The sequence below is a fragment of the Aedes aegypti genome, chromosome 3 (genome assembly GCF_002204515.2).
Source record: "Aedes aegypti strain LVP_AGWG chromosome 3, AaegL5.0 Primary Assembly, whole genome shotgun sequence".
NCBI lineage: Eukaryota > Metazoa > Arthropoda > Insecta > Diptera > Culicidae > Aedes > Aedes aegypti.
Genome location: NC_035109.1, coordinates 379,502,901 through 379,574,989, shown reverse-complemented (window position 1 = coordinate 379,574,989; position 72,089 = coordinate 379,502,901). Strand labels below are relative to the sequence as shown.

Sequence of the window (72,089 nt, the reverse complement as noted above, 5' to 3'; positions counted from 1 at the left end):
TGGTTCTGATCATGTCCGAATACGCTGCTATTAGCAGGTCGTGATACCATAGTAATACTGTAGTATACTTATTCTGCACTGAACGCCTGCAACCTTTGCAATCTGCGCTGATGACGAAGGATGTCAGACATTTTTTTTTTCTACAATGCTCACTGCGATAACTCATAAACTCACGCCACTACCCCGAATGCCACTACCCCGAATGGGTCACTAAACCGAAAGCCATTACCCCGAATGGGTCATTACCCCGAACGCCACTACCCTGAATGAGCCATTACCCCGAATAGTATGAGATACAGCGAAATATATTATTTTGCGGGCAAAAATGCGTCTCTAATGAAAACTGGTAATTAATGGCGCGTAAAATTCGTCGGTAAAATGTTCATCATATATTTTCCCTTCTTTTTTATGTCAGCTCTTCTTTCGAAATATATTGTTGGCAACTCTTCTCATTCTTTCGGAGACGGTACCTTTTTATCAGCCCAGTGGGCATTTTCGCAGTTCAAGGGTTCATTTGCAAATTTCATAACGCCAAAAATTTCTATTTTTGACACCTGCTCACCCGTTCATACCACTTTTTGTATGGACAACATTTTTTGTCCCCTTCAGCGTTACGAAATTTGTGAATGGGCTTTTGATAAAATAAGCCGTTTATTGACTGAGAGCTCTCCTTGTCAACTTACCATTATTGTACATGTCCTATTGTCCCTGGGCATAGAACGTCAAGGAAATGCTCAAAGCATAAGATCCACCACCGGAGGAATTTGAACCCATAACCCTTAATATGGTCTTGCTGAACAGCTATGTGAACACAGATATTTGAACTTCTTGGTGGTGTCCATGTTTCAATTTTGTTTTAAAGCAAATATTTTCCTTTCTTGTGTATATATGTTGTGTCATAGCATGATATGACATATCATATTGTTACATATCACAGTGATCATTCACGTCATAGCTGCAAACATTTCACCAGAAATTTCCCCTTCTTTCTTAAATAGGATGTTCTTTCAAGTTTTTGTTGGACAAGCTAGTCATTAATATTTCCATATAGAACAGCTTTTTTTGAAGGAATATATCCTGAAGGCATTCACTCAAGTGAATCCTCCTATAATTCCAATCAGTAATTTTCCCTTTCTTTCATCTTCTTGTATTGAAACAGACAGCTCTCTTATGAATTTGCTCACCGCTTTGCTATCATCATCATTTCTTCATTGTGATGAATCGGAAAAAAGTTGTGATTATCTCATCGAAATTCAAATTAATGATCCCACAAACCAACGAAAGTTTTTACTGAAGCGGCTCAAAGGCCTCCGTTTTTCTAACATGTACAAGTGTATTAACGTTTCCTTGATTTAGTGGAACGGTTGTCTATCAGGTTGGTTTTTGAGCGGGTTCCATAGACGAACACTTGCAGCGATTATCTCAGGGTGATCTTCCATTACCACCGTTTACGAAACAAAATCTTTAAGGAGATCTTAATGCTAGTAGCCCGACATCTAAATTAGTAAAGGAAGTGGGTTCCGACGTCCAATAAGAAACTTTACTACATCCTAATTTTGTGCATATTATATAGCTATCTTCTTCTTCTTCTTTTCTGGCATTACGTCCCCACTGGGACATAGCCTGCTTCTCAGCTTCCACGGTTATTAACTGAGAGCTTACTATGCCAATGACCATTTTTTTGCATGCGTATATCGTGAGGCAGGTACGAAGATACTCTATGCCCTGGGAAGTCGAGAAAATTTCCTACCCGAAAAGATCCTCGACCGGTGGGATTCGAACCCACGACCCTCAGTCTTGGTCTTGTTGAATAGCTGCGCGTTTACCTCTACGGCTATTTGGGCCCCATTATATAGCTATCCTTTGCATAATAAATTCACCCTTCTTTTCGAAATAGGCTGTTCTTCAGAGCATTGCAATGTGGCTGTGTGAATCTCACGAAAATTAGAGGACAAATCGAAATAAAACTTAGTATTCAAAAATTATTAGCTAAAAAACTAGCTGCTTTTATATCTTCTAATGTTTGAAATATAAATTCTTGAGCCAAACTCGTTAAATACTCATAAGGAATCGTACAATTATCTCCCCACTCTTTCATTAGAATAAGTTCCAAATTTTATGCATTCGGGGTAATGGCGTTCGGGGTAGTGACCCATTTGGGGTAATGACCCATTCGGGGTAATGGCTTTCGGGGTGATGGCGTTCGGGGTAGTGGCATTCGGGGTAGTGACGTTCGGGGTAGTGTCATAGAATCATTTCAATGACAGCCTACTTCGCCTTACACGCAGAGGGCTTCAAGTTGCATTTTGGCCTGCTTTGAGTTAAGTACTCTGATAATCCTACTGTTTTCAACCTTTGCAACGGTACTGATTTTTACATTATAGGGAAAGTGGTGGTAAAATGAACAATGGTGATAAAGTGAACACTGTGTCTTTTACTGAGAAAAAACAAATTTCAATGAATTTTTATCGCGCACGGACGATTTAGAGCATAAATCGGAGTGTTCGGGTCAATACGGAGGTCAATTAGAATGAAAATATCAAACGAACCTAGATTTTAGAAGACCTCGTTTGAAAATTAGAACTGACGTAACATATGGCTCGGAGGTCTTGAGGTTTTTCAGTGAGGTGAGTATAGTTATGATATGATGTCATATATGATACCTTTAGATTTTTTTTTTGAATGATTGTAACATTAATGTATGTTTTTTCGAAAATGCAATGGAAATTTTCAAAAATATTTGTATGGCCCACGTTATTTGCATGATGTTCATTTTACCACCAACAGCCGTTCATTTTAACCAAAAAGTGCAGGTAAAATGAACATTTGCATTGTTTTTTACTAGCGACAAAAGAATGTGAAAATTTGGCTACCGTTTTGACTCATATTCCGAACACTTAAGGCCAACAGTGACTTCAAATGCATCTGATTGGCATAAATTGACTGATATTTGTGTAAATTTTAATTTCTCCGCAAAGTCTAACTGTTAGCTGTTGGGTGTATCGATAATAATGTTGATTTAGTTAGTCTTAGTATTGTTTTTACGTAAAAGTATGGAACAACATTTTGATTCAAATGCCGAACACTGTGTTCATTCTGTCTCATATTCCGAACACCTTGATTCAAATTTCGAACAGCACGAATAAATCGTATTCAAATGAATAATTTCGCAAATAAATTTATCTGAGCTTGTTCTACTTGTCTCAAACTAGAGGATCATCACTACTCTCGCAGAATAAATTATATTTGAGACGTTAAAACTGAATTGCAATGTCGCTGCTATAGATAACATCCCTATTTTGGATGATGTGCAATAGAACTTTAGAAATCACTCGCATTTCTATCAAAAATAAGATAATATCCTTAAGGTGTTCATTTTACCATCCCTTCCTTTACAAAAAAAAATAAATAAATCGTTGAAGATTAGCATGGCTTTTTGACTCCCATACCGTATTAAAAATATTTTTTTGCAATTCCGTTGCAAATCAATCAACTTTTCATTGAGAAGTTGATCAACATAACGGCCTACTTTGCCTACTGAAAAAAAAAACTTTTCATTGAGAAGTTGAAAAGGTGCTGAAAAGTAGCACTTTTCAGTACTGTTTTGGTAGGCATCAACCGAACAACCCAATCTCTTCATGCCATTTGTGCTTATTTGCGCGGCGTGTGGGTCGAGACGAGTCGTTCTCAACTCGGGTGATGTGAGGCGACTAATGTTAATCCAAAGGGAACGAGTCGACAATTGTCCCTCATTCGACTCGTCTCGCCTCACATGCCGTGCAGAATAAGCATAATTGCATCTGATTCTAGATCAGATTTTTGGGATTCCAGGCCACCCCCCTCCCCCCTCGTGGTCATTTGTCCATACACAAATTTATAAAATTCGTATGGATCGTGATCATTGGCCAAACCCTCCCTCTCCCCATGAATGACCATGTGATTTATGGACGACCCCACACAGGCTGGCGATTCCGATTTGGAATCGAATAGTCCAACATTTGTGCTGTGCTGTCTTACCTGATATCGATGAGAGCGTGAAAACTTGTGACATTCATGGGTAGTGTACTGTATCACAGCCTACGTGATTGAAAAATACTGTAGTGATACAACGCATGGATGTGTGCCCATGTGGGTTTTCTTGAAATGTTTGCTTGTGCTTTCAGAGTTCATCCAGCTAAAATAGCATTTTTCGAAATAGCAAAAAATATTGTAGGCAACTCGTTACAAAACTCGATTTTATCAGCACTCGTGGTATCTATCCAACTCGGCGAGCCTCGTTGGATAAATGTACAACTCGTGCTGAAAAAATCATCATTTTGCAACTTGTTGCCTAAATAACTATTTTGTCACTTACAACCCTTCACTCATTTTTTTCCCTCTTCCAAAATTTTTGTTAAAATAAATAAATAAATAAATAACCCTTCACTCATAACTAACTCAGCTATTGCTTTTTAAACGGGATGTCTTTTGTAGGGGAAGACGGGGTAAGAGCGCCCGCCGGGGTAAGACGGACCACTTTCAGTTTGGCATGAAAATGGCAATTTTCTTAAAAGTTCATGAAGCACTTTCCATGAACACGAGATTTTTGACATTCCGTAGTATTTAGTGTGATATTTAAATCAAATTTTTCATAACAAATGTCAAAAACAAAGTTTCTGCTCGTCGATATTGAATTTGATCTAAATTTAACAGAAGCTTACTTTAGGATTTCAGAAGGGATTTTTTTGGAAAACATAACAAATTACCCGTCCATGCTTTAACAGAAATGTGAAATATACTTCGGTGAAGTGAAATATGAATTGCAAATATTAGGCTTTGAAAAAAGGCCATAGATGTGAAAATTCCGCAAGCGGGGTAAAACCGACCAAATAACTGTGTAAACCATTTTCAAAGTTTCAACTACGTTGTACATTACTGTTCAAGTGAAATGAAATCAATTTTGTAAAAAATACAAGCCAAACCCGCATAGTTTTTCCAAAATATGGGTGTTTTAAGGTAATAATAAGTATACATTTAAGTATTTTGAATTAATTAACCATAAAAATAATTCGATATTCACGTTAATCAATGTAGAATTCATAAAACATTATACTTTTATGAATCACAGGGAACTGATATATTTTTTCGCAAATTTGTGTACGAAAATCGTGGTGGTCGCTCTTACCCCGTGGGTGGGCGGTTTTACCCCGTCGCTTTTAAAAGCTTCAAGAAATAAATATTTTTTTAGAAATACAACACCTGTGATATTTTTTGATCATGCCTAAGGCTTCAAAAAACGACATGCTGCGTCGAAGAGGATTTTTTGATTCTTGATTTTGACATATGAATTAAATTGCTTAGGCGGGCGGTCTTACCCCGTCTTCCCCTACAGGTACTTATGGGAACCTTCCATATTAAAAACATTCAAAACTATAAATAAGGTACGTCCTCTGTATTGGACATCTTTATTTCGACCCAAACTCATAATAAACAAAACTAACTCCATTTCGAATTTATCCGAATCCCATCCACCCGAACTGAACTATTGCCTCAATTTCCAACCAATTAAACCATTTGGCAAAGTTTAGATTACTACTTTCTCTCGCTGTGAGCGGAATATCCGGCCAACGCACACCATCGGGACGCCACTTCTTCACGCTACAGTTGGTTCCCACAATCTGCTATCGAAATTCCCAAAACTCATAACTCACCAACCGACCAGCCAAGTTACACATTCTCGTGCAATATCTCCTGTGGGAATGAACCTTCACCATCGTCACCAGTTGCTGTCGCCATCGAGCAGTGCAAATTAATTCGTTTCTGTCGGACACAGCTCCAACTAACTAGTGGAACCCCTTTGCTGTTCCAGGACCACGTTCCCCGTTTCCTAATAAGCGTCCGAAAGTTTTGCATCAAGAAAGGATTACATGCTAAACAATAAATTGCATGATTTACCACCGGTCATGCTTGTGGACCGTTTCTCCGGTTGAGTTTTCCGGTTCGGTGCCAGAGTGAGATAGAGGGAGTGTGGGCAAATATTGAATGGAAAATGTATATCTCCTTGTCAGGTTGGGTGCCTCCGAAGCGATGAAATGAGGCGTGAAAGAGGAAGTGGTGAATGGGTTAATGTAAGTTTGTAGCTGCCTGTACCTTCAATTTCAGGCAGGATTTAACACCTAAGCGGAACAATATGTGTCTAGAAGATGGGAAAGTGGGGTTGGACGGTCAAAGCAAGTAAAGTGTAGTAATCTAAAAGATAACCATTTCAGTACAGTGTGCATCGTACCCTAGCGATGGTAATCCTATTTGGACACCGTCTTGGAAAAAAAAAACTCTTAGAAGGTCACGTCATCAAAACGAGGCACTCTGCACTCTCCGCACCGCTTGTCTCAAAGCCAGGAGGTGATATCAGAGAGCGAGACACGAGGAAGTCCGAGAAGCGCGGAGAATTGTGTTCCAGCAAGCCAGAGCGGCTTTCAAACGTGAGATTAAGCTGAGCAAGTCTAACTGCTCCAAAGAGCTGTGCCCAGCAGCTGATGCTAATCCTTGGGGAATGCCTACCAAGCCATACTGGCGAAAACCATGGGCCTGCCGGTCATCGTCGAGGGTCTCTTCCTAAAGCATGACCCTACAATGTGGCCGGCCACAACTTATGGTAATGAAGAGGTAGGAAACGCCGAAGCTCGTCAGATGTCCAACGAGGAGCTTATAGAAGCTGTGAAAGCGCTGAAGCTGAACAAGGCCCCGGGTCCGGACGGAATCCCCAACGTGGCACTTAAAGCAGCGGTCCTTGCGTATCCAGATATGGTAAGGAAGGTTATTCAGAAATGCCTGGATGAAGGTCAATTCCCAGAAATATGGAAAATTCAGAAGCTGGGACTGTTGCCAAAACTTATATGTTTACTGGATTCACTCGGTAAACTCTTGGAACGGGTTATCCTCAATAGGGTGATGAAATGCACAGAGAGCGAGAACGGGTTATCAGAATGGCAGTTGGGAAGGCCGAGAAAGCATTAAGACAAAAGCGTAGAGGGGATCTTTACTGTGCCGTGGTCACGATTGATGTGAAGAACGCGTTCAACAGCGCCAGCTGGGAGGCCATGCGGGTTCCCGTTTATTTGTGCCAGATTTTGAAGAGCTACCTCCGTACTGAGGTATGAAACTGATATTGGCTCGAAGGAGTTCAGAATAAAGGCTGGAGTCCCACAAGGTTCCATAATGGGTCCAACGCTGTGGAATGCGATGTACGATGGGGTCTTATCGCTGGAGCTACCCAAGGGGGTCGAGATCGTTGGCTTCGCGGATGACGGTGTCCTAACGGTAATATCTGTGACGCAGGAGGAAGTAGAAATGCTGGCAACGGTTGCAATTGGTCTGATCAAAGATTGGATGGAGAAAGTCAAGCTGAAGATAGCCCACCACAGAACGGAGGTGCTATTAGTTAGCAACTGCATAGCAGTTACGCACGGTGAGGTCACTGCCATAGCATTACAGCGAAAGCTGAAACACCTGGGCGTAATGGTAAACGATCGGCTGAACTTCCACAGTCACGTCGATTATGCATGTGAGAAGACGGCGAAGGCGAGCAATGCGCTCACAAGAATTATGCCCAACATAAGTGGTCCTGGAAGCAGTAAAAAGCGTCTTCTGACTGGCGTATCGACATCGCTACTAAGATACGACCTGGGGCGCGGCGCTACAGAACAAGCGGAGTCGGGATAAGTTTAACAGCACATTCCGACTCATCACCATGCGAGTGGTGAGCCCGTACAGGACTATATCGTCGGAGGCGGTATGCGTAATCGCTGGGATGATCCCGATCTGCATCATCTTGTCCGAAGACATCGACTGCTATCAGCGAAGTGAAACCAGGGAGGCGAGGAAGTTGGCAAGAATTCGTCGAGTCTAGTACACGACACTGAAGACGACCTTACAGGATTTTTCATCTACTTAAGAATTTGTTCGCTGGCTAAGTGGCAGCAAGAATGGAATGCTTCAGAGAAAGGAAGGTGGACCCACAGACTCATTTTGAATCTATCGGGCTGGGTGAACAGGGAGCAGGGAGAAGTGAACTTCTACCTGACACAGTTCTTGTCAGGTTACGGCTGCTTCAAGCAGTACCATTCTGTCCTGAGTGTATCGAGATTGGCGAAACGTTGTTGTCTTCGAATGCTCGAGGTTCAACATAGTATGAAACACGGTGGCGGATGCTTTTGGTGAATGCTTCAGCGTAGAAGGTGTGGTACACGGAATGATAAGCGATTCCGATCTTTGGAATATGATGACCAACATGGTGGTGCAAATAACGTTTGGCTTACAACGCAACGGGCGAGCAGAGCAGCGAAACGAGACGCAGAGCGCTTGACGTCGGCTCATCGGGGCGCTGATGAACCGGAAGCCAACCTCCCACCGGAATTGTCGGACCGACTTCGGTACTCTAAAATTCAGTCTGTTGATGAGAGGAGACCATCGGGCGCAATCAGAGTAGGCTAGATCCTCCGTCGGGGACTAGCTGAGTAGATTGCGAAACAGCACCGGCCAATGGTCTTCGTGGCGCCAGTAAACCTGAAGTTTTCCTCCACCACATTCGCAGGACCGACCTCTGTCCGTATAGCATCGGTTCGGAAGATCTTCCGCCGCCGGGGGAATCTTCGTCGGAGTAGGATAAATCCACCGTCGAGCGTATTACCGGCTTGAGTCGTCGGAGCGCCAGTGAACCGGAAACCATCCTCCAACCGGAATTGCTGGGCCGACTTCGGCACTCTATCGGCCAACAAGGAAGTATGAACAACGTGTAACCACGGTATACACAACAAGGTAGGCTATTCCCACGTGTAAAGGCCGGTTTGCTACTGACAAGAAAAGGAATCGCCTATCTCGATGCGTGGAAAATTTCTCCCAAGAAATGGTCAAGAAAATCACTTTTTTCTGATCGCAGTACGCAGTTGAGAAGAAATGTCACTTCAAAGGGGGTTCTCTGTAGGAAATTTCTTGACCCTTTCAGTCAAGGAATTTCTTTACTTTTCTTGAGCGAAACAGCATACTTCCCGCATAGAAAAATACAGTTTGTCTTTCATTCCAAACAGTATGTTTCTTTTAACTGTAAATGTTAATGTATCACAAGCAGTTGCTCTTATGTTGAACAATATAGAACCAAAAGCTTTTGACTGTATAAAATGATTTTTATAACGTATTCCAAACAGTAATCCTTTGTTGCAATGTCCACTTATTGTTGGATAATATGGAGCTTAACATTCGCGAAGTATAGTTGAAATGTAAGATCACAGTTTGTCTAACGGTTTGGGCTTGATTTTTCGTCACATACTAATTCAGGGACACTTAACTATATATTACTTTTTTGCAACAGTTTGGCAAACTGTTACATACATTATTGCGTTCAATGTAACGCTTAAAAATTTTCACCAACAAATTATCATTATTATTACGGCTATGACATGCATATTGGCTGTGTAAATTTCAGAACAATAAAAAAACATTTGCTTTAATTAATAATATGCGTTGTTCTTCTTTCTTTAAAAAATCGTTCTATGCAATAAAAATTTCATGCATTTAATGAATATGAAACTGTGTTAATTGTTTTGCGGGTGTATGTTTTCGACAGCCTGTAAAAAAAACAAAACATCAACCGCTTGAACGTTTTTGCGGTCGATTTTACAAATCCTAGTAGAATTATGGAATAAATAAGTTTAAAGTTATCTGAATACATCCTTGTGGACGATTACGTGACAAACAGTATTTTGCTGAATTCCTCATCTTAAATGCAACGCAGGTACCACCGTTGGAAGCAAACAAATTGCTGCAAAACCAGCCTGCAAAATGACTTGTGTTGTCGTCTGCATGAGCTCTGTCAGCAACAAAATCGATCGTTGATAGGAAAAATGGAATTGGACCAACTAAAACCAGTGGCAGGTAATCACTTTGGTAACTTAGATTTTTGTAACAACTGACCATCTGTCAAATCCGCAGGACTGGTCCAGCTGGAAACCTTTTTGTGATGTATTCTGCCGGATGTCGTTCAAAGCTCATCTCGCTACACGGCTCAGCTGGAAGTTTTATGCGCGCATCGACCTGAGAGCCCGGCCCGGTGGAAGGTTTTCTCTCGAACGAAGAGCTACAGTGATGGTGCATCTGGTGCATGATAAATTTAGGATCATGTGATGAATAATAGTGTTTATGATGTTTTTATCACTATAGAGTGGTGAAAATAGTGTAATATAAATTAAAATAGTGACAGTGTCGGTCAGTTAATTACTGCTACTTCTATATATTGCTACGTTCGGAACGTGTGACAGAACCTAATAAAATGCAGTTATATACTTAATATGATCGGATAATTAAATTGTGATAGATATTTTTTCGACCTATATGTATGTTTTATTGATTTAGTTCGAAATATTCGCGTAGGAAAATGGATTAATCAAAGTGTGAAAATTTATGTTTGATTGATTTTTTTAATGTTTGCAATAGTACTGTAAAAAGCGCTGCAATGTGGCAAAGTAGTTAAAAATTGACTTTCTGCACTTTGATTTATCCATTTTTTTATGCGAATCTGTATCCACCATTTATTTTCATATGATATAACCACAACAGAACAGTACAGCATACGTTAAAAATACCATACCATACCATACATCAACAACATAACGTATAGTGTACATTTCTAATTAAACTTTATTGTTCAACTTTATCACGACTGTTTTGATAACAGTAAATTGGCCAATAAATGGATAGTATTTCAACATCTTGGCAAACAGTAAATGAAAAATTTTGTTCGAGAAAATCGTCGTTTTCAAATGGTTACATAACTTAACCGCCTATTTCCCACATTGTTATTTTCCCAAATACCATTTCCCGAACTGTAAAAATCGTTCATGGTACGGTTGGTTTATTGTTATTTTGGACGTTATATAGAACTGTTCATAAATTGTCGCAAATAGTTGCGGATAGTTTCGGAAACTGTGGCTGTATTGTTCCGGTTTATGCGGGTTAGCATAAACAACGATTTTCAATCAAAACATGTGTCGGCATTCCTATCGCCATGCATGAGGCAAGAAGGATAGTATAAGAGAGCAGGCTTTGCTTTCTCTTGTACTCGTTCGAGATTGCGATAGGAATGACGTCACTACCAAATGTCATTTTTCGAAATATAATACAGTCAACCCTCCATGAGTCGATATTGAAGGGACCATCCACTCATGGAAATATCCAGTCATGGAACAGCAATGCTGTGGAAAGCCGTTTGAGGGGACCATCATAGTAACCATGAAATTTGATTTTTAATATGGTTCCATGAGTCGATATCGAGTAATGGAACATCGACTCATGGAGATTTAACTGTACCTTGTTTCTTTTTAACAGGCATTAAACGTTACTGGTTTCGGGAGATGTTCCTCCTTCGAGGTACTCTCCATCGGAATAGGCTAGCTTCACTGTCGGGAACTACGCCGAGTAGTATCGATCACGACGAACCGCAGGCTCGCAAGACCAACCTCGGCATCCAATCGAACGGCGCGTAGAACATGGCGAGCAGAGTGATGGAGTCAACCGCATGGCGTGTGGCCGGCACAAAAATGTGAGTGACGTTGAAGAGACAAATTGCAGCAAGATCGAATAGAGCAAGAAGTTCCGATAGCCAATCAAGCTCGTAGGAGTCACCAAAATCGCAACTTTCCCGATGCCAAATCTGTATTCAAGACGATGCGCTCAGTTTCTTTCACGTCCATGGAAAAGAATGATACGGAGCTGGACAGACTTCAATCGCTAGGAATCATCACGCAAGTGGGCGGCTCCGATCGTCGTAGTGAAGAATCCAGGAGGTAAAGTTCGAATTCGTGCTGACTTTTCAACTGGACTGAATGCTGTCCTGGAGCCCAACCAATACACGCTACCAGTTCCTGATGACATATTCATATAGCACAATGGGTGCCGGTCATCGACCCGAGTGGAAGGTGGAAGATGACGCTGGCTCGAAGCAGCTGCTCACAATCAACACTCATCAAGGTCTATTCCCGTTCATTTGGCTCGCACCAGAAGTAAAACCCGCTCCCAGGGCCTTCCAGAATTTTATGAACAGCATGGTTGCCGATATCGAAAGAGTAGACACGTTTCTGGACGACATCTTCGGTCACAGCAAAACTGAAGAGGATCATCACAAGATTCCTAACGCACTATTCCGACGCCTTCAAGCTTCGTATTTAAGGAATGAAAATGCAACATTCTACAGTCGAAGGTCAAGTATTTGGCGCACATAGTAGATGAGAACGGTCTCCATCCAGATCATTTCAAGGTGGAAGCCACCGGACAAAGATGTCACAACTCTACGGTTCCTGGTGCAGTAAATTTTTTTTTCTCTTCATTAACGAGATTTTTAGCCCTGGGCTAGTTCATCTCGGGACCAACGGCTTTTACTTCCCTTCCGAAGGAAGTCGTCACTATAACTTTAACGTCATAAGTGACTCTCTCAGGGATGGGATTCGATCCCAGGTCCTTGGCGTGAGAGGCGTGAGTTCTAACCACTACACCAGGTCCGTCCCCTAGTGCAGTAAATTTTGTATGCAAAGTTTGTCCCGGAGCTGCACCAACCGAGGTGACCAGTGATCACTCGACGCACTGCGCAAGAAGGATGCCAAACTCTTTTGGAACAGCGAGCGCCAGAAATCGTTTCAAAGACCCAGTAAACACAAGCTCGTATACGATAGCGCATAAGAGTACAAATGTGGAGGCGATATACGTACATGCGCTATAAGGCTGCATGCAAGATGTACGTATATCGCCTCCACATTTGCACTCTTATATCCCATCAAATACGATGGTGTATTAACTGGGGAGGTACTCCAGTCGGATTTGTTGCTGACGCACTACGACCCTACATTGAACATCATCGCTGGACGTAAGTTCGCCCTTCAGATGGATCATCAGCCATTTCTGTAGATGTATATCCGGGCAGAAGAAGGGAATTCCGGTTCTCACGGCCAATTGGTTCTGTGCTGCAACTTCAACATCGAGTACGTCTCATCGACAGTTACCTTAAACCGGAGGAGGACTTCATCATCGCCTCGATTCAGTTGAAAGAGGACATCGAGATTCCATTCCGGGAAGCCATCAGTTCGCTGCCTGTAACATTCAAGTCGGTGCTTGACGCTACCCTCCAATGCCCAATTCTCCAACAAGTAATCCAGTACAACCAGCGTGGATGGCCCTCCAAACTCGATGACATCGCTAAACCTAAAGTTCGCCCATACTTTGCTCATCTAGATGCGTCGAGAAAGACATCGTTGCGCAAAATCAACGAGGGGAAAAGCATCCTAGAAGCCCTCCAGACGTTTCTCCAAGTCTACCGAACCACTTCCAGTCGTGTTCTTAATGGCAGGACTTCATCACAGCTAATGAAGACAGTTCTCGATTCCATCACGAACAACCCAAGCCAGTGGCCATCAATCAATGCCAAGACGAAGAAAGCAACCGGAAGCATGGCGCAACCTCCTCGTGACTTCCGAAAAGGCGACATGGTCTACCGCAGCAATACCAAGTAGCAGTGGGCTTCGGGCGTTATCATCGAGGTCATCCGTAAAGTCAACCACAACGTGCTACTGAACGATTGGCTTGGACAGAAGAAGCTCATCAGATCGCATGCCGACCACCTCAAGCATGGTTCCAGTCCTTATCAACATCCCAACATCGTTCCAGTCCTTATCAGTCCCAACATCACTGGGTATTCTGATGGATATGTTTGGACTCCAATCTCCAAGACCAACTGTACTACACGCCGCTTAACAAGGTCAAGCCGAACAGGAATCATTTCCTGTTTCCATCCAACCACGAACCGATGTGCCAGTGGTGCCAGCAGTTCTCAACCGGGAAGTTGAAGTAGATCCCAGTCAATTTACCTGTAGACTAAATCAATAAATAAATTCGTGAAAGTTCCCGAACGTGGTCGCATCCAGACCAATCAACAAGAACCAGCGGCATGGCTGAAGCAGTTCAAGTTGGTTTGAATTTACTGTACATACTCATTAGGGTGCCAATGGAATGTATGGGAAAAATTTTGCCATCGAATTTCAAAAAAAGGTAGGGCTCAAAAGTTTTGTCTCCTCGAAAAAAGTCCCCATGCAAAATTTGAGCTCAATCGGACTTCATTAAGTGGACCCCCAAAGCGGTCAAAGTTTGGCTTTTTTGACCCATGAAAAATCTCCAAAGGGGGGGGGGGGGGGGTACATGAAATTTCCGAAATCGAAATTTTTTTTTTGATGCCAGATGTCTTAGAAACGCATGAAACGTCGAGATCTGGTGTTATTTGGAAATTATTTTTTTTGAAAAAATCGACCTTTTGGGACTTAGTAAATTTTTGAGTTGGGGGAGAGAATTGAATTTGAAATGAACGATTTGAATTCAATTGCTGAGAAATTCAAGGCAATAGTACTGAAACATATCCTATATGATTGTTGGCCACTGAAAGCATATGATATTTCATTAGGGTGGTTCATTTACTTTCCATTAGGGTGGTCCTTTTTGTTAAAAATAAAAAAAAAAATAAAAATAGAATTTTAATTGAATATTGAAGACAATAGTATTGGAACATCTCTCACATTATCGTCAGCCATTTTCTACATTTAATATGTGGTATTTTATTAGGGTGGTTCACTTATTTTCCATTACGGTGGGCCTTTCTGTCGAAAAATCATAATTTGAATGGGATATTAAAAACAATAGTATTTTCTCACCTCTTTCATCATCGTAGGGCATTTCCTTCATTAGATTCGTGATATTTCATTGGGAAGGCTCACTTATATTCAATTACGGTGATTCTTTAAAAAAAATTGAGTATTTGAATGGAATAGTAAATACAAGAGTAATTAAACATCTCCTATGTCATCGTAGGCCACTGTTAATGTATAATATGTGATATTTCATTGGGGCTATTGTCCTCAGTTTTGCATAAGGGTGATCATTTAATTTGTAAAATATTCTCAACAGATCTAACAAATCAACATTGTTTGTATAGTTTTGAATCATGATTCTTCATTGGCATGCAACTCTTCGTTAAGCTATTTTCATTAAGGGTTTCTTTTGAATAGTTAAAATAAAACGTTCCAATCATCAGTGAATTCAGTGAAGCACAACTCTAACTGCCATAATCAAAATACAGATAAAAAAGGAATGAAATAATTTTTGACGTATACAAATTATGACAATAGCTTGATGGGCGACGATGAAGGGCAACAAAAGTGTTTAGTTTATATTTTCAAAAGAGATTTTCAGCCTTGGGCTCCTTCATTCCCGAAACAAAAGTACGTTGCCTTCTGCTTGCTATAGTACACGCGATTCGGTTGTGACAAGGATGGAGTTTTCGACGGAATTTTCTTTGGAGTTTGCTTTGGAATTTTAATCGGAATTTCCTTCGAAATTCCTTTTAAAATTTTTTATTGGACTTTTCTACGAAATTTCCTTTTTTTTCTACGGAATTTTTATCAAAATCGGAAATTTATCCTGAATTTGCTTCGGAATATCCTGTGGAATTTTCTTCGGTATCTTTAGAAGTGCCCTTTTGAATTTTCTGTGGTATTTCCTTCGAAATTTCCTATGAAGTGTCCTCCGGAATTTCATTCTGAACTTTTCATTGGAATTTTCTTCGAAATTTACTTAGGAGTTTCTTTTTGAGTTTCCTTCGAAATTTGCTTTGGAGTTTCCTTCCGAATTTATTCTAGAGTTTGTTTCGGAATTTCCTGTGTTATTATCTTTGGAGCTTCCTTCAGAATTGTATTCGAAATATTATTTGGAATTTCTTTCGAAGCATTGGAATTTACTTTGGAAATTCCTTCGAAATTTTCTTTGAAGCTTTCTTCGGAATTTCATTTGGGATTTCTTTTGGACCTTTGAAATTTACTGCGGAATATTCTTAGAAATTTCCTTTACAATTTTCTTTGGAATTTCCACAGAGTTTTCTTGAGAATTTCCTTACAAATTTGCTTTGGATATTCCATAGAAAATTCCTTAGAAATTTTCTACGAAATTTCCTTTTAACTTCCTTTTTTCATTGCAATTTGCTTCGGGATTTGCTTTGGAATTTTCTTTGGAATTTCCTTAGAAATTCCCTTTTGAATATGCTCTGGATATTTTTCAGAATTGTCGTCGGAATGTCCTTTGGAATGTGCTTCAGAATTTCTTTTGCAATTTTATTCATTTTTTTTAATTTTTTTTTTCGGGATTTCCCTTGTATTTTCGAAAGTTTCCATCGAAGTTTCCTTTGAAATTTCTTTTGGAGCTGTGATCTTTTCTTCGAAATTTCCTTAGAAATTCTTTTTTGAATTTCATTCGGAATTTGCTTTGAATTTTTTTATGGAATTTCCTATGGAGTTTTCGGAAATTCCTTTGGAATTTTCCACGGATTTTTCTTCGGAATTCCCTTGGGTTTTTTTCGGAATTTCCTTTGGAATTTTCTACGCAATTTTCGTCAGAATTTCTTCTGAAATTTGCTTCGGAAATTCCGTTGGATTTTTTTTAGTTTCCTTCGGAATTAACTTTGGAATTTCCGTCGAAATTCCCTTAGGAGTATCCTTTAAAATTCCTTTGCAGTTTTCTTTAGGGCTACTTATCAAATTTTCTTCAGAATTTTCTTAGGAATTCCTTTATTACTTCCTTCAAAATTCTCTTTGAAATTTCTTTCGGAATTTCGTTTGAAGTTTACTTTCAAATTTGTTATAGAGTTTCCTCGGAATTTCCTTTGGAATAACCTTTGGAATTTCCTATGGAGATTTCGAAATTTTATTTAGAAGTATTGATTGGATTTTTTTCCTTTGGACTGTTTTACGTAATTTTCATCGGAATTTCCGTTGAATTTTCGCGGAATTTACTTTGGAATTTCCTTCGTATTGTTTTTTCGGAATTTTCTTAGGAGTATCCTTTGAAATTTGTTTGTATTCTTCGGAACTTCATATCTAATTTACTTCAGAATTTCCTTTGGAATTTCTTCATGAATTTCTTTCAGTAAGTTGCTTCAGGAAGTTATTTTGGATTTCTTTGGAATTACTTTCGGAATTTCCTTCTTCAGTTCTTCAAAATTTTCTTCGGCGTTTCCTTTGGAATTTCTTCTGGAATTGCCTTCGGAATTTCCTTTGGAATTCGCTTCGGAAGTTCCTTTGAAATTTCTTATGGAATTTCCTTTGCAATTTCTTTTAGAGCTGGCTTCGGAATTTCATTTCTGCGCAATTTTCGTCCGAGTTTTCTTTGGAATTTGCTTCGGAACATCCTTCAAAAATCCATTCGGATTTATTTTTCTGGAATTTCCTTTTGAATTTGCTTTGGAATTTCTTTCGGGATTTGCTTTGGAATTTCATTTGGAGCTACCTTCGGGATTTGATTTGGAATTTTCTACGTTATTTTCGTCGAAATTTACTTTGCAATTTGCTTCGGAATTTCTTCTGGAGTTTTCTTCGGAATTCCTTTTGGAGCTTCATGCTAAATTTGATTCGGAATTTGATTTGGAATTTCTTTTGAAGCTTTGAAATTATTTTGGAATTTTCTTCGGAAGTACCTCTATAATTTTCGTTTCCTCTGGAATTTTCTTCGGTATTTCCTTCGGAATTTTCTCTGGAATTTCCTTCCGTATTTCCCCTAGAATATTCTTCGAAATTATCTCTGGAATTTCTTTCGGGATTTTCTCTGGAATTTCCTTCAGAATTTTCTCTAGAATTTCTTTAAGAATTTCCTTTGGAATTTCCTTCGGAATTTCCTCTAGAATTTCCTGCGAAATTTCCTCTGGAATTTCCTGAGAAATTTCGTCTGGAATTTCCTTCGGAACTTTCTCTGGAATTTCTTTCGGAATTTCCACTGGAATTTCCTTCGGAATTTCCACTGGAATTTCCTTCGTAATTCCCTCTGGAATTTCCGTTGGAATTTCCTTTGGAATTTCCTTCAGTATTTCCTCTAAAGTTTCCTTCAGAATTTTCTGTAGAATTTCCTTTGGAATTCGCAAAACTAAATTGGAAAGGTCACGAGGCTCAATGCTTGATCTCTGATCCGATCTGATCTGAAATCACGAAGTAGCAAGCGGATTTTGTATGAGACGAGGACTCCGAACTGGTTCAGCTTAGTGAAGTGTTGCATTCCGAATGAAAATCACGCAAAACTTTTCAAAAAGACCTTTCTAACAATGAGAGGCTTTCTAGAAAACTCTTTTGTTGTTAACTAAGTTACCTTTACATTTTTCGTCGAACATTACGCAAATATTATGTAGTAGTCCACACCATAATCTTACGGTCTGTAGATATTAAGGTTGAAATTTTTACAATGATACCATAATCAAGGAAAGTGGACGAGACTTTTTCGAGAAATCATGGTTTCAAACTATACGAAAAATGATGCACCCTAATGGAAAATAAGAGAAACTCCCTAATGAAATATGTTAACAGTATCCTACGATGATGTCGCATATCAAATGGAACTAGAGGCGCATGAATTCAGTGGAATTTAAAGCCTCTCTAAACAAAAATATCACGAATCTAATGAAGGAAATGCCCTACGATGATGAAAGAGGTGATAAAATACTATTGTTTTTAATATCCCATTCAAATTATGATTTTTCGACAGAAAAGCCCACCCGAATGGAAAATAAGTGAACCACCCTAATAAAATACCACATATTAAATGTAGAAAATGGCTTACGATAATGTGAGAGATGTTCCAATACTATTGTCTTCAATATTCAATTAAAATTCTATTTTTTTTTTTTTTTTTTTAACAAAAAGGACCACCCTAATGGAAAGTAAATGAACCACCCTAATGAATATCACATATCATATGCTTTCAGTGGCCAACAATCATATAGGATATGTTTCAATACTATTGCCTTGAATTTCTCAGCAATTGAATTCAAATCGTTCATTTCAAATTCAATTCTCTCCCCCAACTCAAAAATTTACTAAGTCCCAAAAGGTCGATTTTTTCAAAAAAAAAAAGAATTTCAAATAACACCAGATCTCGACGTTTCATGCATTTCTAAGACATCTGGCATCAAAAAAAAATTTCGATTTCGGAAATTTCATGTACCCCCCCCCTTTGGAGATTTTTCATGGGTCAAAAAAGCCAAACTTTGACCGCTTTGGGGGTCCACTTAATGAAGTCCGATTGAGCTCAAATTTTGCATGGGAACTTTTTTCGAGGAGACAAAACTTTTGAGCCCTACCTTTTTTGAAATTCGAAAAATCGATTTTCATTGGCACCCTAATACTCATTAATCACAAATTAAGCGACTGTCAGCCATCTTATAACACTGTGGAAGAATCACCCGTAATGCGACTCACTTCATCGGAAATCCAACACTGATTGACTTGAGGCGATTGGAAGACTGACGGCCACAACACGCACACACTAATATTACGATCATAGCATACGCATACATTACCGTCTCAGCTGTCAGCCAGCAACACACTCAATCTGTTCGGTAAAAATAACTGGGTTTTGGAACTACCGAAAAAGTCAGTAAACTGAAAATAAAATGTCAAAAATCGAAAAACAGAGATTTTTTACTGAAATTTTGCAGAGAGCTTTCTTTTTATATCATATATCGATAAAAAATAAAACATGGTGAAATTTGCTTTTCAATTACGCGTGGCGACAGTTTTCATTTTACTGACTTTTTCGGTAGTTCCAAAACCCAGTAAAATTTTACCGACCCCAGTAATTTAATCTAAGTGTGAAGGGAGGAAAAGTATTAACATACGCATTTAAGGGAAAGGTATTAAACATACACTCCCCACATTTACTAATGAATTTGTTATTGAAATACGTATCTATAATTGATTCAAATAATGTTTAAAACAGTTTGAATTGGAATTCTCGTACTTTGACTGGTAAAGAGGACGAGCTGTTTAATTTTCCAATAACTTCAATGAGGAAAATAGACTATCATAAAAAGGAAGAGGAAAATAAATTCTTATTGACTAATTATACGAAAAAGCTAAAAAAAACTTGCAATGCAGTTTGAAAGCACACATAATTTTAATTCAGGGCTCACTAGCCTAATTGAAAATCAAGTTGATCAGGATTTCGAAAGCTTTCTCAATTAGTAGAACGTCTTCGAAAATTGCTGGAAGATTGATCTAAAAGGAGTGAAAACTATTATTAAAGATTCAAGAAATCCCCTAGCGATTATGGATTTTTTACATCCTCACCAAAAAACTTCCAGAGAGTAGCTTATCATTCTTGGTTGATATGTATATTGAAGAAATGTTTTCAGTTGGCATATTTTCCTGACAAATGGAAAAATGCCATGCGTGCACCAATTTTAAAACCAGACAAAAATCCTGCAGAAGCTTCTAGCTATCGTCCAATCAGTTCCCGACCAACCAGTCTTCATAATTCTTTATTGATCTTTGACCAACGATGGCGATCGCTAACGGTTCAAAACGGATCTATATCGATCGCTATCGAAAATCACTGACTGGTTGACCGGGTTTGTTTTCCTCCAACAGTAATCTTTTTGAAAAGGTCATTTTGAACAAAATGATGGTCCACATCAACAAAAATTCAATGTTTGCCAATGAACAGTTCGGATTCCGCCATGGACATTCAACTCAGTAGCGTAGCTCAGGGGGTGCGGTGGGTGCGGTCCGAGGGGCCCTAAAATCGCAGTGCGGATTTCTCATAGCATTAAGAATTCAACATTGATTGGTGGAAAATGACAATTTGTAAGATCCTAAAAAGAAAATGCTAATGCAAGCATAAGTTTTCTAGGAGACTTGGATCAGTGATGTACAAAAAGGGGCCCTTATATTTAATACTTTAAAGCTTGTTAATTTTACACATTTTTCGTTTCTTTTGAAGTTTTTTTTTCTTATAAAGTGACAAAAAACTAATGTTACGCTCTTCATGTTTTTAGGTTGTCCTTGGGGTCATTGTTCCATGCTGTTCTTTGAATTTGCAAACGTTAATATCCTTATAGGGTTGAACAGGTCAATAAATCTTTCTTTTTTCTCCCCTTCAAGGTTTTCGTATTTTTGAGGGACGGGGTGACAGGAACGAAAAAATATTAATACCTGCCTTATCTTTAAATTAATCCGTTACAGTTAATAACAAGTTTTTCTCCAGTTTTTTCTGTAAAGTATACCAATGACTTGTTAAAATTGTTTTAGGAGGCATTTTGATGATTCCTCGACGGGTTTTACTGAACAACAAACTCCCCTCCCCAATGACTGTTCCTTAAAATTTATTGGTAATCGAAATTCCTTCAGGTATTATTTTAAATCGCTCAAACATATCAACCGCAAATAACCCAAACTTATTCTCCTTGATTCTAAAAGTTGTTTTATATGAAATTATACCATTTCTCCAAGATTTCGTTGAAAGAAAAAAAAAACAAGAAAATTCTTCAAAGAATTCGTTTCAGCAATTTTGCAGAATTTTTTACTGATTTTTTTTTCAGAATCATCATTTGGAACAAATCTAGGAAGGTTTTTCCAGCGCTTTCATATATAAACTCTACAGAATATTCTGAGCAATTCCACCAGGATTTTTCTATTAATTTATGAAAGAATTGCGTTGGACGTAAAACCATTATAACATAGTTACTAATAATCTGGCATTCCTATATAGACGTCAATTCATCAAGGGATTTAGCTTAAAACTGTCACAAAGATTCTTGAATTTTTACTCTTTACTTTTTACTTTCAAGATTGTCTACAGTAATCGTTCTAGGAATTTATCAAGGCTTCAACCAAGAATTTCACTGAAGAGACCTATGCGCATTTTCCCCAGAATTTCTTGGCCCGTATTTTTTGGCGTATCGCTGGATTCTTCCACGTTTTATTTACTCATTTCATATATAGTCTTTGAGATTGATCTGAGGCTTTATTTATTTTTTTATTTATTAAATATTCATCTTAGAAATTTTTTCAAAATTCTTGAGATGAGTGGAAATCCTTTTGAATTTATAATTCATTTTTTTCAGGTAGTCCTTATGGTTTGTTCATTACTACAAGGCGTTCTTCGAAAAACTTCCCCAGAAACTCATTTACGATTCTACCAGTTTTGTTTCAAGCATTTTCATAAATATTCTTGCAACATTTCTTCTAAGACTTCAGTTACCAAGAGTTGCTAAAAATAATCAAGAATTTTAGGAATTTCGACAGAGTTCCAGAATTTCCAAAGTGTATGCTTTTTTATAAAGATATATTCTTAAATTTTCTCTAAGGATACCTCGGTGAGTTTCGCTGGGAATACCACCTTATACAATAACATCAATAATAAAATCAAACTTTTTATCTTGATTGCCTCCTAGATCTGCATCAGAACCCACAACAAAGAATTTTTCAGTGATAGGTGCAATAATTTCTGGGATTTGTACAGCGATTTGACTAGATATTTACCTATGAATTGTTCCAAGATTTTTTAACGAATCTTCAAAGAGTTTAACTAAGATTTAACGTAAGCATACTACTAAATACTGTACGATATACAGAAAGCTATCCAAGAATACTACTGAAGATCCATTTACACAGAAACATATAGATAGACATAGAAGATGCATTGGACAGCGTTTGGCATGAAGGCTTGATTGTAACATTAAAAACTTTAATTTTCCTACATACATTTTTAGTATAATCCAAATTATCTATCAAATCGTACACTTCAGGTTAATTATCAGAACTCCAAGTCTGAAATCCTTCCGGTAAGTGATTGAAATTACACCAATAAAGGAAATAAAAGAAAATAGTTTGAACGTTGCACCCCAAAATCTCCCTGGTGCATCCTGCGTGCATGACTGGAAGATTGTTATTATTTTCGATTTTGCAGCTCATCGCACAATTTATGCGAGTTTGGAGAAAATTTAGCCCCCAGCAACAATAGTTTATTCGTAATCTGGGTGAGATATGAAATGCAAAGCGGTTACTTATGGGTTGGAAGGAACAAATTTAGAGCTCATCTGTTCGGATCAGTGTGTGTGTCGGCTTACATTGGATTCAACATAAAACTCCTCGATAAGTGTTAATACGTTGTCCGCAACGCTTTTCTTTTAATTACAGCTTTACATACCCAGCTTTGGAGAAGTTAATTGGATTCGGGTTTGCATTGAAGACCGTGACCGGGGTTTGCTATTTGATATCGTTTCAAAAGAAAACCACGACCGAAACCACTTGGAATGCTCTCGAAGCAGCAGCAAGAAAATCATCCATCTGAAGCTGGAAAGTGGTTCCCATTTCGTTGCACAGAACTGGAGCTATGAGAAAAGGATAAGCCACATACTGTACACTAGAACGTAGGTTCCCAAATAGTGGGACGCGACCCCCTGAGGGGTTCAAGAAAAGTTTTCTAATTTAGTTTTTTTTACCTACTTTGTCAAATGCTTCTTTGAAACTGTTCAACTATTTCACTTTGGAAAAACACTAATTGAACTTTAACAATTCATTTCAGTTTTGCAAAGGAAAAAATAAAACACTGATAATCTCAAGTAAGGCGAGCAAATACCTTTAAATTCTAATGTTTTGCTTATCTTGACAGACAGGTATATTTCGTCTGAAACATACAGACTACATCAGTGCCGAGCACTCAACGAGTAATAATCTCTCCATAAATATAAAGAGTGTAGTGCTTCATCAAAGTAATCATGACAATAATAGAAAATTGCGAAAAAATAATTTGTCGACTAGGTGGGTCTTGCATCCGAAACGTTTGAGATCCCGTGTGACTAGAAAAGCAGTTGCATTCAGTCACCGCATCGAAGGAAACGGATTTTCCAAAAATTCACCCAACCGAAACGGTCCGATAGCTCCTGGCTTCCGAACCCGAAGTCATTTACCATGCTTATGTTTATTCTCCCGGCGGATGGGACACGAAATACTACGATAGATATGCACTGACCGGACGTAAAGTGCTCTGTGGTTGTTGTTAAGGGGGCAGATCAAATAAACGTGCACTGAACAAATGGCCAATTCATTGACTTGTTGGCTAAGCGGTTGGACTTGGAGACACTACTGCAGTGCACTCTGGCGTATCACCAAGGAAGAAGCATCGTTGAAAGTGCCAGGGCACTAAGAAATGCTCGGAAGACTATTCGGGCGAGTGAAAAAATGGGGATATCCTGTAAATTTGTTGGGGATTTTAAAGTGGCAAGCATTGTGGTTTTTCTGAAAAAATAATTATGCAATCCTAGGGTAGTCATTCAACGATTCAATGAACATGTGCACAATTCGTTGCTAATCTCCCTGCAGCTGGCAGCTTTATAAAATTAAGCCTTATTTGACGATTGTCCTTTTTCATTGATAATAAATCTTCGAGATGTTTAGTAGAACACCTATAAGTAGATGAAAAAACCGAATTTAGTACTATACCATTTAATTCCAATAGAGTTTGTATCCTTTGACAGATACGCGTATTTCGACCTTAACTGTAAGGCCGTCTTCAGTGTCGTGTACTAGACTCGACTTGAGTCTAGTACACGACACTGAAGACGGCCTTACAGTTGAGGCCGAATTACGCGTATCTGTCAAAGGATACAAACTCTAGTGGAATTAAATGGTATAGTACTAAATTCGGTTTTTTCATCTACTTTTTCATTGATTTTGTTGAGGATTCTCAAAACTGTATGAAAATGACTTACGTTGATTTGCAAAAGTAATCGAGACTTATCATTCACAGCCATGTTATAGTAGAACTTGGATTCTGTATTTAATCTCATAGCAAACAGCAATTTTGAAAATTGGGTCTATTTTTGTAATACATTTCAGAAGTTTTCATACAACCTTAACCCTTAATGGATTCCAATTTTTTTTGTCAATATGCTCGTACACATATCTAGTTTCTAAAAATAGCAGGGGGGTGGCATGAGCCAATATTTACCAACCCAACATCAATTCAACATGGCGCCCAGTGTTCTTGTTTTGATTATTTTGGGAGGGACAAAACATATGTTTTTATGGGTAGAAGACATCAATTATACCTCGATGATGCGTAAAACATTAAACAAAATGATGCACTAATGAAAAGCGTCATTAAATACGACGATTCAATACGATATGTTTAAAGGCCAGAATCTAGCACTAGCACCGTATGAGCCGTATACTCGAAAATCAGGAGCAAGGTTAGGGCAAACCGACCAGAAAGTGGGTACCAAAACTCGAAGTACCAAAACGATGTGAGTCAGATCCGAAATGTATGCAGGATGACAGCCGTGTCAGTCCTCTGAAAAATAGCAACCGAAACTTGAATGTTATAAGGTTTTGACGTTTTTAAGTTTACATGTACACGACAAATCCCCACCGGAGTAAGGAGATGTGCTAGTATCCATCGTATTGAGCATTGGTCAGTGAGAACTGCAATTTTCCCAGTATTGCGGTGAATGATGCTGATACAAACCGATGCCAAACAATTCTTTCTCAAAACGGCTTTAGCATTGTACAATAACATTTTGATAAATCTTGATCTCTTTTTGGAAATAATGCAAAGATAATGCATCTTACCGTATTCTCAGTCCGTCGTATCGTTTTCAACTCCGTCGCAATCAGTTTCCAGATTGGTCTCACAACTTACAGCTCACTGTGTGTATTGAATGGTTAAAACAAAACATATCAACGCTATAATAAAATGTTTTACTAGAATATATAGATCTACGGGCATCTCCCTCCATTCCTTCAGTATGATGAAATATACTAATTTCCTTTATAATTAATTGTTCGTCATCATAATTCAGCCCAAACATATACCGTGCACCCCCGCTAATTTGAACGGTTCCTCATGCAAACCATCGGGGTTCATTTTTAATTTGAACATCTAGTCACCCTAGAAACGTGTTTCTGGTTACCCTTTTTCACTGTTTTGTTTTTATTATGCGTTCCGTTCCACAGCGTTCCATCTCACTTCACTCCGTTCCATGAGCTAAATGACGTTTGAACCATTTTTAATCTGAACGATGTGCAAATTAGCGGGGTTCAGATTAAAAAGTGTTCAGATTAAATGTGGTCAAATCAACGGGGGTACCCGGTAAATACAATACTTTTTGACTGTACAATTATGGCATTTGCTCACAGTACAGCGAAAACAACACAATCAAAGGAACCGTATTTTTACGTCGAGCGTCGCGCACAAGCTTTTTTTTTTCTCAGTACGACGGATTGAACTTTGTTTACATTTTCAATTATACGCGGTGGTTGAGCAAATTTCGTAAAATTTGGTGATTTATTGAAGTTTTACGGCGTGTGATTGGAATGAAATCTTTCAGTGAAGAAGTACGAAGGTTTTCCATAGTGAAAATAGATGCCCGGCAAAGTAAGTCACCCACGGGGGCGGGAAGAAACTTGTGTTGGAATGTAGTGTGGCTCAGTCGATCGCTAAGCATTTCTCTCAAATCGTGTTCGTCCATGCGATTTCGGTGAAAAAGTGCAAAGTGGATAATTCAACTGAAGTTATTTACCGAAATACAGTAGTTTTATTGCATTTTTGGTGTACAGGTGTACAAACCATAACAGCTTTCACAAAATTACACTTGGATAATGAATCTATGTTGCAGGTAAGTTTGAATTTCCGCCGTAGTGGAACATTTAAAGTTTGATACGGCGAATAGTAGCGCTTACGACGAAGTAGAACAAAACCCTACGTGCACACTTAAACAGAGTATGCGAGTTCGGTAAATGAAATCACCGAAACGAATCGGTAAATCACAATATTACCGACGTTTCGGTAATCAAGCAGTTTTTGACAGCGTGCCAAAAACAAAATTACCGAAATACGGTGAACTGTTGAAGATCTGTCAAAAAAATTACCGAAAGATCTGTGAATCGTTAGTGCTACCGAAAACTGTAAAACATTTTACTGATGTTTCGGTAAACGGACTATTAGGTTACCGAATTCTGTAATTTGGCTGAATGACATGCTGCGTAGCATGAATTCATATTGTGTATTTTTGTTTCCCCGTTGCAACGATTTTCTGTGGTGTATCGTTGATTATTATTCTCAGCATCCGATAGATTTTAGGGACACTTCGTTATGATTAAGGTGAGTAATATGAACTGATATTTTTTATCTATCTCTAACATAATTATTTGCAGTCCAGCCATCAGCCTCCGCTGCTCTCTCATTGTTCCCGGCGCATCCAGGAAGCTGAAAATGTGACATCACACCCGACGTCATTTCTCACATCTGTTGACTCATCGAAATATTAAGTATGCTGGATCCGGGAACATATTTCTCAATATTCATAAAAAGCAATAACTTATTAATAAAAACGCCATTTACTAAAATTGAAAACGTTGTTCTTTTTTGTCTGAAAAATGGGTTCCGAGGAACAAAAATCGGTGCACCGTGTTTACAGTTCTTCGGTAAACGATTACCGATCAATCGGTTGTTTTGACAACTGAGGTCGAATATGCGAATTACCGAAAGGTCCGTAAATTATTCGTTTACCGAACGGATTACCGACCGTTCAGCTGTTGAGATTTCGGTAAATGGATTACCGAACTCGGTGATTTGATCTAATTGTGTGGTTTCTTTTCGCAGTTTCAATTTCAAATTGCACATTTGACACGTGTTTCGTCGTGTACAAGTAAACTTCAAAACGTCAAAACTTTATAACAGCAAGAGTCCTTAGGCGGGAATTGCCTATAACTTGACCATTAATTAACTGTGCCATACATTTAATGTTAAAGGGTAGTTTTGTGCATAAATATTATAGAAAAAAAAACAAAATAGCACGGTTTCGCGCATGTTTTTGTCACCGGAGATTTTTTTTTTCCTGTTTTGGAGCGTCTTGCTGGGTAGTGCTTCGTGAAGCCCAAGCAGGACAGTTTTTACATTCAGAAATGGAATAGTGAAAAGTGAAAAATGAAAAAGTGATTTGTTTGATTTGTGTCCTCAGTACTGTTGGTCTTTGGCTGCCCTAAGTTCACCGAACCATCCGGAAGTGACAGGCAGCACATAAATTTAGAGAATCAATCCGGTGAGTTTGTTCCAGTATGATACTTTTTCTTTTGTGAGCCTTCCGGATCGTTTTTGTCCGCGTCGTGGAACTTCTGATCGTTTCTTGAACGGAAAATGTTATTTTCGGAGTTTGATAATTATGTTCAGATTGCGCATTCTGTCCGGGCGGGTGTTACGCAACTAACAATCGGTTGTGGATGCTTTTTAACCGTTCGATGACCCTGGAGGGATCGATTCTGCTTTTCGTATAATTTTGAGCAGAAAAACCGACTGTGTTATCCTAGGGTGTTTAGTTCGAACGCGCTCCCTTTCGTTTTTCGATTATCTAAAAATACAGTACCACCCAGTACAGTTTTCCAATGGGCACAGAACAGTTTTTCAATAGGCGTGATTTTTTTTTTTACGCGTATCGTTATTTTATACAATCCGATGACCCTGGAGGGATCGGTTTTGCTTTTTACTGGTTATTGAGCAAAAATATTACTGCACAATCGACAAGCAATTCGCGAAATACTATTTATACTATAAATAAGCTATTGTTTTCTCTTTTGATTGCCGGCATTCAAAAGATTAATTTGAAAACGCTTAAACAACAAATATTTATGGTCTATCGCCAGCTTTCTAGGCGAATCCTGACAATATACCTTCCCCAACCTCCAACTCCGTAGCAGTTATGAGGGTGTCGCTGAGTCGGTGGCCTCTCATTAAGTAAGTGCTACATCAACATTTCCTTCCCCTATCCCAAGTTACGGTAAAGATGGGCGTGGCCGGGAATAGCGATATTCATGCTTTTAGTTTTCTTGTTTTTGATTTGAACAAGGTATACTCCCCTGCATTGTTCTTGAAAGTAGTCAGGATGAGATTATTAAAAAGAAACATGAATGTTGCTAGTATCCAATCTACGAAGTATACCGTAACTATGCTAACGCTAACGCTAACACCATTTGTGCAGAAAAAAATTGAGAGTCGCCATGTCAATTCGACCCATCGTTTAGAATTTATAATTTTTTTATGTCAACTTTTGTCTGCTGTCAAAATAAACACTTGAGATCACACTGAAACAAAATTTTATTTGTTTTTATGGAATTTTTACACAAAATGTTAATATTTAGGTGTCCACTTTCTTAAATGAACAGTCCTTAAAGAATAAAAATTTCAGAGGCGAAAGGTGCATGCCAGAACTAAATCATTTAGTGACTTCAATTTAATTTTCTGCTCTACCACGTAAGTAAGATACAGACATACATACATTTCCATACATGTACATGTACAATAATGCACACTTAAGCCATTCATACCAAAAACAAAATAAAATCTTACATCAAATATTTTGATTTAGAAAAAAACCTACAGATGTTTCAGAATAGTCTTCAAAAAGATTATTTAAAACTTGCCAGCTGATAATGAAAACATAACTATCAAAATATTTTTTCTGGTTCAAGTTATTAGTATACAATGTGACTCTGATCTGACAGTGATCGAAATTTATATTTGGCAATATCAGAATTTCGTTAGTGCTGATCAAAAGTTAGTCCTTCAGTCCAATGACAGTCAAATATTGGACTCCAACTATAACATGCTTCACAGATGTGAATATTTGAAGCCAATATTATTCGGCTATAACGTTTAAGTTACTGCATCACTGATGCATATAGTCTTATTCACCGATAGAACCGAATCCACGCGGTCCAAGATTTTTGACACTAGAGCTGGCCAGAATGCCTGGGGAGCATACGGAAGCGTGCCCGCTCAAATGTCACAATTCTTGGACCGAGTGAGTTCAGCAAGGAAGGCTCTTTACTGCTACCTCAACGCGTCGCTGGTTCTGAAAGGTAAACAGCCATACAAAACTAAGACAAAACAACGGCGAAGGCGTAATCAATTTACTCTAAAACATTCATTTTGGGAATTAAGTAGAATTTTCTGATTAAATTGGAAACAACGCACTGCAGTAGCTCGTAGTAAATAACTGCTTGCGAACAATATCTTTCAAGCGCATTTATTACCTGTAATTTTGCGAATAATAATTTTTACTTTTCCACGTTTAAGTAATAAAACTGGTTCTGGACTTAGGTTGGCGGCTATTCAATTTTACTCTTATTTGACAGCTGCACTTCACCATTGGAGTTCAGTTCATGGATGGATAAGTCAATATGTCGGTTTTTTCGTTCTTCACTCCCTACAAAAGATCAAAGGATCTAAATGGTGTCAAGGTTCATCTAAAAATGTAAGGAGCATTGCATCCGAAATAAGCGATTGTTCCCGAATCGATAGTAAGTATCCATTGTTTTGATCTAGGCAGACCAATTTCTTATAGGTTGTTTCCTTGATGTTTCGCACATAAAATGTGTATGTGCTAATATGTTTTTTTTTTGCGAAAATATCTCCTTTAGTTGATCATCGTTTTCGAAGATACCAAATTTTTCATCACTGGACTTCAATCATGATAATGACTTCCGAACTAAGAAGGTTTTAGGCGAATAGCTTTCTTTGGATTCAATCAGTGGACTGATATATAAGGGAAAAAAATGTGTGCCCAGTAGTGACATTTAGGTGATTTCCAAAGTAATAAGTTTCCAGGCAAATAGGTCTCATTCAGTTCTCCAACTTTGTCAAAAACACTAACTTTGTATCCAATCTCTAGATTGAGATAAAAGCAAATAATGTGTTTGTCTACTAGCGCCACATTGGGAGAATTTTCCAAACTACTATGTTTCTGGGCGAATAGATCTCATTCAGCTGAACACTTTTGACGAAGATACCAAATTAGAGAGTTCGATTTTTTTCAGTCCCATCGCTGGACTGATATAAAAAGAAAAATAAAATATTTGACCACTAGTGCCACCTTGTGAGTGTTTTCCGAACTAATTAGGTTTTATGCGAACAGGATTCATTTAGTTGTTCAACATTGTCCATGACACAAACTTTGTATCTAATCACTTGACTGAAATATTAGCTAATAAAATCTTTGCCCACTAGCGCCATCTTGTGAGTTTTCTAAGGTTTTATGTGACTAAGTATCATTTAGTTGTTCAACATTTTCGAAGACAACAATTTTGTGTCTCATAAAAGAACTGAGATTCAAGCAAATACAATACTTGCCGACTAGCGCAATCTAGTGAATGTTTTCCGAATTAATAAGTTTTCGGGCGAATAGATCTCATTCAGTTGAACACATTTGTCGAAGACACCAATGTTGTATCTCATCACTGAACTAAGATATAAACAATCAAAATGTTCGATCGCTAGCGCCATCTTTTGAGTGTATTCCGACCTAAAAACGTTTTAGGCGAATATGTCTCATTTAATTGATAAAATTTGTCGAAGACATCAATTTTGTATCTTATAACTGGACTGAGATACAAGCAAATAAAATCTCTGCTCACTAGCACCATATAGTGAGTGTTTTCCCAACTTATAAGTTTTCGGGTGACTAGATCTCATTCAGTTAAACACATTTGTCAAAGACACCAACGTTGTATATCATCACTGAACTGAGATATAAACAATCAAAATGTTCGATCATTAGCGCCATCTTTTGAGTGTTTTCCGAACAAATAAGATTTTAGGTAAATAGTTCTCATTTAGTTGATCAACTTTATTCAAGACACCAATTTTGTATCTCATAACTGGACTAAGATATAAGCAAATAAAGTTTTGGCTCACTAGCGCCATCTTGGGAGTGGTTTCCGAATTTATGAGGTTCTATGCGAATAGGTGATATTTAGTTGTTTAACTTTGTCGAAGACACCATTTTTGTATCTCATAACTGGGCTCTTATATCTTAGAGATATAAACGAAGCAAATATTTGTACGCTGGAAAGTTGTTTCATATGTTGCTTATACATATATGCGACATTTGTTGGCGTCTGTGCGCCACCTGGTGAGTTAATTCTGAATTAAAATAGTTACCAAGTGGAAGTCAGCAGTCCTGTGATCAACTTTGCAGAAGACAGTTTTCTCCTAAACCTCTTTATTTTCAAGATATTTGCTCTACAAGTACTGTCCTATTTATAGGACGCTGGGCGTTCGGGGCTTCTGTCCTATTTTAGGACGCTGGGCGGATATGGGTTAATGTTAAAGGGTAGTTTTGTGCATACATATTATAGAAAAACAAAATTATTCCATATTATTCAAAATCCAAAAGCAATTGAAAATAATCACAATCAAGTATAAAAAGCTGCAATATTGAAATGAACGCTACGCACTCGCCAATATTTCGCTAACATAATACGCAGCTTAGCCTCCACCCATACAAAAGATTGCCCTCGGGTGATCACCGGTCGATCAGCTGCTGCTCCGCCAAACAGAAATGCAAGTTCACGCGGCAACAAAATACTTACAATTTCATTGTTCTCCTGCCGACGACGACGTCGCCGTTTCTCACTTCTCCACAACGCGCGAGCATTGCATTTGCATTGGCGGGTGGCGGCATTGCAACCTGTTTGCTGCTGTTGAACCATTAATTTTTATTGATATGCATATAAAGCCGCTGCGTTGCGAGCATTGCATTTTCTTCGACCTTGTCCGCGCCGCTGCCACCCGCGCACAGAACAAACTGCTCATAATCATAGTGCGTGTAAATAGGCCAAGCCCAACCTTCTCCGACGGGGAACAGGTCGTTCCGGTATCACGACGATCGTTATCAACGCTGGCCATAGCCCCACTCTCACTCTCACTCAGCCTTCGATCCCTTCCATTCGCACAGTGTTTTGTATAGATCGATTTCAAGATCTAAATTGCTTGTGGCTATGAAGAAGTCATTTAGTATTATGAGTGTGATAATCAGTCAACCTAACAGTGAGAGCTTTGTGCCTTCAGCAAAGTTGAAGAGAACTTAATTGAAACTTCTTTATCTTCTTATTGACATTACGTCCTCACTGGGATAGAGCCTGCTTCTCAGCTTAGTGTTCAATGAGCACTTCTACAGTTATTAAATGAGAGCTTTCTATTGGTTCTATTAGTGTCTTGTCCGACTTTTGCCCGTCTAAAATTGCTAATGGCGTCCTAGTGACTTATGTACCAAAAATTAATCTCAATGAATTAAGTTTAATTAAAAACCACCAATGTACACAACAATCGCTGCCTACCTTTTCCAAAATTTTGTATCAATTTTGAATATTGTATTTGGTAAATAATCACACTTATTTTTAATTGTATGAACGCAAAACTCGTTTACAATAACCTGTCATAATATTTTGAGAATTTTTTCACTCATTTCATCCATTCCAATTAATTTTTTACCATTGTCTTGAATTGAAACAGCTGAAGATATTTTGATTGTTTTGCTTTGAAAATCTTGTGCGAACATTTGCCCCACTGCGACTGCGCACTTTTGCCCCAAAACCAAGGTAGCAACAAAACAATTTTTCACTAAAAGCACTCAGATTTTTACATAACATCAAATGCACCCTACATTCAATCATAATATAATACTCAGAAAGTAAATAGACCTTCTAAGATTTTTTCATTTTTTTTACCGTACAACACTCTTATTGAACAGTTTTTTTTTAATTTGAAATCAGAACGACTCAAAACACACCTTCATTTATAAGTTCGAAGTACTTTGATGAAGTTGTTTAAGGTAATATATGCGAACAGCTGATCTAATAAGGCAGCAAACAAATACAGTGTTTCTATGGTTTCGTCTCGTGTGCTGAAAAAGACCCACTGCACTTTTACCCTGAATTCCTCTTAGTTTGGTTGTGAACTACTGAACTAATTTTCGAAATAATACAGCATGACAATCATTGTTTTTCAATCATTTAATTGCTTATTTTCAAAAAACGTGCTTTATTCAAAGGAAATTGCCTGCATTTTGACATATTATGTTGTCCGAGTAATAAGAATTTTGGATCACTTTTTCAGGTTCTGGGGGTTTAAATTCTACGGATAGGAATTGCATTAATTTTAAAACCTGTTTTAATTTTGTCGCTTCAGTGTCATTTCCAAATTTTTAAATACAAGCTTCTTTTAAGGAATGTAAAATGTTTTCGTTTATAATAACTAAAAAACAAAATAAAAATAAATAAATAAAAAACTTATAAAGTTTATTGAAATACTGATTTCGTTGAATTTGAATTCCCAAGGATAATATAACAAGAAGCTGTTAAATAGCGATCAGTTTTCCCCGGTTTATAGCACTGTCATTTAAGCGTTTGTCTTCAACACCCCTTAACACATTTTCATATACATAACTCTTTGAACATTAGATTTTTCTCCCCTGTTCCAAAGTTCTTTTAAATAATATGATACAGGTTTTTGCCAAATATTATAACTTTCCAACTCTCTTCATGAAAATTATAGACGAAACTATTTGAATTAAAATTGGATGGCGTTTGTATGTCACGAGTTGGCTTGATAAGGAGTCTACAAGTTTACCTGATTCTGTCACAGCTAGGTTCTTGATTTTTTACAACGCGTTTATGTTTACAAGAAGTTGAGGAAAAAATAAGGGAAGAAAACTGACATATTTTAACCTAAGAATTTCGTATAGCATGACAAAACAAGATTTGGTGGGTCATCTTATTTATGATAATTATTGGTTCACTTGTAGCCGACACTGGCCGATCCGGGGAGAAATTATTCGGCTTTAGCGCCACTCCGTGAGGAGACCGCACAACAAATTTAATTTTGCCCAGGTTGAGACTCATCAGGACGAGTCCATTTAGAATCCCCGAATAAGTTGAGGATCGAGCCCACGTGCCTACAACCTACGCAAGAACTGGGGTATCTACCCAACGCAACAACATATACTGTCGCACTCCAAAATCATTCCTCCAAAGCACGCTGTAAGACGACACCCATACCTAAGACAGTGCAACATGCACAGTTCTCGCGTTCAGTATCATAAGGGCGTAACTGCAGTGATCGATTTCTCTTCATCGATTTTCTCTTTGGATAATTACTAGGTCGGGCGACTGTTTTCGAGTACTATTTTTGACTCAGTACAAAGTACTCATCATCCTTAATCTTACTGCACCGTAAAATGTTACGAAAATCAATCGATTTTCGTGTAATAATGCAAAAAGAAAATCGACGAAGAGAAATCGATCAATGCAGATACGCCTGTATGATACTCAACGCGAGAGTTGTCGCACACTACTGTCTCATCACTGGCGGTTCCACTGCTGTCCGCAAGAGGCGTGACCAGTGTAGAAGAGGATGCACAAGACGGCAGTCAAATTGCGCCACGCTTACTTACTTACTTATTTGGCTTTACATCAATTATCTTGATAAAGCCTCGCCAACAATAATTCGCCAATTCACTCGGTTCATGGCCGCTTCTCTCCATCCTCGACTGTGACCCACGCTCTCCAGGTCCTGATGCACCTGGTCAATCCACTTAGCTCGCTGCGCCCCACGCCTTCTTGTTCCGACCGGATTCGTAGCGAACACCATCTTTACAGGGTTGTTGTCCGGCATTCTTGCAACATGCCCTGCCCAGCGTATCCTTCCAGCTTTAGCTATCTTCACGATACTGGGTTCGCCGTAGAGTTGAGCGAGCTCGTGGTTCATCCTTCGCCGCCACACGCCGTTCTCCTGTACGCCGCCGAAGATCGTCCTTAGCACTCGGCGTTCGAAAACCCCAAGAGCTTGCAAGTCCTCCTCGAGCATAGTCCACGCCTCATGCCCGTAGAGGACTACCGGTCTTATGAGCGTTTTGTACATCGTACATTTGGTGCGGGGGTGAATCTTTCTTGACCGCAGTTACTTCTGGAGCCCATAGAAGGCACGACTTCCGCTGATGATGCGCCTTCGTATTTCCCGACTTACATTGTTGTCAGCCGTCAACAAGGATCCGAGGTAGACGAACTCGTCCACCACCTCGAAGGTATCTCCGTCTATCGTAACACTGCTTCCTAGGCGGGTCCTGTCGCGCTCAGTTCCGCCAACCAGCATGTACTTTGTTTTCGACGCATTCACCATTAGCCCGACTCTTGTTGCTTCGCGTTTTAGGCGGGTGAACAAATCTGCCACTGTTTCAAATTTTCTCCCAATAATATCCATGTCGTCCGCGAAGCAAACAAATAGTCCGGATCTCGTGAAAATCGTGCCTCGACTGTTAAGTCCGAATCTCCGCATAACACCTCCAAGCACAATATTGAACAACAGGCACGAAAGTCCGTCGCCCTGTCGTAGTCCCCGCCGAGACTCGAACGAACTGGAGTGTTCGCCCGAGATCTTCACGCAGTTTTGCACACCGTTCATCGTCGCTCTGATCAATCTTGTGAGCTTCCCGGGAAAGCTGTTCTCGTCCATGATTTTCCATAGCTCTACGCGGTCGATACTATTGTATGCCGCCTTGAAATCGATGAACAAATGGTGCGTAGGGACCTGGTACTCACGGCATTTCTGGAGGATTTGCCGCATGGAGAAGATCTGGTCCGTTGTCGAGCGGCCGTCGATGAAACCTGCTTGATAACTTCCCACGAACTCGTTTGCTATAGGTGATAGACGATGGAAGAGAATCTGGGATAGCACTTTATAGGCGGCGTTTAGGATGGTGATTGCACGATAATTTTCACACTCCAGTTTGTCGCCCTTTTTGTAGATAGGGCATATAACGCCTTGCTTCCACTCCTCCGGTAGCTGTTCCGTTTCCCAGATTCTGACTATCAGCCGATGCAGACAAGCGGCCAACCTGTCCGGGCCCATCTTGATGAGTTCGGCTCCGATACCATCCTTGCCAGCGGCTTTGTTGTTCTTGAGCTGTTGAATGGCATCCTTAACTTCCCCCATCGTGGGAGCTGGTTGGTTTCCGCTGTCCGCTGTGCTGACGTAGCCATCGCCTTCGTTGTCCTGAACTTCTGTGCCTATGTTCTCTGCGCCATTCAGGTGTTCATCGTAGTGCCGCTTCCACCTTTCGATCACCTCGCGTCCGTCCGTCAAGATGCTCCCATCCTTATCCCGGCACATCTCAGCTCGCGGCACGAAGCCTTTGCGGGATGTGTTGAGCTTCTGATAGAACTTCCGCGTTTCTTGAGAACGGTACAGCAACTCCATCTCTTGGCATTCCACCTCTTCCAGGCGGCGCTTTTTGTCCCGGAATAGGCGGGTTTGCTGTTTCCGCTTCTGTCTGTATCGTTCCACGTTTTGCCGCGTACCATGCTGCAGCATTAAAGTCCGCGCTGCATTCTTCTCCTCTAAAACCTCCTGGCACTCCTCGTCGAACCAATCGTTTCTTGAGCTCCGTTCCACATATCCGACAATGCTTTCGGCAGCGTCGTTAATGGCTGCTTTGACTGTCCTCCAGCAGTCCTCAAGAGGGGCCCTATCGAGCTCGCCCTCATCCGGCAACGCTGCCTCAAGATGCTGCGCGTACGCATTGGCGACATCCGGTTGTTTCAGCCGCTCGAGATCCATCACCATCACCAGGTAGTGGTCGGAGTCAATGTTGGCGCCACGATAGGTTCTGACGTCGGTTATGTCGGAGAAGTGCCGACCATCGATCAAAACGTGGTCGATTTGCGATTCTGTCTGCTGAGGTGATCTCCAGGTGTACCGATACGGGAGGCTGTGCTGTAAATAGGTGCTACGAATGGCCATATTCTTGGAGGCGGCAAAATCTATCAGTCGTAGGCCGTTCTCGTTCGTCAGCCGGTGGGCGCTGAACTTTCCAATCGTCGGTCTGAACTCCTCCTCCTGGCCAACCTGAGCGTTCAAATCTCCTATGATGATCTTGACGTCGTGGCTTGGGCAGCGGTCGTACTCGCGTTCGAGCTGCTCGTAAAATGCGTCCTTGTCATCATCAGTGCTTCCGGAGTGTGGGCTGTGCACGTTGATTATGCTGAAGTTAAAGAATCGGCCTTTGATTCTTAACTTGCACATTCGTTCATTGATCGGCCACCACCCGATCACGCGCCTTTGCATATCACCCATCACTATGAAAGCTGTTCCCAGCTCGCGTGTGTTGCCGCAGCTCTGGTAGATGGTATGATTACCTCTAAACGTTCGCACCAATGCTCCTGTCCAGCACACCTCCTGCAGCGCTACGATGTCGAAACCGCGGGTCTTCAGTACATCGGAGAGTATGCGAGTACTTCCAATAAAGTTGAGAGATTTGCAGTTCCACGTACCGAGTTTCCAATCGCTAGTCCATTTTGGTCGCTGTGGTCTTTGCCGATTGTTCCGGTCCGTATTCTCTCGTTGACGTTCCTGTGCTGAGGTGTGTTTACGGTTGGCTTGCAGGGCCTGACACCAACCCTCTAGATTTCCGGAGGACCATTCCCCCTAAATGTTCGGAGGGCCATAGTGCGCAGTTTAGCTTAGAGTCCTTCTCTGGCACTCGGACGATGATCAGCCGCCCCGGACATGGGGAACAGACGCTGTTGTGAGCCGCTCCTAACATGGAGTACAGACGCTCCAGGTTTGCAAAAGCAAACCCCCCCTTCCCTGTCAGCATACGACCAAAGTTCCCACCGGGAGTTGGTTACCCGATCTTCCCCAAGGTTACTCGTACCCCGGCCAGTACCACGAGGAGGTAGGGATAGGAGTTGCTGGGCAAGAGGCTAAGGACCGCACAAAGGGGTCTATTTTATTCCTGCAGGTACGCGAGGTACCAATGGTATGCCATGCCCAGCCATTTACTGCGCCACGCAAACAACATCAAACGATAACAAAGTAACAGGAGAACATTTCTATATTCTACACGATCATTCTTGGGACTTATCAATAACTATAAACAAAGAGTATTCGCTAACGAGAACAAGTAAATATAATAACGAAAAAAAACTGAAACAATGATTTAATCAACAAACATGCTTATTTGTGTGTATTAATTTGTATTATATGCATGTGTTCTCCTACGCTTGTGCGTTTTTCCTATCTCTTTCTCCTCTATCTTTTTTTCTTTGTGCTATCCATGTGCTCTATCCGTGTTGCGAGTTGTGTTTGATCCGTTGAATCTGTTGCATGCTCCTTTGTGGGCGAGCGACGGAATTCGGATCGTTTCCGGATCGCATAGTAACCGCACTATCGGTATCGATCATCCGTGTATATGATTCACGTAATAAAATTATATCTTTATCGTTTACCAAAACGAATCCTTTCCCATATCCAAACTCCCAGTGTTTTCTTGTGGAAGTGCAGAGGACTCCTCGGCTTCCATAAAGCAAGTAACACGTCAACATTTCCCTCCCATTCCCAAATTGACCTGCATTCGGACGCAGCCGGCGCCGGTATTGTTTGTTATAATAATGAGAGCACCAGTACTTACACATTGAAGATGCTACTGATCCTGAGTAGCGTCTGTTGATTCCCTGTGTAAGGACAGCTGTTCTGGCAATAACGGAGTAGCAAGGGCGGGCGGTTAATCATGCTCATGCTCATGCTCATGCTCATGTGCTCTATCCATGTTGCATAATCTTCATTCACGGTTTCCCTCGACGATGCGACAAGCTGATGCGGCAAGCTTGTTGCACCCGGGTGGCTTACACAATAGGGTTGGGTGGGCCGGTCATAAACAACGTGCGCACATTTTGGGGCTTTAACAACCGCCCAACCTTAACATTTCACGGATGCTTTACTGGGCAGACTTCCAAATTATACTCGACCTATGGTACTAAAAGTACAAACTAAAAAAAATATTTAATTTTCTATCATATAAACAAAATCCAAAAATAATACTTAAATCTTAAATTAAACAAAATCCTCATATTTCTTCAATTTCCCCAGTAGAATTTGTATAGAAAACAGACGTTTCGTATAAAGTTTTTGGCTGATTTTTTTTTTACGTTTACGATGATAAAATAAGAATACGTTTTGATGATAAAATAAGAATCCCTAAATTATTCTGAACCATAATGATCATCATAATCAGCTCTCTAGAAATAGTAAGTAAATATTTATTTATCTCAATTACGCTTTTTAAATTGTTTCAATTATAGATTAGATGTATAGATATAGATTTAAATTGTTTCAATAATAGATTAGTCTTTTCAAGATTCTCATTCCGGATGCTTTGATACGGATTGTGCACAGCCGATGAAAATTCTAATGAAAAAGAAAAGTCAAACCAACATTTGAACTTACCACAAGTAAGTTGGACATTCTCAATATGCATTGATATTTACATAATTACTTTGTAATTTTTGCACTAGTGTTTCATAATACATTAAATTTCATCGATCAGGGTATCAAAGATGCAAAAATTAATAAGAATGAACATTCTGAATAACACGTAAAATGTGTTATGTTTCATCATATATGAAAGATGTTTTTTGATGGACGACTTGCAGATTAAGTAAAACTCAAATTACTCTTGTGAATGTTGCATATCCATTGAATTACAAATTTTGTGCTATTCCTGGAGTATAAACATTTAATGATATACAAATTTACAGCATACGAGGCATTTCCAGATTGTGTCCGGTATTGGATGCCACCTTTTAAGAATGGTCAAATTGGTACTAATATACATAATGAAAATGCAATGTCCAAATTCATGTTTATGTGTTCAAATTTATTTTTGTACGCTATAAAAAATAATAATATTTTTCATAAGTGCCCAGTTATGACCACAAAAAGTCAATAGTTTTTTTGTCCGGTACTGGGGGATCTTCCCATATCATCAAGCTCATAATACCAAAAGAAATGTCTTTTCATATCAAGAGCTTCCTTCGAAAACACCAAATATCTAAATGCAACAGTTTTAAAGTTTTAAATTCTTTTATGATCGTGAAATCAACGATCCGAAACACTGTGACAACGCATTCACTGATTGCCACTATGAACTTATCTGGTCTTCGAATGATCACTCAGTGCCAAGATCGCTTCGCATACAAACGTGCTCCTAGCCTCCCTTGGCAGCCGATTCGTGCGTGCCATTGGACCCACTACACTCTTGATTGCCATTCTTCTTCGGCACAAAAGTGTGTTTACTCACGTTTCATTACATTTTGTGACAATTTTGTCGAAGAGGATCTCTCCTCGGGCGACTCCGTTATCAGCCAGCGGCTGGATTGACGGAACTCATCCTACCAATACACTAATTGAGGCGCGCAGGTGCTCTCTCCGCATCTCCCGCTACTAAGTCAGGCCCTATTTGCCACTCGTGCATACAGACAGCCAACGGGCGGGAAGGCTTGCGGAGGCAGGGAAAGGAACTCTCTGTTGTTATACTAGATAGAGTACTCGGCATCAGTTGGGAAGTTTTGTTCAGTATTTAAGTAGCCGCGTTCCGGCGAAGGTCAGTAGTTGCCGAACGCCTCGACGAAAGGAGACAAAGGATTCTGGTGGACTTCGCTGCCGTCACCTCCAAACGATCAGGATTCGTAGACAGTCCTTTAGCGCGTAAAAGTCCAGGAGCCATGGATCGTTAATCAACGAGGATCGCGTGTCGTTCGTGTAGTCTAATAACATAGCGTAGTCGCAAATCTAAGTCAAATTGTATACTTACTAGTGAACAACGAAATTTAGCATTTGCGAAAGTAACGCGACCTTCACGAGAGCAATGAATAACCAGTGGAGATTGGTGCTAAGTGGGCTTTTGTGTGTCCTAATCTGTGATATTGGAGGAGTGATCGGCGCGGCGTTTCGATCGCCCAACAGTGATGGTGAGTGCTGAATAGTTTATAGCTAAGGGGGTGAGACCAGGTGGTTTAGCTTTGTGACCTAATTTGAGAAAAACGGAATATTCCATGCAAAAATGTCAACCGCTCATCTAAAGTGCATTGAGTATGCCCGATCAGAAGAAAACAGCAAGCGATTGCCATACCAAATTGAGGTATAGTACCTCGGCTAATTCTTGATTAGCTAGAGTCAGGATGGAGACCTAAGGAGGACCACACGAAATTATCATGAGTTAATAATTTTTTTTTTATTTTTTTTTAAGATTTCCTGAAAATATGCAAAGCGAGGTTTGTTATTGGACACTCCTCATATAACATGAACTTCTATTAATTTATTATTCAACACCTACTCAACAATTCACTGAGCTTTTATAAATGTTTCACAAAGGCTTGCTAAACATTAATTATTAAAATAATTCAGTTTGTTATTGAGAAGTTGTAATTGATAGAAATTTATGGAATCGATTTTTTGTATTTTGTCTTTTATTACCACCTTATGAAGAGCTTACTATAGTAAGCTGGTATTAAATTCAAATCATTTTTTGCTCGGATGGATGCCAAACGGTGAAAGACACGTGCGTGATTTTAGCGAGTGCGAACAATGCAATAATGCAATGCATTTGCAAGTGAAGCTCAGTGCATCTGATCAGAATAGAATAGGCTAATCTCGTGACGGTTGATGTCGCGGCGATTTGCGGTACGGAATTATCTTGCGGTGTGATAATAATGCCTGTAAATGGTACTAATGTGTTTTTCAACATAACAAGCAAAATATTCCATATGGGAATGTGAGAATGTTTATATGGACTTCATTTGTTTGAACAGGTGATCAATCATAGAGTCAGAGGAAAATGTTTTGCATCCAGTTTGTTTATTGGAACGATGTTGATCTAAACTGTTTGAACCATTTCTCACATTGAGCACCATAACAATGCACAAATAGATTTTCTCTTTTGCTAATAATTTCGCCTAGCAAATATTTTCAACAGTTATTCTTGTTTTAGTAGGATTATCGTTCTCCGCTGTGCATCATTGCCAAATCTGATTGAAAATACCAAAGCCAAAGAGAAAATTAATGAAGAGAAGAGAAGATCACGCGAGATTTGTTTGTGCACATTATTAATCTTGTCAAAATAGCTTAGACACCTTGCGCGGGAAAAATAAAAACCTAATATTTGAAAGCTTGCTAAGTTCTTCAAATGCGGTTTCTGTGGTTAACGGAAAATGATCACACATTTGTTCATTCAATAGATTTATACACTCCCGTGCATAAGTTTGGGTTCACCCCCTAAAAAACATGCAAAAGTGTTCAGTCCATATCTCTGTGATTACACGTCCAATTCTAACTCTTTGAGCCGCATTCGAAAGGCAAAGAGTTATTCTTACTTCGTATGTATTTTTCCAAAATGATTCTTTGAACTTTGTATACTAAATTTGTACTTAAAGTTGTGACATTTTTCAAAAAACACACTGAAAAATCATACCTAATTTCCTCAGCATTGGGTCGACCAATATTTCAAATCAAAGTGTCATTAGAGTCGTAATCTTATATTCTTTGAAGAGACCCCACGAAATTTTTGCGGAAAAATCTGAAAAGTATTCAACATCAATGAAACAGTCAGTCAAGTCATCGTGCAAAAGTTTGGGTTCACCCCTCAGTATGGTGTATCGTGCAAAAGTTTGGGTTCACCTGAACTTACTTAAATCCGTGAAATCTTAAACCAATCATGTACGCGCCATTATTTGCGCTCAGAAAAGCTTTAAACTATTAAAATCAGTTGAAAATGGCAGAGATAATGATAAAAATGATGTGCGTGTGGCTTAGGTGAACCCAAACTTTTGCACGATTTGCATCATACTGAATGGTGAACCCAAACTTTTGCACGATGACTTGGCTGACTGTTTCATTGATTTTGAATACTTTCCAGATATTTCCGCCAAAATTGTGTGGGGTCTCTTCAAATGATATAAGATAACGATTCTAATGACACTTTGATTTAAAATTTTGGTCGACGTAATGCTGAGGAAATTGGGTATGATTTTTCAGTGTGTTTTTTGAAAAATGTCACAACTTTAAGTAAAAATTTAGTATACAAAATTAAAAATATGTGTTTGTAAAAATACATACGAGGTAAGAATAACTCTTTGCCTTTCGAATGCGGCTTAAAGAGTTTCAATTGGACGTGTAATCACAGAGATATGAACAGAACACGTTTGTATGTTTTTGAGGGGGTGAACCCAAACTTTTGCACGGGAGTGTATATAAGACATGTAGGCTATTGAAAAATCGGAGTGTGGCTTCCATTCATCTTTGTCTTAACAGTTCAGTAGTCGCGCTGCTGTATTTTAGTATACAGCACTGGTTGCCGCTTGCCATACAAAGCAACAGCGTACTGGTTCTGGTGGTGGTAAAGCACGCGACGGCAAAACGGTTAAGACAGTGAAATGAAGAACAATTTCATTTTCATTAGAATTTGATTATGTCAAGCATTTTTGAACTAATGATATACATATGTCACAGATATCCTAAAACTTTCAGATTTGCAGGCCGAAGCTCGATTCGGGAATCGCAACACAATACTATACTCATGTCGTACATGTAGCTATATTGTGTTAAATTGACTGGAAAAATAGTGATATAATAAATTAAATTACTTGATCAGTTAGTTCGAGACTTTTGATAGCGACCATTTGATTGTATCATTAGCGATTCAAAATAACACATAATAAGAAGCTTACGTGCTCGTGCATAGTGCTCAGACTGCAGTAAATGTTTTAAACTTTATCAGCGCGGTACTTGAGGGTCGGTCGGTAAAGTGGGGATTTACAAATTTAGCTTCTAATTTATGCATTTCTATGCAATATGATCCGTAACGCTTAACTCCATCGTTTCCTCCTTGTAATACATAAATTGAGACCAATCAACATGAGTTTCGCAGGCTTATGAAACTTTTAGCAAAGTTGCATGTTTTCAGCATATTTTTTTTGTAAAAGATAGTCATGCTAAAATACAAACGGTTTATGAATCCTGACCAAAAAATGTATAAAGGTGCCATTTTTCTGAAATGCTTACAAAATATATGCCTTTTGATTTGAACAACATTTCGTCCGAAGATTGCATTGAGGAATTCCAAATATTTTATGAGATATAGCAGTACTAAGGAAAAATGTAGCCGACAAATGAAAGAACCGAACCTTCAAATTTAGGACTAATCTTTCAAACTCTTTTACGTACTAGAACCCGCTAAGCAGAATTTCAATAAATGGTACAATACTCAATCTAGTTTTAGATTATTTTTAATCTTTTAAAACTCAAATAGGATTTTGCTAGTTTGGGCATATACTTTTTGGAACTACAGTCTGAATCTTGTTTACATATTGTGTGTTGCTCTGTGTGTGTACCTTCAATGCTCTTTGGCCATCAAAAGACGAATTCCCCGTAGCTCACAACAAAAACACGTTGAAGATAGTTAATCCTTTTATTTGTTGGCTTACACAATTACTTACGCATTTACTTGCATATTTCTAGGAATCGTGCAATTTTTGAGCGATAGCACACTAAAATCAATTCCATCATTATGCGCCTTACCCAGCTTAAGGACATATAGGAAAGAATCCCTGTCATGGCAGGGAAGATGGCTTCCTCACACATACAGACACATTCAGCCAGCGGTTTGCTCTTTTTCTCAAATTATGCAACTTACCAGTAATTAATCACAGCCAAATTGCTAAAACACTGTAATAACTATATTACCTTTCCATTTTACTCATTTTCTCAACTAATTATGCTCGAAATTTGACGATTCGTGGTCATTTTCTACACGCACGACGACTATTTCGGTGCTTGTTTACACTAATCCACTTGCAAACGAAGGACATTTTTCACTAAATTTCCTAGTTTTTGCTAAAGGTAGGCCGTTCAGCACGATTTACTTTCACTTATTGAATATTTAAGAACACGTACTAGAAGATTTCTGGTAGATATAACTCAAAACTTAGCGAAACCGTGGTCAAAACAATCACGATGTTAGGATATTTCACTTTTTTATTTTTCTATTTTTTGATCGCTTTCGTTGTTGCAGTGTTGTCAGTGTCGTTGGAAGGTTTGTAAGACATCCAGCAGTTTGAAAGCGAATTGAAAATAAACGCCAATCACAAATATAAAATGACCATCAATTGCTGGCAACGATGAACATTTGATTTAAATTTCACTACTACCCGGAAATAAGAGAATAAAGTTGTGCCTACTACTACATTTACATTAAAATTTGTGGATTCAACGGAGTTTCACCTTAAACTCACGTTAATGAGTAACTACTCAGTTCATGTGAACAACCCAAAAGTGTCATATTCCCAAAAATGTCAAAATAATGTTGGCCACGGTTCATATATATGTGGACAAGCTTGGAGGGCCCGTGGGTATTCTTAATAAAAAAAAGTCGAAAAATAGGGAGCTGGAACCTATTCTTGGCACTTTTGATTCACTTCGGCAGTAGGGTTTTTTAAATGTTACTGATTTATTTTTGGACACAATATGCGTCGTATTGAAGTCCTTCTTTTTGCAAAGATTCAGACAATTCGGCCGAGAAAAAAACCCAAAGTAAAAAATGAAAGTGCCCAAGTAGCACTGCACCTTGTTACACCTTTTAAACAGACAAAGCAAACATGGTTTTAACAAAATTTCAATATATTAGCGTTAAACACAAAATTACTTTGGTCTTCAGCAGTTTTCCCGATTATTTCTGGAACTTTCACAAATGTTTTCCTCGTACTAACATGTCACATTCCTTGTGGAGTGTAGCTGTGAAAAACTTTCGTCAATCCTTTCATACGTTCTCAAGCCATTTCAAGACTTACTTCAAGACGATTCATCTGAGTGTTACGATCAGGTCGTTTATACCTACATCATATTTATGTAGGAATTGATTTCCACTGCGAAATAATTGAAAGTATATCACGCTATACCCTACAAAATCATAGGGTTACCAACAAGAATCCTCTCTACGAAAACCACACTAACCAATGATTTAGGCGTCATATCTATGAGCTATACAGTCATTTAATCATCGATTCAGAATAGAGTTGATGGTAGGGTTTGGACCTGAGGTTGTGAAAATCCAGGGTTGAAGTACAGGGGGATAATCTTTTTTGTTTCTCCACATCAATCAAGATCACGTTTGTAATTATTTGACCTGTGCACTTGAAAACATTTTCAGAGAAGTTTTTTTTCAATATCACTTACACAGAATGTAAAAACGTTCTAAAAAGCACGCTACAAGAAAAACTGCCTCGTAACCTGTTAAGTCATGTCACCATTTACCATGCACGCTGGCGTACGATATATTGTGCGTATAGTTTTCGTCATGGTTAAATTTCGTATCCTGAAGATGCGTTGTTGGTGGAACAACTATGTTGCTAGTAGTATGCGCACTCATTTTTAAGGGAATTCTAATCCTAATTTATAATGAAAGTCGAAAAAAATGTTTTTTCTTTAACCTTCGGGCTGTCGCGACTTTGTACAACAATTGTGATTTATATGCAAAGATATCTATCGACACCAAAAAAAAATGTATTCCTCAAGAATCTTCTTAAGAACAATACTCGTCAGTTTTTATTCACAGTATGGCCCTTTATAAAACGGTAAAATCAACAAATGTACATGGAAGACGCATAATAATGAACGTACTATATACGGTTCAAGTGAACCACAGTTTGAAATCGGTATATCTCAAAATCCAGATAATATAGAAACTTGGAGTCTTTAGTAAAGTTGTTCTGGAGGTGAAGCGCTATCTGATGGTACCTCATTTAATTCGGAATTTGACCGCTAGGTGGCATTAGTGGGCATGGAAGTTTGACTTTTGTTTTGCAGATATTTCAGGATCCTGACCATTTAGAAGATTGGCGTGTTCGGCAAAGTTGTTTAATTATTTAAGGACTATCATTGTTCGAACCAGTTGTTTCAAAATTTTGCCACTAGGTGGCGCTAGTGAGCATGAAACTTTTGTTTGCAGATATCTCATGAGCCTGACCTCTTAGAAAGATAGTGTCTTCGGCAAAGTAGTTCACCAGTTCAAGGGCCATCATTATTTGCGCCAAGAAATATGATATTTTGCCACCAGGCGGCGCTAGTGAGCTTGAAATTTTTGTTTTGCTAATACTGCAGGATCTTGACTTTTTAGACAGGCACCTTCGGCAAAGTTGTTCAGAAGCTCAGGTACTACCATTATTTTACAAAATATTGAATTTTAAGGATTATACGAAGAAAAAAGTTTAGCTACTGAACAACTCTGCCGAAGACGCCATCTTTCTAAGTGATCAGGCTCCTGAGATATTTGCGAAATAAGTGTTTTATGCTCACTAGCGCCACCTGGTGGCAAAATTTACAATCAACTAGCTCAAACAATGATAGTCCTTGAAATACCGAACAACTTTGCCGAAGACGAAGATGGCCAGGATCCTGAGATCTACGAATCAAAAGTTTTATGCTCACTAGCGCCGCCTAGTGGTAAAATCCCGAATTTCTTGGCTAAAATAATGATAGCCCTTGAGTTACCGAACAATTTTGCCGAAGAGGTCATCTTTCTAAGTGGTCAGACTCCTGAGATATGTGCAAAACCAAGGGTGATGTACAAAGTACAACGCGCGACTACTCGCGTTACAAAAATTCGCGCGACGACCGAAAGGTTAAAATTGTTATGGGAAATTTGACTGTATTTTCTAAACCATTTCATATTTGCTTAAAAACTAAACATGAAGTAGTCAAATCACGACAAAGCTATGAATTCAATATTGCCATATTATATTATTCATGCTTTTTACACTTATACACGGTAATAGGAATCATAACTATTGAAATCGTGCATTTGTGTTTCAAAATACATTGTGCCAAGAACTATATACTTAATTTCATCTGTTTTATCTTTTTTTTGCTGAAAATACCGTTTCGATTCATATTACGGACACTTAAGGCCTCAAGGAAGTATAATTCAGCATAGACCATACAAAATAAAACATTATGTATGATTCCTCAGTGCTATCAAGCGTCGGATATACTTAATTTTCGAATGGTGGGTAAAGAATATGCTTCCGCAACTTGAATAATTTTAAACAAATCGAAATGTGTGGGCTTTTGATGATTCTTATTACGGACGCTTCCTCATTTTTGCCTCATATTCCGGACACTCTGATACGTATTCCGGACAGCTCATTAAAATCATTATTAGAAGAGTGAAATCATCAAATGCAATCTTCAGTCCACTAAAGAGACAAACTTACATACATATTTATTGAAAAAGCTTATTAAAACGACCCTGTAAAGTATGGACTTACAAACGGCAAAAATTGAAACATTTCGTATAGAATGTTTCTCATACAAAGTAGAGTGTCCGGAATTTGAATCTGTCCGTAATATGAATCAAAACGGTACAATAATTTGTGAAAATTGTCTGGATTTTCTGTAGGAATCTTTATAAGTGTACGATGAATGGAGGCCGCACGAGACTTAACGGTACTCAGAGTACTAAAATGCTCCGTCATGTTTGTTTGTCAGTGTGTCAATGGTAATGTTCCTTCACTAGTTAGTAATTATAAGCTGCGAGTACAGCTTATTATGCAAATAATATTTAATCGCTTTTGCTATTTTAATATAGAGTCTTTTGATTTTTGAGCTCAAACCTTACCCACGGCATACAAAATTAAAAGGCAGGCTCTTTACTGCTGTTAACATCACATTTGATTGTAAGCATGTGACGTCAATCCTATCGTATTATATGCATCCATACCAGTGAAGCGTATAGTACATTTTTTTTGCTATTGTCGCATTGCTGTTAGGGGTCGTCCCTTAATTACGTAAGGGTTTATGGGGGGAGGGGTGATTTGTGAATTCTTACGCGCCATACAATTCATTTATAATTTGTATACAAAAAGTCTTACCATGGGGGGGAGGAGGGGTTGATAAATGCCGAAAATTGCCTTACGTAATTAATGACGTTTGTGACATTCGGGTTGCTACTGATACATTTGTACTGCTGCCATGAATGTATCACCTTACGTGGACCAGAGTAGCGTAACACTCATTTCAGCCTACCATGGACGTTATGCCACAGACAAACAAACGTAACACTTAGAACAAATTTCTTCAAAATCCATCGCCCAGTTTACACCATCATCATCTGGTGAGCATGTTGCACGAAAAGGTGTTTCGTGCAACAAAACCGGCAGATGGCGGTAGTGTGAAACGTCAAACGCGAAGAAAAACGATGTGCGCGCCTCTGGTTGTGAGATTTGTAACATAGGAATTTGAAATGATCGTTAAATGAGTGGTCGATGGAAATTTCTTCAGTGTTACGTCTGTTTGTCTGTAGTTACGCTGTCGTGCATGACGGGAGTGCAAAATGAATGTAACAACAATCACGTCGCAGCTTTAATCATAACAAACACTCTTCTCGCGTTTGTTTCTGATCCAAGTTGCCACTTGATCACAGCTCTGAACACATACGACGACTTTAGGGATCGTTCGAATATTACGTGACGCATCAGGTGAGGCCGGAAGTCTTCCGTAGTGTTACGACCCATATAAAAATTTAAAATTTTCCATACAAAAGCTGTAACGCAAGGGAGGAAGGGGATTAAAAATTGGCAAATTTTGCGTTACGTAATATTTGAATCATCCCTTATAGCGTTATCTTGCAATGTTCTAAACAGCATGCCTTTTTACTGCTGCGCTGTTAAAATTGTAGAGGGCGTTCATTGAAAGCAACAAAAAAGACCTACACACTTAGATTAAATTACTGGGGTCGGTAAAATTTTACTGGGTTTTGGAACTACCGAAAAAATCAGTAAAATGAAAACTGTCGCCACGCGTAATTTAAAAGCAAATTTCACCATGTTTTATTTTTTATCGATATATGATATAAAAAGAAAGCTCTCTGCAAAATTTCAGTAAAAAATCTCTGTTTTTCGATTTCTGACATTTTTTTTTTAGTTTACTGACTTTTTCGGTAGTTCCAAAACCCAGTAATTTTTACCGAACAGATTGAGTGTGTAGGGTTCTTTTTTTGAGGTTTGCTCCTACTGTCTGTATTTATTGATTTCTCCTGCATGACGATCTCGCACAGGGGCCCAGATAGCCGTAGCGGTAAACGCGCAGCTATTCAGCAAGACCAAGCTGAGGGTCATGGGTTCGAATCCCACCGGTCGAGGATCTTTTCGGGTTGGAAATTTTCTCGACTTCCAGGGCATAGATTGTCATCGTACCTGCAACACGATATACGAATGCAAAAATGGTCAATGGGCATAGAAAGCTCTTAGTTAATAACTATGGAAGTGCTCATAAGAACACTAAGCTGATGAGCAGGCTCTCTCCCAGTTGGGATGTAACGCCAGAAAGAAGAAGAAGAAGAAGACGATCTCGCACAAGGTGCTATCCATAAACCACGTGGTAATCTATGGGGGAGGACCGGGAAGGGTGTGTCTGGCCAAAGATCACGAACAACACATTCGAAGTCGAGTCTAGTACACGACACTGAAGACAGAAATGTTCTTAACGCTGTATAACGGACTAAAATAAAATTTCCCTAGAAACTTTTCTGGTCAATGTGTCGTAATAAACACAAATCAGTTTCAAACTGCTTTGAAACTTTAACTAGCGTTACTTGGGCTCAGAAGTAAAACATGACTTCAAGATATTATTAAGCAACAACATTTCAAAACTTGGAAAACATTGTTGTTTGATTTTAGGAAAAGATTTAGGTTATACATAATGTATAAAATTTTAGCCGGCTTGGATCTCAGCTTCTAATATTTTGATTAACCTGATTTTTTTTACCGCAACTTGAAAGTAACATAAAATTTGCTTAGCTGGAAATTCAAAGTATTTTATGAACAAACTTTTGAGTTATCGCAAATCTAAAATTTTGACGAAAATGATAATGATTTGAAATAGAAATAATTAATAAATGGAAATACTTAGAGCAACATGGCCTTCTACAAAACTGTTAAGTTTGTTAAGGCACATTAGAAAGTAGAATTAAGTTTTTCAGTAAAACTGATATTTTTAATAATATTTACAAAATATGCTTATGCCACTGTTCGTAAAATGGAAGATTTCCAAAAAGTCAAGAGCTCGTGTTATGAATAAATTGAGTAAAATTCATGTTATTTATGAACTGCGGTGATCAATTTAACCACTAGAAGCCGAGATCTAGACCTCCTAACTTGACCATTTTGTATGAAAAACTGTCAATGCAAACTTCATTCTGTCCAGTACTTCACTGATTTGACGTTTGAGCGGTGCCGAATTCACTCGTTGCCATGGTCACATAAATAACAAGGCACCGCTCAAACGTCAAATAGTGAACTCGTGCATTGGGCCATATGTTTCAAACTTTAGGTTCATTCTAAGATTACATAGTGCCGTTCTGTCTCAAGTTCAGAACACGACTCGCATTCCGTGCAGTGGCGATTTCAATGGTAAAAGTTAATATTTTTACAATTTTTCAATGTAGAGGACGTGGATTACACGCATGCAAAAATGGTCATTGGCATAGTAAGCTCTCAGTTAATAACTGTGGAAGTGCTCATAAGAACACTAAGCTGAGAAACAGGCTCTGTCCCAGTGGGGACGTAAAGCCAGAAAGAAAGAAAGGACATGGATTATATAAAAATTGATCATCCTGTGAAAAACTGATTGGTTTTCTAGCAGAATTGCTGTAAAATGTCGAGGATACGGAATAGTCAAGTTCGCAACTTGAGACTCGTACTGTTATTTAGATTAAACAACATTATGTACCAAAAATCTTATGCACTGAAATGTGTCCTCGAGATCAAACTAGAACTTTCTATAAACTCCTTCTTGATCAGCGCACTAGATCAATTCGCCATATCAGTCGTATGTTGCACTAGCGGTTACCTTTATTTAGGTTAAAATGTCTTCGGGAATTCAACGCGTTTGTAAGTCCTTGAAGGTTTTTATGTTGTCTTGAAGTGGGCTCTTAGGCACAGTCAACTCTCCCTTACACGCCCTCAGTATCTCAATATCCAGTTATAAAACTATAGTAAATGTTGGTGTTCGTGCCTCGATGGTCCCTTGAATCGCATTTGCACTAAATTAGTGTTCTGTAACTCGATATCTCCCTAGCTCAATGGTCTGTCCCTTCATTATCGGAGAGATGACTGTACATTAGCCCGGGACACGGTTATATGAAAAATTTAGATTCTCGCTCCAGTTCACTTTTTGGATTGCATTTAGGTCCCATAACAACTGTGCAAAATTTCAGCTTGATCGGTGAAACTATATTTAAACTATATTCAAAGTTTGTATGGGATTTACTATGGGAAAACTTACTTTTGCAAAGAAAATCGCCAGAGGTCGCCCATTGTCTTCTATAAAAATTCTGAACATAAATCTCGATAGGTATTTCTAAGACGAACAACATTGCTGAAAACCGCAAAGCAATCCTATGTTTACTTGTTTTTAATTATGAATCGTGGTTTACGGCTAACCAGCCGAGTGGAAGTTTAACAACTACCGAGAAGCTAAACATTACATATAATTTGCAATTGGATTAGATGGACAAATTGATGTGAAGATTTGCGAAAAAGTTACACGTCTTCTCAGTGAGAATCGAACTCACGACTCCCCGATCTCTAGTTGGGGCGCGTTACCACCATGAGAGGACTCATGAACGCAGAAGTTAACCTGAATTCGATTTCAGCTCAATAATCACGTGGTCCTTTTTCGCAAAGTGCACCTCTTTCGGAAGAATTAGATGCCCATCCAAACACAATGCTTTCTATATATATCCAATGCCTAGCCCGAGAGCGCATTGTTTTTTAGGTATAGGAATAGCACACTACACTAACCAGCAACTGCGCTGGCTGAGGTTTCTATTGTCATCGATTTGTCCATCTAATCCAATTGCAAATTATATGTAATGTTTAGCTTTTCGGTAGTTGTTAAACTTCCACTCGGCTGGTTAGCCGTAAACCACGATTCATAATTAAAAACAAGTATTTATCGAGCAACGGACTCATGTTCCGTAACCGGTCGTTTGAGAACGTCGCGACCCATTGGAAGCCCACACAATAGAAACCTCAGTTTATAAAAGAAGTTATAAAAAATGCTGTTCCAAATAATTCCAACGACGATATAAATTTCATACTTTATTACTTTGTATGATGTATACAATCAGTTACAAAAAAATAGTAACTGAATGCTATTTTACACACCAAATGTCCATGTTTGGGAATTTGTAACTTATCTTCTGGTAGTTCAAATAGTTAGAAATCTGATTGACGAACTACAAATAACCTGAAATTTGGTGTATACTAAGCTCATTGAATTTCAGTTATTTTCCAGAGTTTGACGTAATGAGTCTTAAACCAAGAATTTCTTAAGATGACATTTGTTTTACGTTTCTTTTGAATCCCACTGGCGACATCAGGCTTATTTTGGAGTTAGTCGATATAAAAATTACACTTTTTTCAAGAATCATATGATTTTGAATAAACTAAAGCATATAATTAAATGAAACTAAAGCTATTGGCATAATTGCCAATAATAATATTTTAAAATATGCATATCACAACAAGCTCAAAGTTAATCTACGTTCGGAGATGTAGAGAAAATGTTTATTCCGAAAACATCTTTCACCAGAGCCATCACGTGTTTTAATAAGTGATGCTTTTTAATGTAACAACTGTTTTTGACATGCTTGGCAATTCTCTGAACGAACACCACCAAAAATTGTTGCTATGGGCTCGTTGGTGTTGATCCCAGTAAAATATCTAAAATATGTCAATAAAAATTAAAAGTCAATAACGGCACCAGCCACGTCCTTACGGTCATCAGGGAAGGGAAGAAATATTAGTTAGATAACCATTGTCCTTAGAGACCGAGTATACCTCAGAATCACCACAGTTGTCATGGAAGTGCTTTAGTGAGATAAGGTAAGGAACTGAGAGTCACCTTTGGTTGATGATGCGATCCGCCCACACCTTATTGGATTCGCGATAATGCCGATAATGATTCCATCGTTTGTCCTCGCATTATTATGTTAAAGAAAAACGAGGCTAAGGTTACTTACAACAATACTAACAAGGTGTCGATACTTTTTATTGAAAGATGTTTCGGAGGAAATAATCTTTACCAACAAAAAATTGAACGGAAAGTATCGAAACACATGGCTTATTGGTGATCTGATGAAGCTTAACTCCATGTAGTTAAGTCGGTTTGAGAATCGTTACATCATTTTAAGAATGGAACATATTATTTTCAAAAACTCGTTTACATCTATCGAATAAAGGAAACGGTTCTGTGGCCTTGAACTTACCCTGCCGTATCAATAACTCTGCTTGACCCACACCCTTCGATTCATGGCCGAATTTGAGATAACCGTACCGCATGTAAAGCTATTTACAGTTTGAAAGCTATCAGTGACGTTATTTTTCCTTCCATTACACAGTACATTGTTCTCACTGAAATGGACTTGTCTTCAAACTATGCTGAAGCCATGATCATTAAATTGTGCTTACTATTACATGATCATGTTTTTTTTGTTGTTAAAAATTGAAAACTAAATTTCTGGCGTTCCCCTACCATAATCGTCCGTCATTTGACTGATAACTATCTCCACTAATCCCATGCTGATCATCCGCACTTGTTTCAACACGTGAATCCTCCCTGCTGTGAACGGGTTAAACAAATTGCCTACTGGTTGTTTTCTCACTTGATCTGGAGGGGGATTCCACGCGCGAGCAATCACAAAATGTAAAATTTGTTTCCATGTCAATCAATCTGTGAAGCGTCACCCTACTGGCAACCAATCGCTAGTGGGGTTTATTCCATGAATGGAGAGATGAACCAGCACTTTTCCCCACAGTTTGTTTGCGATAAGCCAATCATCAGCGTTACAGTAGTAAACACCATGTCAATAATCATCTTATTCTCCCGCCGTTTCAGATGCCCTCTTCTGGCGGCAGCAGGCCGAATCCTACCTGAAGCGGATCCTCCAGTACGAACCGAACCGGAAGAGCGGAGCAGGCGTTGCGCGGAACGTGATCATCTTCGTCGGCGATGGAATGGGCATTGCGTCGCTCAGCACCGGGCGAATCTACAAGGGACAACTGGCGGGGCGATCGGGGGAGGAGGAGGTTCTCAGTTTCGATCATTTTGAGAACTCGGGCTTTTCGAAGACGTACAACACGGACCGGCAGGTACCGGATTCAGCTGGTACGGCCACAGCCATGTTTACCGGGGTGAAGACGAAGTACGGATACATCGGGGTGGACTACTCGGCAACGGCTACGAACGAAGTGGCGGCGAGCGTTTCAAATATCATGGAATGGGCGCAGGCCGTGGGGAAGCGTACTGGGTTCGTAACAACCACCAGGGTTACGCATGCGACTCCGGCGGCTACCTTTGCCCATTCGTTCAATAGGAATTGGGAGTGTGAGGCTACAATTCCGGCTAATGTGAGAAACAAAACCAAGGATATTGCTCGACAGTTGGTTGAAAATGCTCCGGGAAATAAGATGAACGTGATTCTTGGAGGAGGACGGGCTGCCTTTGGAGCGTCGATTCCGGATCACTTGAAGACAGCATTCAAGTTCAATGGGTCTATGGAGAAGAACTGCGTCAGAGAGGACGGTCGTAACTTGGTGAAAGATTGGTTGGTCAGTAAAAATGGATCGGCGGCGACCTACGTATGGAACACGGCCGAGTTGATGAACGCCGAGGTAGATGACTTAGACTACCTCATGGGACTGTTCGCCGATACGCACATGTCATACGAACGCCTTCGGGATACGAGTGAAGCAGGAGAGCCTTCACTAGCCGATATGACTGAGAAGGCCATCAGGGTGCTTAAACGAAAGCATTCAAATGGATTCGTGTTGATGGTTGAAGGTGGAAGAATCGATCATGCTCATCATCAAAATCATGCTCATCTGGCGCTGAGGGAGGTCGTTGAACTGGATCGCGCTGTAGAGCGGGCGTTGGGAATGGTGGACTTGGACGACACGCTCATCATGGTTACGGCTGATCATTCGCATTCTATGACGTTCAATGGATATCCAGATAGAGGCAATGACATTCTCGGTATGTTTCTTTATTTAGCATTAGAAGACCTCGTAAAACAATAATTTTCCTTCACAGGTTACGCTAATCGACCGGATAAGCTGCCGTACGAAACCATCACGTACGCAAACGGTCCAGGATTCCAAACGCATCGTATCAACGACAGTTCGGACGATCCGTCCCACCTAGGCACCTGGATTCCGGTCGAAACCATGAACCGCTCCGCCATAGACTACCGGCACCTATCGGCCTTCTACTTGGGTGATGAAACTCACGGAGGAGAAGACGTGGCTGTATTTGCCACCGGGCCGGGATCTAGTCTAGTCCGGGGAACGTTCGAACAGAACTACATAGCCTATGTGATGAGCTATGCCGGGTGCATGGGACCGGCCAAGCGGTTTAACGAAGCATGCTCCTTCAAACCTCGGGCACCTTCGAGTGGTGCGGAATCTGTTGGGAATGCGTCCTCCCAGCTGTTGATCAGTATTGTATTTTTAGCGGTAGCAAAAATGTGCTACCACTTTTAATTCGAACGTTAGCCAAATTAGTTGTAAGTTTCAAAATCTGTAAATATGTCGGGAAATTGTTGAAAATTGCTTGTTGGAGCTTTGCATTTATTGAAAGAAAGTCCTATCGGTTGACGTGGCATGAATAATAGTGTTTTGTAATTTCGTTTTATTTGCCTAAAATTCCTACGATATTTCGAATTGTTGATAAGAATAAGTTTTAATTGATTGCGTACCGTTCCAGTTGACTCAATACTGACGAAACATTTCAAACGTTTCGCAGTAGTAAAAATTTTGATTTTTGACCCTTATGCCTCCTTACTTACCTTCCATGTTTATGGTTTCTCGATCCTAAAGCCTTCATCTAGATGATCGTTCAGGTTTTATCTCAATATCATAACAAGTTGTTAGAAATTGAAGAGATGAATAAGGACTCATTAACATTCACAGTATGAATTCTTCTTCTTTCTGGCGTTACGTCCCAACTGGGCCAGAGCCTGCTTCTCAGATTAGTGTTCTTATGAGCACTTCCACAGCTATGAACTGAGAGCTTTCTTTGCCGATTGACCACCCAAGTAACCACTGAGCACTAGGACCAGCATTCATACTGCACAGAAAAAAATATTTAATTTTCAATGTGATGTAAACTGAAGTCTACTGTAAAAATGAATCAAATTCGTGTATTTTACAGCATCATGTAAAATTAAATAAATATACATTCAATTTTCAACCAAAACTGGTTGAATATTAAATGATCGTGTAAATTTAAAGTGAGTTCGATTGAAAAATAATGGATTGGTTGTTGAAATTTAGGTTTATTTTGATGTTCCAAATATGTGCATCAAAATAAACTTAATTTTACAACATTTTTTTAGCTGTGTGCATTATATGCGTCTGAACGGCAACGAAATTAATGCTCATTCAACGTATAGCTGCCTTTACTGCTCCTTCCGAGCAGGTTTTGGCGAAATAACGTGCTGCTTTAATGCTAGACCTTCAGGAACGTTGCATTTGACTGTCAAAAAATGTAACGCCTAAGGTAAGAGCAAAACAAAACAAAAATGTGTTTACCCTCGTTTTCTCTCCCATGACACTGCTTGATTGAGATGTTTTTTTGTGGTGGAGTATATTTTTGCTTTTGGCATCCGTATTGGGACTTGAACTGATGACTTGGAAGATTGATAACAGCGTGTGGATGATGGTTTCCCGCGCTACAGGATAAGCTAGAGACGTTGTATGCTGCGTGAAGATTTTTACCCTATTTAAGGTGTGTGCGGTTCGCCTAGGTTCCCGATACAGCTAATCATATACGAGCATATTATTAAGGTGCAGAATAATACAAAATGAGGATTGTTTGAGATCAGCTGGAAACACAAATTTGTTCCTGTGGAACTAACGCATTCCCTTGTATGAAAAGCAAAATAGAGAGGTTTGTGCTGACTAGTTTTCCAATTAAATTAATCTCAATGGCAACAATTCGGGAGTTCGAAGTTGCTGATGTTGTCTTGGGTTTTATGCGAGAAAAACAGAATGAACACACTTGTTGATAGTTCCTTGCGTGATTTTTCATTGGTGCGAGTGCGATTCAATATCTCTTTCATAGTCGTAGCCGCTAATAGCCCCATTTTATGGGTATGAGAAGGACAAAAATACTATCAAATCAGTAACATATTATCTGTACTCTGTACTCTCTTACGAAGAATTAACACAGCAACAAAAAAGCATTCCAAGTGTTCCGTACTGAAAACAGCTCGTGCAGTTGAAATGCTTGTAATTGACCAAGTGTCTTTCAGTAGAATTGCGTTTCCTAATCAAAGGCAGCTATGCAATCAAACTGCTTGACTAGGGCAGCAAGCAGTTCAAATGCTGAGAGCGGCCAGCTGTACAGCCTATTTAAATGCTTGGTGGTTGCCTGGGCATTTTTGCATGTGTATATCGTGTGGCAGGTACGAAGATACTCTATGCCTTGGGAATCGAGAAAATTTCCTTTACGAAAAGATCCTCGACCAGTGGGATTCAAACCCACGACCCTCAGCATGGTCATGCTGAATAGCTGCGCGTTTACCGCTACGGCTATCTGGGCCCCTAAAGTGACTATTATGTCATGTTTCGTCTTTTCATGCAATTGAATATGTTCATAAAAAAATAACAGAAATATAACAGAAAAGTCGAACACTCGTCTCTGAACAAATCTGTAAGTCATAAACAAAATAAATGAAAATTTGAATTTCTTCGCCCAAAATTGTTAGTTTTTGGGTGTCCCGATAAAATTTTAATTTGATTTGTTTTAGTATTGTTTTTACGTAAAGTATGTATTGACATTTTGATTCATATGCCGAACACTGTATTCATCCTGTCTCATATACTGAACACCTTGATTCAAATTCTGAACAGTACGAATGAATCGTATTAAAATAATGAATTTTGCAAATATACACATGTATCTGAGCTAGTTCTATTGGCTTCGAACTAGATAATCATTACAAATCCCAAAATATAGAACAGATTAAAAGACATAAAAATTGAATTGCAAATGACTGCCATTTCCTGGCAACATGATGACATATTTCAGTGAAACATTTCAACCAAATCGCCATACAAAAACCGGAATTGGAATGTGAGTCGGTTCTAAAGCCCCGTAACGATATAAGGTCCTAAAGCCCTGTCCCAATTTTAGTACTTAACGCCAGAAACATGCGTTTACTCAATTTTTAAATGTGTTTCGTTGATTTAGGTCCAAAAAACTTTGTTTTGCGTTTTTTTTTTATTTTGTCTCATCCCTTGGTTTTAACTCAAATTTCATGTGGATTTCTTTTTCCGTGTCCCTTCCAAAATGCAGGGCTGTTACAAAAATCTTAAAATCGTATCCGCGAAAATCGCGACTGGAGAAATTCGATCCGCGCCTAGAAACACCAATCCGCGCCGAAAAATAATCTATTACATTGACATCTTTACTATTCATTATAAAAAAAAAATGCGAAAACGTGCATGATCAAAAACTAGTTTTTAATGGTACTTAAAGTGAATATTTTCGCCTTATCTTAAAGTATCTACCATTGAGCAAAACAAGTTGTAGAAAAATCCAATAATTCGAGTTTTACATCAGAAAAATCGTATTCAACAATATCACTCGAAATGTATTTATCATCAACATTTCAATATATTTTTTTGTGAAAATTGTGCAATTCAATAAATGGTAGCGTCACTACAAGCAGAGAGGAGGCCTAGTTTGCAACTATATTTAACACAATTCGATATGATCTTTGCATACAATAGGAGATGCAAAATGAAGTTATTAATGATAACTTAAGAAGAAAAACGTACACATTTAATTTTACAATTTTCTCTCATCTAAGTTCACACTATGTTTTAAGTGGTTATGTTATCGAGAGCCAAACGATTGCCATTAATAAAATTAGATCGTCAATAGTGTATTTTTTTCATGCAATATATGGATAGGCAAACACCATCATATTGTTTAAGAAAATAATGTTGCAAAAATATTGTTTTATTTATGAGATGTGGACTGTTCTTATTTTTATAAAACTTCAAGTCTTAATATTCAATCAGCTTGAGGTAAAAATACTTAAGATTGTTGTGATAATTTAAAAATTTTAACAATTTTTTTTAATGAAAATTGTCATTTCTGTGTGCGTTTGAAATGCAAATATTAAATGCGGAAACATCAAACGCGGTAAGATTATTCATAAGAAATGCGATGTCAAAGATAGATTTTTCTTGCTAGCACTGATGCCACATACACAGATTTATCTGTAACTACACATATTATTACTTGTTCTTGCCTACAAATCTCTGTGATCAAAGATCACAGGTTTTTTAGATACAGATTTTAGGATATTACACAAGTTTGGGACATGGATGTGGAAGATATTGAGAAAAAAATGCCATTACTCTGATTATTTTTTTCTTGAATTCTTTAGAATTTTAAATTTTTAGGAACAATTACGCATTTCCTTCTAAGTTTTAGTAGAATAACTTCAAATCAAAAATTGTTGACATGCCAAGAACAGCCATAATTAGTTTGTAAAGGTTCTTTTTGAAATAAAAAGTTAAATTTCAATTTTTTGCGCAACACAGATTTTTACCAAGATTTTTGGAGGTTGATTTAAGATAAAAAAGATTTTTTCAACCTAAAACACGGATGAAATTCGAAAATAATGTGTCAACACTGCTTGCTAGGGCGGCGGTGATTTATGTAATCGTTGCTAAGTGTCCTTTGATTACTTTGTGTTACCGCATTTAGAGGACGTTTACTTAACATTTGCATCTCAAATGCAAACAACAATACATTTTTTTTCAGTAATATTCATTAGTCATTGGTAGTACATTGGACTATACATACCCGTTCACCTTAAAATGCACTTTGAAGCACAAAACCATATCACGCACAATGTATGGAACCTTAAATGTCCCTCACAGCTTCAGAAAATCTTTCTGCTTTTAAATTTGTTTTCAATCCGCCATGAAACAATTTTCCTTTCGCATTCACTTTTCAGCTCTTCTGAGTTCAATTTTTTGAACTGATCAATGTTCAAGCCCACTTGATCTCTCCTTCAAAAAAATGAACTGGAACGCAAACTGAACACGTTCAAATGCAACACTGTTGCTTTCTATTAACTTCAAGTAATTTTTATCTTCTAGATTTACAATGCTCTTCACTGACAAAACTCCTAATTTGACTGCGGAGCTATATATTGTTTTAAACTTTCCTATTGATGATAAGATTTCATAGGGTAACCAACTATGACTGCAGCCCCAGACAACCAGAAGTCGCATGAAAGTTCACGTAATAACTCGTTTATTCATACAAATTACATCAAACCCGCAACACACGGTGGGTAAAATCGTCTGATTGATGAGTTTCCTCGCATAAAACGCTGTTTTTCTGAGTTCATTTGTACATTTTGTTTCGTCTCGTACACTCGTACAAAGTAAGACGAATCAATCCGTAGCAGCTGTCAAATCAACATTTGTTATCATAAGTTAAGTCGCTTAAGATCACAGGTTAGTTCGGAAGAAAATTTATACACTCGCATTGTATGTTATTGTTCATCACATAATATATGCACGTATATCGCCTCCACTTTTGTACGTAGAAGGCCTTTTCGCCACATCTCATAAGTGAAATTTTGCACATACAAAGCCTCCAGGTGATTTCATTATACGTACATTTTGGTTGTCTGGGGCGCCAAAACTCAGCCAGAGTGTCCGCATATTATCCCCACAAATTCCTACATGGTTTAATGTCTTGACATATTATATTCATTCATGTCTGATTTCAGATATTTGAAAAACCAAGCCAAATGAGCGCCATTTTCTAAGATTTTTTACGAGAAAGAAATGAAATTTTCTATTTCCAGTTTAACCTATTTAACCAAAAACCTACCGATCGCCGTAAACACAAATAAAAAATTTAGATTAGTGTCATTAAGAATTTAGGGAAGAACGATCTCTTGATTGCCTAGCGACCCTCGAGAAATATGACTTCAAATAAAATGAGAATGGTTTACAAATAAAATGTTACTGTTTTTTATATTTCCCTGAACAACATTTTCGATATCAGTGACTATACTAACTAAACTTTAGTGCTCTCAAAAAATTCATGTCTCAATTTTTTGTTTTAAATAGAATTTTTCTAATTATGAAATCACGACTGTATGTATATAACTGCAATTTTTGTTGCATGATTTGGGAAATCCGCGATTTTCGCGACAGAATTTTATCCACCCGCGATTTTCGCGCTTGGCTGGCCAAATCCGCTACAAATCCGCGAAAATCGCGAAATCCGCGAGAATCGCGAAATTCCGCGCCTGTTGTAACAGCCCTGAAAATGTTAGATAGGAACTGCCCATGTGTTAAAAAGTTGAACCTCTGTGGTGATCGAAAGTGTCAAGGTTAATGTTTGAATATGAAAAAGCCGCTTTTTGAGCGGGAAAACTGTCAAAGTAGTAATAGCGCTCCATTGTGTTAAATAATAAAAAAAAGGATTTTATCAAAAAACAAAAATTGGACCTAATTAAATCACAGTTTTTTTTTTTGGTGTACAGCGTTTGGTATTCTTCGAGCCTACAAGTGAGTTTTGTGGATCAATTTCTCACTAACTTCTATCTTCCTTCTCAGGTCCTACTCACCAGTTCCTGTTAGACTTCCGACCAACTATTTACTACAGTGGAGCTGTGGAGCACTATTTTGCACTTTGAAATTATACTTTTAATTCGACTGTTGGATATATTTTAATGGAGTTTTTGGCGTTTCAGTCGGATTTTTGGGATCAAAAACTATATTCTCGTTTTTCTCCAACATTTTTTATCCGTATTGGATGTTTTCCAGGGATTCTGGAATTTATTTTGGTTACAAAGTTATAATTACACAGTTTACAAACATTTGAAACATACTGAAACTTTTGCAGTTTTATCGTCAAATTTTTGTTTTTCAAACTATAAACCGTCATTTCTTGGCTATAGAATACTATAATTAGTTTTTAAAGTTTTATGTTCGTTATTCTTACTTACTTTTTCCGTTTCTATATGAAAAACCTTTAAATTTTAAATATCGTTGGTCGGAATCCAACTACCGGGTACCCCCGTTGGTTTGACCACATTTAATCTGAACACTTTTTAATCTGTACCCCGCTAATTTGCACATCGTTCAAATTAAAAATGGTTCAAACGTCATTTAGCTCATGGAACGGAGTGAAGTGAGATGGAACGCTGTGGAACGGAACGCAGAATAAAAAAAAAACAGTGAAAGAGGTTACCAGAAACACGTTTTTAGGGTGACTAGATGTTCAAATTAAAAATGAACCCCGATGGTTTGCATGAGGTACCGTTCAAATTAGCGGGGGTGCACGGTACTACTTTGCGCACTTTCTCAAAATGACGGTTAAAAATCGTTCTATTATTGTGTGATGTGTTCGATTATAATTGTGTCTGTGTGATCAGCTGGTTTAATGTTTGCATTTGACGGATTTCACGCCAACTCGACAAAGGGATTGGCAGCACCCCTTCAGAATTCAATGAAACTTTCTGGGTGTCAAGACTATGCGAAACTAAGATACTTTACATACTTTGTTTTTTCAAAATCGATCTAGACTAACATTTGGAAAGGGTCAAAGTTTATTTTTACTTTTTTTATAAACCCGTATAACTCGAAAACGGTAAGACCTACAAAAAAGTGCTGTATGAAGGACTATCGTGAAATTTCCTGAAGTTTTAGAAAAAAAATATTGAAAAAATAAAAACATGTTTTCTACACTGAAAAAAAAAATGATTCAAAACTTTATAGTCGATTTAGAAAAAACGGCCATTTCAGATTTTGATCATCCTAAAGCAAAAAGTTTCGTAATTAAATTTACTAAAAGTCATCCATACATTGCAAATTGGGCATATTTTAGGGAAAAAAGTTTTTCTAACATCGAATTTTTTAAGTCCCAATGTTTTTTTCTGCTTTTTCTATAAACCCGTATAACTCGAAAACGGTAAGACCTACAAAAAAGTGTTGTATGGGGGACTGTCGTGAAATTTCCTGAAGTTTTAGAAAAAAATATTGAAAAAATAAAAACACATTTTCTACACTGAAAAAAAAAAGATTCAAAACTTTAAAGTCGATTTAAAAAAAAAGGCCATTGCAGATTTTGATCATCCTTAAGCAAACAGTTTCGTAATTGAATTTACTAAAAGTCGTCCATACATTGCAAATTGGGCATTTTTTAGGGAAAAAGTTTTTCTAACTTCGAATTTTCTAAGTCCAAAATGAATTTTTTATTTTATTTTTATTTCGCTTTAAATAGTCTAGTATGATCATATTTTCAAATGATAAATGAGTTTTAATCACAAAATAGATTATATTTGTTTTATTGGGAGTAGTTAAAAGAAATAGAACGGAATTATACAGTTTTTTTAATTAAATTCAATTGATCTTAAATCGATTTAAAAGTTTTGAATAATTTTTTTTTCAGTGTAGAAAATGTGTTTTTATTTTTTCAATATTTTTTTCTAAAACTCCAGGAAATTTCACGACAGCCCCCATACAACACTTTTTTGTAGGTCTCACCGTTTTCGAGTTATACGGGTTTATGAAACAGAGTAAAAAAAAAACTTTGGGACTTAAAAAATTCGATGTTAGAAAAACTTTTTTCACTAAAATATGCCCAATTTGCAATGTATGGACGACTTTTAGTAAATTTAATTACAAAACTTTTTGCTTAAGAATGATCAAAATCTGAAATGGCCGTTTTTTTAAATCGACTTTGAAGTTTTGAATATTTTTTTTTCAGTGTAGAAAATGTGTTTTTTTTTTCAATATTTTTCTCTAAAATTTCAGGGAATTTCACGACAGTCCCCCATACAACACTTTTTTGTAGGTCTTACCGTTTTCTAGGTATACAGGTCTATAAAAAAAGTAAAAAAAAAAAACTTTGGGACTTAAAGAATTCGATGTTAGAAAAACTTTTTTCTCTAAAATATGCCCAATTTGCAATGTATGGACGACTTTTAGTAAATATAATTACGAAACTTTTTGCTTAAGGATGATCAAAATCTGAAATGGCCTTTTTTTTAAATCGACTATAAAGTTATGAATAAAACAAAATATGCAAAGTATCTTAGTTTTACATACTTTTGACATCCAGAAAGTTTCATTGAATTCTGAAGGGGTGCTGCCAATCGCGTGTCGAGTTGGCGTGAAATCCGTCATTTGTTCTGTTTGGGTTTATATCTTTCGTTTTACTAATGTCCATGATGGAGTGTAGTAGAGCATCATAGACTATATTCAGATTGCCTGTGTCAGTACGTTCGTTTACCGTGTGAAGCGTGTTGTTGTTTTTTAACCTACAGTATTGGACAAAACATTTGCAACTTTTTCGATTTTCCATACAAAATGACCAACTTTGGTAAGCTAGATCTCAGTTATTTATGGACCGATTATTACCGTTATTACTTATAAACTCGTGATTGGAAAAATTATTCAAAAATATATGTTAAAATTCAAGTTATATCTGATGTTCCGTGAAAGTTTCATTCGAATCGGTCCATAAATAACTGAGATCTAGCTTACCAAAGTTGGTCATTTTGTATGGAAAATCGAAAAAGTTGCAAATGTTTTGTCAAATACTGTAAGTTGGAATTGGCGCAACTCGTTCTGAATCACAGTTTCAACCCCAACCCGATTCAGGTTCGACCGAACTACAATTTGTTTGACGTTAGTTTGTTTATGTGTTGATCACCGACCCAGCTCCTTAAAACGAAAAAGGCGGCATCCACAAATTACGTAACGCTCTAGGAGGAGGGGGAAGTAGGCTCAAGTGTTACGGCTCATACAAAAATTTGAAATTTTTCATACAAAAAGCGTTACGGAGGAAGGAGGAGTTAAAAATTTACAAATCTAGCCAAACCGCAGTTTGACCGCCCCTTATTCAAAGCTCTCAATTTTCCCCAGTTAATGTAAAATTCGAGAAAATGTTTAAGGATTCTTTTCAAAATTCAAAACATTTGAAAGATTTTTTATCAGTATTTGCTAATGTTTAAGTATTATTGGCGCTTCATAAAAATTCTAAAGCAATAATGACATGATAAAGCTCCAGCTATCTAAAATCTTCAAAGTCTGAATATCTACATGGTCGTTTTCTGCTGCGTGGTCTACTTGTGCTGTATCTCCCTAACATTGATTATCACTGTGTCTATTTAGTGAGTTCTGCTTCGCTAGAACTTTTTAAAACTTTCGATTTAAAACGAAAGAATTGCAAACTCCGTAATTTTTATTCAGTACCTGAAACCTGATTTCTGTATTTAATTTATCTCATACATCAGAATACAAGATGGTAAACTTGAAATGGTTAAATAATGTAACAGTGGTCTATAGGGTGGCTGATCCAGTGGTAGTGTGTGTACCAATAGTACTGATTGTGTGGTTTTAAGCGTGTCATTTGCAATTTAATTTTTCGTGTGCATTTTTCTAACATGGCTCTTGTTAAAATAATATGAATGTGTATAAAAAATCTTGGATATAAGTTACATTATGTATATATGACGTAAAATCACTTGGCAACAAATCTCGCGTAACATTACTAAAGGACCTATCTAACATTGAGAGGCTCTCTTTGTTTACTTTCTTTTTCATTAATTACTGACTCACATTAATCTCTTCTGTTGCTTTTTTTGTATGAAACGCTAGTCAAGGAAATTGACTTTCGATCTATAGTGAAAAACTTCCCAAAATCTTTAGTATTCCACTGTTATAATCAAAAGAGAACGAGAGAGGAGAGAATCTCTCATTTGTACATAGGTCCTTTAGTAATGTTCCGCGAGAAATGTTAAGCGTGTCTTAAATCGAAAAGTGCCATAAAAAAGAATACCGTAAAATCGGGTGTAATTAATCAGAAGGGTGAAATTGATCATCGTATCCCACGATTTTATTTATTCCTAATGGAGCACAAATATCAATGTAACCTGCAGTAAATAAACGTTGTTTGTCGTAACTATTGTCGAATTGTGTGTTGTGAAGTTTTTTGCGTCAAATAATGTTTATTACTATGAAATTAATGTAAAATTTCAAAATCATGGACGGTGCAGTATTGACAAACATCCATGAACTTCTAGTTCTAAACAAGGATTTGAACATGGTATAATCCTGAAAGTTTGTAAGGATACTTGAGATATATCCCCAAACCAGGTTTAATCACCAATATTCGTACCAATTAGCTCATATGGTTGAAATAATCGAATTTCTGTTAGATATCATTGAATTCCTTAGGAAATTGTATACATTTAGGCGTTTTCCGCATAATTCTTGAAATTTAAATATTAATTATTTATATAAATATTGCATTGTTAAGAATTTGACAAGCATATTCGGATTCAGGGAGCTCAAATTTATCATGTAGAGTTGTTTTGAAAACTAAAAATAATGACATTGACAAAAGATCAATTTCACCCCGATATGAGATCCACTGATTTTTTATTTTAGAGAAATTTGTTAACACTAAAATCACATTTGTTACAAAATTTGGGTACATGAGTCGATGAGGCTCCCCTTCGTACTTATTTTCCTGCATTCAGTTGTTTGGCATTGTCAGCATTATAGAAAACAGACAAGAAAAACCGTAAAAAATGATCAATTTCACCCGAAGTTACGGTATACCGCGAAAAAGATTCTACACTGAAATGAATTTTATTGTAGAAACTACTGAATACATGGTAAAATTAAGAACTGCACCAACGATTTTCAACCGACTACAATCATCTGTTAACTCTACCAAAACATAGTCAACATCACTATACAAGAAAATTTTTTCTGTTGATTTAACCAGAGTTGTAGTATTTTTGACTAGAAGCATTCTTGATTTGAGAAGTTTAGCATCATACTTTTGACCACACTGTATTGTACGGTTGATGTCACGGATTGAAATACAATGCTTTGTAGTGGATGCTACTATGGACATAGTCAAATTTACTGCACTGTTCAGTGATTTTCACCAGATTATTGTAAACTTAACAGATTTTTGTAGTCGGGTGAAAATCGTTGGTGCAGTTCTTAATTCTACCATGGATTCGGTAGATTATACAACAAAATTTGTTTGCGTGTGTAAATTTTCTCTTAATTAAAAAAAAAGACATCCTGGCAGTAAAATTTCCTGAAAATATAATGAGCGCAGAAGTGGTCGATTCATTGCAATGCATTGTGTGCCCAATCGTGCTTCCATTTTTCTAAGCGTGCTGTTAGTTACGGTCGTAACCAGTACCGGATCGAACTGTGTGTGTCTCGATGGTTGCCTACCGATAGGCGCCGATGTTTATTATTTGCCAACTGGTGTACCCGGTTGCTATAATTCAAACCGGTTCGCTCTTTCCTGCCTACTATTCGCCACTTCGGAACCAACTGCGCCCATCGAATAGGTATACTAACTGAACAGCGCCAGAGACCCGCAAAAAGTCATAAATAATGCGCAACAACAATAGCGAGCAGCACACACACGAACACGGCACCGAGCGGGCGTAATTCTAATAAAATATCGGAAATTGCTTTTTCAACGGGAACATCCGATTGCATGTGGGCATTAGTCGGGGGTAGCCTTGGTACCCACCATATTTACCTTCTGGAGAAAGGTTGCCTCAGCAACTGGTCGGGAAATTGTAATCAATATGCGTTAGGGTGGTCAAAAATTACAATTCGACAGAATTATTGGGACACAACATTCCAAATTGTGGCTGAAAACAAATCTTTTTGAGAGGAAGCAACTTTGCGTAATTACATTTACGTTACGTTAGCAAGGACAGGAGACTGTAGCGTATGTGGGACACCCTAATATGCATGTGCCAACATATGGAGGGGGAGAGAGTAACTTTTGCATTCAATGCATCGCAAGCCTATTTGTTGGACTTTTCCCGCGTCAACGTGTACATATTTTAATCGGATTAAACTTTTACGCAGGGACCTTGAATACAACGTGCAGCACATGTCGTGTGTATTACGGATATGCAAAGCTCGGCCCAATGAGCACTGGGTTATACATGCGACGAACATATTGATTTCGAGTATTTAAATCACGCCACCACCACGGTAGAACAACCTGATACAGTGATAAATCGCTGATTCGGGTGGCACGTCCAGATCCCTTGAAAGACGGAAAGTGAATAAGTCACGAACCGGGACTGGGTGTGCGAGAGAGTGACTCACCTCTGGCTGATCTTGGTGTAACGACCGCCGGTCAGGCGATTTTCCCTCTTCTGGTTCCCGGCTTAGGCAAGGCACACAAGTTCGATGGGGGAGATCAATTTTGCAAGAAATCCGAACCAGATATCAAGATCAATTGAGATTACGTGATTAGTCCCTGTCAGTCTGCGAGGCAGTCAGCAGTCGCATGGCAGGGCCAGTTTTGTAATGTCTCAAGAGGTGGCGTTCCTCTGGTTGGTGGCTCAGTTCATCCTAGGGTCGATATATAGGTTAATTTGAATGATATGCAGGCTCCATTAACGACGCGGTTTCGGGGCGCAACGAAGCAATGCTGAGTTATTTTCATTATTTTGTCAATCACAAGCAGATCGGTGATTGCGGTTGTGGCAGCAGCATTTCATTGGGGGAGAATTCGATTGCGTCAAGATAAGTTTTGTCACGCCAAGAATTCGAATCTATTGGATATCTAGATTACTTTTCAGCGCCTTTCGGTGCCGTTTTCGGTCTGTCAATGAAGTCAGAGCAACGTAAATCAGGTGGATTGAAGAACATAGGTCTGATATATAGCACATTGCTGTCAAACCGATATATAGCTACTATTGCTGGTTGCTACATTTGTGGCAGTAAGAAACGAAACATTTCACATATATTTTTCAATGTGAGTTGCTTTAGGCACCTTACAAATCCCTTCCTTTCATAGTTTAGAGGAAATCTTGAAATTTTAGAAGAAGTTTCTAAGAAATTGTCTCTGTAATGGTTGATGGCGGAGGAGCCTAATAAGCAAATGATGATGAAAAAAACCCTTCCTTTTGTTGGAGAGCAGCTACATCACACACTCTGCAGTGGAGATGTCTATGGGTAAGAATTGTAGAGGTAGTATTTTAAGTTAATGAATTGTAGATATCTTTACCCAGACATTGAATAAAAGAGAGGTGATGACGTGATAGCAATATCAGTAAGTAGCCTGCGGTGTGGAGTGAATAGCCTTGTTGCGTTGTTTAGTCGTTTCATTTTCAACACCTTTTACATAGACTTTAATACATTTTTGTGATAGTGTGAAGCATAGAAGCGTTAAATAAATGAAAACCTATTCCATACTGGAGTGTGTATTCTTTGACAGATACGCGTGTTTCAACCTCCACTGGTCGGTGTTAAGTCAGAGGGGACCAAGTACAAAAGTTGGGAATATTGGATTATTCTTTCAATAGATGCGAAATTACCTTACTTCAATTTCACTGTGATCAGATTTGATAGATACTATAAACTGCGAGAGATATGTAATAAATTTATTTTGGATGATCAATAAAAATCGATAAAAGCATGCAGTCAGAGTGGACCAAATGCAGCCATAACAACGAAAATGATCAGTTAGCTGAGGAATGCGAGGAAATGAAAAACATTTCAAGAGTTTTGTCAGATTTTTCGACATCTGACATCTCGACATGTTTCTTAGTTCGATGCATTTGATTTTGGTTTTTGACCATTTACCATATTTAGATAGGTGGTCAGAAATTGCAACAATTTCTGTGCAGACAGAGCGGACCAAGAGTTGAAAAGCAATAAACTGATTGATTATTGCATTTTTGAATCAATTTCAGAGTCCGATAGAAGTTTATGATAGTTCTATGGTGTATGTTTGGAATGTCCTAGAACCCGCTTATTGGACCAGTTTATTTTGGTCGGTATATATATATTTCTGGTCTTCAATGCTCTGACACTGCAAAACCTTAATTTTCAAGCTATTATGATTGACGATATGAATTGATGTAGAATTTACGATACTGGAGTCGAAATGTCGTGATAATCTGTTTATCTTTGAGATATCCACCCCGTTTGACCATGCAAACGAATGATTGTTATTGTTCAGTTAGAGTGAACCAACTCACTGAACGGTGGTCTTTAGTTCAGTCAGACTGGGCCAAGTACACATAGTCGATAAAAAATTGTTCTATCAGAGGTTTCGATTATGATTTTTTTTTAATGATTATCACTTCACATTATATTGTTTAAAAGTAACAGAAAGATGTGTAGAGATATTGAACCAAAATTTAAACGAGTTTAAAAATTACAAAGCGTTAGACTTTAATCCCATTTTTCTCAATATATGAAAAATGTCACTTGGTCCATTCTGACTTAACGCCGACCAACTGTGAAGCTATCAGTACACCTTCTATATAAAAAAATGGAGTGGTGTTTGTATGTCACGAAATGGCTTGAAAACGGATCACCGGACGTAACTTAAGTTTATCACTGTTGCACTCGACAAGAGATGCAACGTGTTCGTGCGAGGAAAAAGTTAATCGGGAAATCTGGAGAAGACTAATGTGTTATTTTGCAAGA

At 38.3% G+C, this 72,089-nt stretch overlaps 1 protein-coding gene across 1 annotated transcript; it reads left to right on the top strand.

Moving 5' to 3' along the window:
- Nucleotides 1-41,010: 41,010 nt before the first annotated feature.
- Nucleotides 41,011-57,149, top strand: LOC5567473 (alkaline phosphatase 4). Its single transcript, XM_001657428.2, has 3 exons — nt 41,011-41,459; nt 55,438-56,574; nt 56,632-57,149. The coding sequence occupies exons 1-3, from the start codon at nt 41,357-41,359 to the stop codon at nt 57,078-57,080; spliced, it is 1,689 nt and encodes a 562-aa protein (XP_001657478.1). The 5' UTR covers nt 41,011-41,356; the 3' UTR covers nt 57,081-57,149.
- The last annotated feature ends 14,940 nt before the right edge of the window (nt 57,150-72,089 follow it).

Bases quoted from the DNA above. Each gene is read 5' to 3' on its own strand.
- LOC5567473 (XM_001657428.2), top strand. From the start codon at position 41,357: ATGAATAACCAGTGGAGATTGGTGCTAAGTGGGCTTTTGTGTGTCCTA. The intron at 41,460-55,437 runs GTGAGTGCTGAA...CCGCCGTTTCAG, and splicing joins TCGATCGCCCAACAGTGATG to ATGCCCTCTTCTGGCGGCAG. The intron at 56,575-56,631 runs GTATGTTTCTTT...TTTCCTTCACAG, and splicing joins TAGAGGCAATGACATTCTCG to GTTACGCTAATCGACCGGAT.